This window comes from Mytilus trossulus, chromosome 12 (genome assembly GCF_036588685.1).
Source record: "Mytilus trossulus isolate FHL-02 chromosome 12, PNRI_Mtr1.1.1.hap1, whole genome shotgun sequence".
In the NCBI taxonomy this organism is placed as follows: domain Eukaryota; kingdom Metazoa; phylum Mollusca; class Bivalvia; order Mytilida; family Mytilidae; genus Mytilus; species Mytilus trossulus.
In genome coordinates, this window is record NC_086384.1 from 19735343 (window position 1) to 19807431 (window position 72089).

General features: G+C 31.3%; 1 protein-coding gene across 1 annotated transcript; it reads right to left on the minus strand.

Moving 5' to 3' along the window:
* Positions 1-3793: 3793 nt before the first annotated feature.
* On the minus strand, positions 3794-38303 carry LOC134693231 (G-protein coupled receptor dmsr-1-like). The gene is made up of 2 exons (XM_063553972.1): positions 38226-38303; positions 3794-5316 (listed from the first exon to the last, which is right to left on the minus strand). Exon 2 carries the CDS (start codon positions 5299-5301, stop codon positions 4009-4011), a length of 1293 nt encoding a protein of 430 aa, XP_063410042.1. The 5' UTR covers positions 5302-5316; positions 38226-38303; the 3' UTR covers positions 3794-4008.
* Positions 38304-72089: the final 33786 nt, after the last annotated feature.

Consider the following 72089-nt stretch of genomic DNA (forward strand, 5'->3'; position numbering starts at 1 on the left):
TTTGTAACGGTTTGATATCTATTCCAGCGAACAAACTTACGGGTGCTACATGTGAAGCAGGATCTGCACATCCTTTCGGAGCACATGATATCACTCTAGGATTTTGGTTTACTTTTATAAATTGTGACTTGGATTGAGAATTGTTTCCTAGGCACTAATACCAAATCTTTCTATATCTATTTCGTTATCATTTTATCAAACAAATACTGTCGATACCAGCTCACACAACACATACGGTTGATATCAGTTCACACAACACACACGGTTGATATCAGCTCACACGATACATTCTTTTCTTTTGATATCATAGACAAGAGTTAATCATGGGAAAGAAAAGGGAGATAATATTTAGAGGGTCAATAAAAACTAAACAATAAGTCAAAAGTGACCGACAATATTGTGACCGAAGAAATAACCCATAAAAACTACTTGTTAAATTTCTGTGCTCCAGATATCTTCAAATGTTTAATAAAACACCCTTTCTAAACCAGACATTAAAAAATTGTTATACATGTAACAACATCATTCTTTGTTTTCGGCAATTAGATTTAAACAATACCAATATTTAATACCAGAAAACAAATTTACAACACAACTTCAACAACAACCATAATATCCCAAAAACGAGCACATGAAAAGCAACACGATGCCCGGGTGGACCATAGTGCTCCATAGTGGTTAGCAGATCCTGGTTGACATTCATGGTACCCATCATGTTGCTGATGTACGTACACTGTACAGGTACGGTGATGTCAACTTCACCATTTGGAGCATAAGTTCCAATGACTTCCTCGAAATGAGCAACCCTCTATCCAAGGAATCAGGATTAGAAACACAAGCTTTAGATTATCGTATCAATTGGAAGATCCATACTTAATTTACATGTTCTGTTGTGAGTAGGGACCAAATCTGCTGACGTATATATATTGAATTTTATTCGGATTCTCTTAAGAAATGGGGACTCTATTTCCTAATACTTATTTTGTTCACATTTAGATTTAACCTTTATTTACATGGTTCTCTCAGTATAAAATATTGACGGTGGTTGATTGATGGAATGATAAAAACAAGGTAATATTTTTTCAAAAATACGGCAGCTGCATTTGCCTTTGGAAAGATGAAGAAATTTGTTAAAATGTATCAGATTAATGACCTTCAGAAATCTTTGTAACGAAGAAATGTTTTATTACTATTGCAATTATTAATATATTATATAATTGATAATATACAATAATAATATATTATATTAATAATAGCTCTATGATATAGTTTATTTCTATTTCATAATTAAAATGTGCAAAATCGGAATGTGGCCACTTATACTTATCATTTTGAATGTTTTATGTGTTTTGTAAAGATGAAATGTATATCAGTAGCTTCTTCTCCTGATGATAAATGTATCACCAAATAAAGCTGACTGCATTATTTCTAACTACGCCGAACAAAATGGATGTCACAAGCAACACATTGGATGTCAAGTCATGACCAACATATCGGATGTCACGAGCAAAATGTTTGCTAGTATATGTCTCGAGCAACAGGTTTGATGTCAAGATATGAAAATCACGACGGGTGTCAAGTACAAAGCCGGACGTCAAATCACAAGCCGATTGTTGAAAATCAAGTCAATAGCAGCAAGTCTGATGTCACGGTGAGTACTTTGGATGTTATATGTGGACAGGGGCTGTGGATTTTTTGGTGAACTGTGTATATATATTCTTTCATGGTATTATCATGCCGACATTGATAAATGTTGTCTAAGAATGTGTCCTTTTTATTTTTTTGAAAAAAAACCAACATTATCATAGATACTAAGGTAAATATTTAGTGTTTCGATCGATTGTTTATTTCATGAACAGCCAATGACGGTGTGCTGTCAAATAGGCGCGTGAAGCAATATTTGTAAACCAATTCTACAAGCATTAAAGCCATTCAAAAAAACAATAGTAGGACAAAGGGTCTATTTAGGCAAACGAAAATAATTATGTGTCTATACCTATAGCTTATATAAACTTTGGTAATAAAGATATATATATTATAGTATTTATTTATCTTAACCAAAACGTTGGGCAGAATCAAATCATGTTTGATGTTTGTTGTGTTTTGTTTTGCTGATTTTTTACGAACGGAAATGTAGGTTGCTGGTTATTGGTCAGACGACGCTTATCTATTGTATTGTCATAGTATTATGGTCATCATTGTTTTAATAACAAGCAAAGGGTATTCAAAGCATCCATTACCCGTTCTGAATAGAAAATGTTTGAATTGATGGATCTCATCGAAATATTTACATTTTTGTATGCCTTCTTGTGTATTATAACTGATATGATTGTGATAATAATTATAGATTATCGTTGATCATCTCAAAGACATCTCGCATGAGCCGGTACTGCGAAAAGCAAGCGAGTTGAGATGACCAATGATAAACTGTCTATTACTTATGACGACGTTGTTCAATTCGTTGACAACAGGCACGTGCGACCTCATTTTCGAACGATGATCTTTCAGTGTGTCATGACAATGACAATTGAATAGGAACAGTATTGTACACTATTTCCTGTTTTAACAAGGTTGTTTTTTTTATCTTGATTTATATATTGAAAATGAATCAATTGTAACCTCTATAAATTGTAAAGTTGCTATAACAGTAAAGTAACTGTTGTAACTCCCTGAGACAAAGTGACTTCATTTTTTTCGACTGTTATTCTTAAACCTTTTGATGATAATGATTAATTTTTTTTAATGCACACACGTTTTGTCTTCAGTGTTCCCTTCAGAGCACTTTTGGAAAGTTATTCTACAATGTGACACGACTTTCTACACATAAGTCATACCATACATGTAGGTTTCCAGAATGCCGTAAAAGTGTGTTTTTTTTAAGAACTGTGGATTCTCGTATTAACGTAGATACCAATTTTTAGTGAAATAATACAAAAACTGAATTCGTTTTTATTTAAATTTGTTATTTCCTAAAAGTGTGCATACAAACCTTTCAATTGTTTAACTCCGTTAAATATTAACATTTTTTTAACTTATTCCCAGGAAATCCACAAAATTGGTATTCCACGAATAATAATGATGTAATAATATATCTTATTGTGTTAAATTCTATCATAATCTATTTTGCCTAAAATCGAATCCGCGTCCACTCTGTGTTTTTATTAAATGTTTTTTTCTATTTGTATCCAACTGGTGATGTAAGCCTGTTTGAATGGAAGTGTATTAATCGTTTTTATGTTGTACGATTACAACATCAGGTTATTGGAGAGTTTGGAATCCGCTAACATGCTTCATTATGTTTGTAGGTGGTAGACCCAAGTAAGAAGCCTGTAGTTCAGTCGTTTGGTGATGTGTTGCATATATTTTTTACGTTTTATTTTTTGTACATGAATTTGGCAAATAGTTTTCACGTTTGAATAATCTCACATTTGTCATTTTGGGGCCTTTTATAGCTGACTGAAGGGTATTGGCTTCGCTTATTGTTGAAGGCCGTACGGTGACATTTTTTGTTAATTTGTGTCATTCGTTCTCTGGTGGAATGTTGTTTCATTTGTTATCATATCACATCTTCTTTTTATATTAAACATTCATGAGCAAATAAATTTTAAATTCTGTTGCGTCTTTTGTTTTTAGATTAATACTGTCAGACGATCTGTCTCGCTATCGTAATCACGAGGGCTGTTATAAGTACAGTAAAGGAAATGTGGTTACTATTGACAAAGACAACACATCACAATTGTTAACGAAATTGATGAGAACAATAAAGAATAACAACATTCACCAACAAATTCGTTCTGACTTTTCGTCAGTATCTGTTCGCCACTTCAATTTACATAATGCTATTATGGTTCATTCTGTCGTCCTATAGGCATTAAACAAAAATATCTAAGAACAGATTGAATTACAATGGCTTTATCCTTAGACCGCTAACTGTAAACCTAGACATTTCAAATAGATTAAATCAAAGAAATAGAGATAATCTAGTCGTCCCTGCTACCGAATAGACTTTTACTTTACTTCTTCATTCTCATCGAATATCTTCTCATTGATATCTTGTATGTTTTTCTCGGTATGTTCAGGTTCAATCAGGGTAGATAATTCAGTTGCTGAAACCATTGTCATTACATTTGCAGTCTCCAGAGGATCTTTTGAGATGGTTTCGTCGCACGCTTGATTGTCAACCATGACGGACAGTTTCTGTGCCGCTTCTGTCACAAATTCAGTACCCGTGCCATTTGTGTGAGCATGCGTTCGATAATGCTTTAGTCCTCGTGTGCGCAAGATTCGAACAAGCGTTCTTCTAAACTCTCTGTTCATGGAACAATAAAGAACAAAATTGATGGCATTGTTCACTAATGCAAGAATATCCATAACATCTCCAAGGGGGATGTAAACATCCAAGAAAAAACCACTTTTAAATAAACTAAGTACGATAAGAATTCCTTGAGGAAGTTCCGTAATAAGAAACAGGATCATTACAATTAATAGTAACACTGTCGTCCTTGACGTATGTAATGGTCGGGTCATAATGACTCCTAATTTAGTCATTCTTTTACGTCTAACCCTCACCTGCATGTCAAGAGTCCGCAGCAAAAGTCCTCCGAATACAATCATTAACAAACATGGCACAAACTTGGCAAACGCACTGTAGATGCACATGTTCACAAAATTAATCAGCGTAATATTTGGGGTTCCTATGTTCGTATCCTCGATTATATAAACGATTTCAGATGTGTTTGCTTTCAATTCGAGGCTCGTTGACATGAAGTTTGGTATCATCAACAACACTGAACAAGCAATTATAACAAATATGGCTATACGAGCCCGAATGATCCGACGAACATGAACAAGATTTCCCGTCTCTGATGATTGCAAATGCATGTATCGAAATATTGCAAGTGATACACCTAACCATATAGAAATAGTGTGAGTCAATGCCGAGAAGTTTATATGAAATAAAAGATATTCCATCCATATTTTCGTATTTTTCTCGGCTGACAACTCATACGTTCCGTACTGAATATAGAAATGGACGACAAAAGGTACGTATGTCACCATAGTTAGCATATCCGAAACAGCCATCCATGTTAGAATGAGGTTAATTGAAGTCTGCATGTGCTTCCGGGTCAGCACTGTTATATTTATTATGTTAGTTGGAATTCCAAAGAAACAAACGAGAAGACTAACATACCCATGAATTTTTCCATATGCGAGACTGAACGTGGTGAGAGCATCGTGATCAGGCAATTGGGATCCAGTCCAGATCTCATAAGAAAACGTAGTGTTGTTTAAAAACTCCATTATTGATGAATTAATCTGAAATTATATTAAATATATTTAGTGTATAAAATACAACGACAAACTAATAAGAAAACGGTTTAAATTATTCACCTTGTTTTACATTACTACCAGTACAACTTCATTAGTTACATAAAATCCTGATTTTTTTGATATTATTGTTGAATTTAACTAATATATTATGAAAAAAAAATCATCATCACATTCCCCATTTCAATTCTCAATTTTATAAGAAAACTATCATTCAAATCTAAATATAGTAGTAGTTTATCTGGTTGCATGTTACAGATGATTCTGTGTCAATGAATGTGTTCTAACACTCAAAATATCTAACATTTTTCGGCTTTGTCATACGGGTTTATGTTCATTGAAGGACACTTGTGTTGCAATGAAAGGTAAAGATTTAATTCTAGAGACGATTAGAGTGTGTAAAAGGTGAACATTAAACACCTGACGAGAGACGAACGATGAAGATTGTTCAGAGAAATATGTCGTGCGGGGATAGTCGGAATTACCCTTTAAACACAGGTTGTGCGAGGATAGGTGGAGATATTTTCCGGAGACACTTGATGTGTGAGGCTATGTAGTGCGAGGACGCTTACTATGTCCAAAGAAACCTATTGATGTATCACAGAAGGAGATTGTTCTAGGGACACATGTCGTGCACACGGATATCCGGATCACTCATTTGTTTTAATTAATGAACTGAAAGACAACTGTCAAAATGTTTGAGTCAAGGATTCTAATAATCCTTTATAGCTTGTTGTTCGGTGTGAGCCAAGACTCCGTGTTGAAGGCCGTACTTTAACCTATAATGGTTTAATTTTTAAATTGTCATTTGGATGGAGAGTTGTCTCATTGGCACTCACACCACATCTTCCTATATCTAATAACATGAATAACTCATGTCCATATTTATTTCTTAGTTTATCGTTACAATATCTATTTCTTTAAAAGAACACTGTTGAGACGATAGATATCTCATAACTGTCACAATCTAAATGGAGTTGATCATTAAAAGAAAACAATAAAAAGGTGACCAGTCGAATCACTATCTATTATCTATCTGGTTTCCTCAGTGAACAGTAAGTAATTTGCTCTTTATTGCCGTTTTATGGGTTTGTTATTCAGTTATCTTCTACGTGGAACAGATTTAATTATTATATTATTGGAGCGCCAATCGTATTTGCTATTGTTTACGGCAACATACTTTATCAACTTAATAAGAATGTATTTTAAAGAATAAATGGAAAGACAGTATCTGAAGTCTGTAAAATGTACAAAGTAGCGAAATCGTAGGTAGAAAGTGCAGTATTCTACATAAAATATACTTGTTCCAAAATTGATCAGTTTATTATAAGAAGATACAAAAATATGTAAACGAATTACATATTGAAATACGAAATATATTACTTCCGCTTCATATGATATGAAAAAAGTCACCGTGTTATAAGAATATTTGAAATCAAAGAGTTAAGCCTTTTGGAAAATTTTGTAAATCTAATCAAGCCATTTTGAGTCGTACATAAGTGTTTTGATTGCATTCATTTAGAATAGGCACTAATAAGATAAAGTGAATACTGTCAAGAGAGGTCAAGATCGATTGTCAATTTAAAGTATAATATTCAAGATTACGATTGTCAATTTCTTGTATAATATTTCAAGATTACATTTCTGACGAACATATTGTAAAGATGATGATAGACTGTACTTCTGGTATGACCGAATAAGGTCAAAAACCATAAATTGTGATTGGAAATAAACTTTTCAATTAGATATCGGAACAAACCCAATACTTGTAAATATCCTTAGAGACAATTTCCAAACTTCTATCTTTGTTTTCATTTAAGCCGCTATTTCTTTTTCCAATTTCCCGATTAGTAATATTTACTGTAAGAGTTGAATAGTGTCCTTCAATGCCATAACAGAATTCAAAACACGTATGAAGGTTGATATAAAAGAGGGACGAAAGATACCGCAGGAACAATCAAACTCATAAATCTAAACCAAACTGACAACGCCATGACTAAAAATGTTAAAGACAAACAGACAAACAATAGTACATATCACACAACATAGAAAGTGTCTTCAATGAGACATATTTGAAAAAAATAGGTAGTGTTAGTTATGTCTTCTAAATAGAGGGACCCCTTCACAATATTTTATTTTTCAAATGAAAACAACGTTCTAGTATCAAACAATAAACATGAAAACATCTAGTGTTAGTTATGTCTTCTAAATAGAGGGACCACTTCACAATATGGGCTTTGCCGTACGGTGACCTATGGTTGTTAATGTTTGTGTCATTTTGATCTTTTATGGATAGTTGTCGCAGTGGAAATCATACCACATCTTCTTTTTTATAGTTACAAATCTTACCGATATAGTGATCATTTAAAACTGCGTACTATGTACACGTTACATTTGGGTTCATTGAAAATATGCCAGCACTAAAGACCTGTTTTCATAATACGAAGTCAAATACATAAAACAAAGTGTTATTTTTATGTAAAAATAATCTTATTACGGAAAGTTACATGACTTTATTTCACAGTGCCAAGAAATGATCATTAGACATGATCAACAGTGATTAACTTTTGTTTTTTCTTAGGTTAAATCTCAATTTCCATATTCAATCTAGTTTCTATGAACAGTTATAATTACGATAGAGAACGAACACGCTGATATTCTGTACTCTAATTGAAACAGATAATAAACTCCTCAAAGTAGAAAACTAAATGTTATGTCACCATTTAAAGAGATAGGTCAAATTGAATAAAGTTTATTACGAAAACATTTTGAATTTCAATTTGAAACAATAAAATATAGGAACACATGCAAGCAGGATAACAGAAAATCAATAGTCAGGGCAATAAAACTTGCAGCTACATTATCTGTAATATACGACTCACAAATCGTCATCGATATAATATGTTTAACACCTTTATACCTTTTTTCAATTCCTTCCTGAATGGAGCTCGTCCACCACTTTAACTCCATGACTCTCTAGCCAGACGTTTCACTATATATTTATCATTACTATTTAATTTGTTTAGGGAGTCTATTATATATTTAATAGAACTTCTGTAGCAAACATGTATCTTCATACATTTAGATTAAGAAAAATGCTATACTGTTTAAGAAATAATGTTTGGTTAAGGCTTGTATAAAATGTAGACGAACAATCTTACATTATAAGAGATCATTTCACCAAAATATGTGAAGCATGTTCGTCTACTTAACACCACCAATTTGTAGAACGGTATACTAGTATACCACTTTGCATGTTTGTGACAATACGAACCTGGTGGCATATATATCATATATTTATCAAAATATTGTTTATTGTAAACAAAAACTGCATATATTTTTGTTCATAGCTCAGTATAACAATTAAGATGAGACAGAAATCAGTCATGTTTAATTATCATATCCTTTACAGTTTCCCTTTCGTTTATACTTTTTCTTAGCATGCAGTATTTATGCATTCGTTTGCACAAACCGTAAATAAGGGATGAACACTTTTTGCAGGATATTAATGAATGCACAACTGCATCTTGACATACAAGTGATTAATTTCAATTTCAGTTTAAATCATGAGTTTCCAAAAACAAATTGCATTGTAATTAAAATTGGAAATTGTACTAAATTAAGACTTCAGTTAACGTACTCACTTTTATTGCTTTTTAAAACAATACTTGATGTTTTAAATAGCGTAACGAATGACATATATAAAAGGGGCTGCACTAAAAATTCTTGAAGGAAAGTGTTTGGGGAGAATGCACAGGAAACCTTAGTTTATGGAGACAGCCGACGATAACGAATTAGATGGTAACAAAGGAAATATAGAGAAAGTAAGATATTATGGTACTTTAACCTATTATATTTTCTAGACAAGAGATATTTATTTTCGAGTTCATTTAACGATTCAAATGAAATTGTTGATTAACATTAAAATCTTTTAGGGATCAGGGTTGAGAAATATAAATATCGATAGAAAATATCTTAAAAAACAAGAAACATGTTTGTATGTGAAAATCGCCAATTATAAAAATCTGCAAAAATAAAATGGAAAAATAAACCTAAAACACAAGTTGTGATTCACACTTAATATAACAATAGCAAAGTTACGAGTCATACTTATGTAAGGACACCTTAATACAAAAAATGTACATAACGAAGGGCATTATTTGGTAAAGATTCCGTAAAGATACTTTACATCGTGATTGACTATAACAATGGATTCAGAAGAAGCGGAGATACTTTTATGTACCACATATTGAGAAGATGTAACGAGGTCAATGTCATACCAAGTTTACTCATAAGATAATTCAGCTGAATAACATAAAAATATAAGCAAAAGTAAATCATTTTAGTTAAAAGTAAAATAACAAAATTGCCAATCGCGAACTCCGAAGAAAAGCCAAAACAGAAAGTCCCGAGGGAAATGACAAAATATTAAGAAAAAAAAACCCAAATCAAACGAGTAACGAGGAATATTTTGTTAAAATCATAGGCACCAAAAGTACAACAAAAAACATCAGTTGAACATTTTGTTTAATTACTGTTGTAATTAGCAAATCGATAATACACTAGTACTGCACTATGGTTTCAACTAAGATTTAACGGTAATTAAACAGCATATAAGGTTCATCTGTATTCTGCCTGAAACATCTAAAAGTGCATTTTCCCTCTCAAAAATGACAATGACAAAGTTTGCATGAATTTGATATCATTTCTTTAACTGAAAACGATTAAAATGCTGACAACGTGCACGGTGTTGATTGATGGTATGACAATGAGTTCCAGCTTACGTCTTTATTAGGAAATCTGACAGAAAAAGGATTAGTAGATAATTATGATTAACTGAAACGTACTTCATTGACAGGAATATCGATTTGCTCATTGTTATAATTTGGTTTCACATGCACATGCCACATTTTCTTGTTTAATCGTACAAATACAACACTAATTTTGATACAAAAAGTTAATAAAACAATACCGATGAAATATTTTCATCGTTTTAACTTTTTTAATAATATCTGATACTCTTTAGTGTTTAAAATGTGTCTGTGATAAAATTGAGAATGAAAACCATTCATTTATTTAAACTGATGAAAATCTACTAGAAAAATACGTTGTGTGTGCCTTGGGATAAGCATAATATGTTAACAATTTGAAGTTATTCTGTATTTGCTCTGGATGCCCAAATTTGTGTTCCTTTTTCTATCTTTTCTTGTTTTAGTTGATAATGATTGAATGTTGGTGGCTCTACGAGACGGTCATATATAAAGATAAAGCCGAAGTGCCCGAGGAGAACCACCGGTTTTCGTCTTCAAAAAAACAATGTTAGTAATTGGCGTTGGGAGTCGCATGCACATGCCAAGTGCACGGTTCGAACTCGACAGGATAGTGATGTGTTTACTGTAGATTTGATATTAAGATTACTACCCCAATAATGATCTGTTCTGGGGTGATCTTATAACACAAAAAGTGGTGTACCGATATTTTTAGACTACAGTTTACTTTATTTGAACGTTTTTGTTATTTGGTTCTTTTACAGAAAACAAGGTATGCTAAATTATAATCTAATGGGTATATTTGTCCTTTTTAATAATTTTTTTATTACAAAAAAAACTGACCGTAACTTTCTACTCGGATGATGTTAATGATTATTTTCCAATTAACCACCGAACAAGATTCATACGTTTTAACCGTTGATATTCAAAGCCTTTGCCATGTAAAGTGGAGTTATCACCTTACATAACAATGTTCATATTACTGGATCTACATTCAAATCAAACATGGATTACCACCAAACAAATACCCACAAGTCAGATTCAAAAGTAATATAGTCATTGTATCTGTATGAAGACAATTTATTTCCTTTATTATTTACATAGTCGTATTCAGGGTCGCATCGTCATTAAAATCCTATATAAACCAATAAATCGAAATGTCGGTGGGTCAAGTAGTTACGATATTAGAAGTGAGTGCATCCATCCTGTAGTAAATCGTGTATATGACGTTAACATGCGTGAAACATAATTTGATTTGTACTATTGATACGGTAGCAATCTTCAAATCCCGATGAAATGTTTGGAAATTAATATGAAGAACGTCAAATAACAAACATACCGAACTCTGAATAAACTAAAAAATCATTAGGGTGTCAATATCATCCCTAAATATACCATCAAATTTAGATTTAGTAATAACGTTTTTATATTGATTAACATTATAACACACTGTAGACTGCCGTACATAACTCAAATCGTGACATATTTACCTTTCTAATTGTAGAAATCAGTGTATGCATGTTTTAAGTTTGCTCACACATTGTTGTTAATATATTGGAATACAAGTGAGAGGTTAAGTTAGCTATCACGTCAGATTTAAAGATTCAAGAAAATGAATGTATTAAATCAGAAATATAAAAGAGGGGCAACAGATACCAGAGGGACAGTAAATTCATAAATCGAAAATAAACTGACAACGCCACGGCTAAAATTGTAAAAAAATAACAGACAGACAATGGTGCACAAGACAGACACAACATGGAAAACTAAAGATTAAACAACACTAACCCCACCAAAAACTAGGGATGATCTCAGGTGAATATAACAGTTGTTTTTCGTTCGTTTTGATGTGTTTAACCTTTTGATGTTGACATTTAATAAAGGACTTTCTGTTTCGAATTTTTACTTATAGCATTTTTGTCATTTAATTGTTTGCAAGGATGTGTTCAAAGACTTCTTTGGTTTTCTTTACATTAACAAAGAGCCATAGATAATTAGTTTTGTTAGCAATTCTACAAGTTATTTAGCTCAAGTGTTCCCGAATAAAGATTAAATCCTCGATGGATAGTTAATATTTTAGCTTCCCTTCTTTTACAGACCCTCCTTGAAATACTTGTACTTTTGAACATTGGTCTGAAGAAAGGGATTTATATAATTTTCATTAAAAACTTTATTTTATTTTTCGAATACTAAAATGCCAATTATTTTTCCAGTAACGGCATTCTAACACGTCAATCGAGTCGTCTGCTGGCGGTTGTTAAGTAACCAATCAGAAGTCCAGTAACAGTAATGCTATTAGTAAAAATATAAAATATAAAATTATAATCCTGGTACTTTTGATAACTATTATGACACGATTGACGTCTGCTTGTGGTAGTTTAGTAACAATTGTCACGATTTTCTATAGATAAAGTTAAAACGAATTTCCTCAAAATATATAATTTTGTCACAAAATTTGGCAATCCTCAATAAATTTTCTATAAAAATTCAATTTTAACCGAACAAAAGACTTTAATCATAGCCGACATAACAGAAGCAACCTTGATTAAAAGTACGCCGATGTATAATAATAGACTTTTATATTAATGAAGTCATTGTAATGTGTTTCTTTGATCATTTTTCTTTATTCTGCAATGAAGAAGATACTGAAGGAATAACTCACAAAAAAAGAATTTTTTACAGTTTACAGAGCACAATCGAGAAAACCAAAAAAAAAAAAGGAGCCAAAACAAATACTAGTAACCACCGAACCCTGGGTTAAAAAATTGTGTCTTTTACGCTATTGAATTTCTCAAAACTTTAAGATGTTAGACTTTAGAAGCGTTGGACATCCAACACAATTTTTTCAGACCAGTTCTGTCCCTGTCTTCAAATAGTCCAAGTGAACAATATCGTTTGCTGTTATATGCACATAACATACTCAGGATATAAAACCAAACAAACGAACAGATCTAAGGCGAAAATATCATGACAAAACAAATAAAGATTCAGTTTGAGTAAACGTTCAATAAAACTAAGTAATTGATACAATATTCTAACCAATTTTGATTGAATGTAGATTGCCATTCATTCGCATAGGAACATTTACTGAATGTAAATACAGTTGTCAAATGCTTATGAATCAATCATTTGTGTCAATCTTAATATGACAACAAAATAAATGTTATTACGTTTGTAAGTCAGGAAAAGTTCGAAGTTGTTTGCGTCTTGAGAAGATTACTTTGGTTCTGTTATATTATTATTCAAATAATATCTATATCTTTGAAGACGAACAACATTTATTCCTAAATTAGCATTGTTATTAAACATATAGAATAAACAAATTGACTAAATTAATATTATCCCCACACAAAACAATCCTTTGTTTAGATTAAAGAGTTATTGAGACTCATTTTTTTGAATACTTTAATATTAATTTATAGTTATTTGTTCAATTAGCTTTATACGCGTTTAAGTAATTTCATTTTATTTTATCCTCTTTGTTTGAATTTGTATTCCCAAGCATAATGACAATTTAGTTTTTGATTGATTTTAGTTGATAAAATGGATTTGAACTTACGAAACTAATAAGCATTCAAAGCATAATTACTGTTTTAGTTATAGTTATAATTACTTATATTTGATAACAAAATTAGTTTCATAGTAAATAAAAAAAAATGCGCTTTAGGACGAATAAAACGTGGAACAATTATATTGATGTTTAAAACTTAACCAATAATCTTTATACTAAGCCAGGACAGACAAATGTCGGGGAATATATGCGTGTATATCCTTGCGAAAGTTTTGCTTACACATTGAGAATATGCAAGGTTATGAACAGTCTATTTTTTCAAAATTTTAATTCGAACCAGAAGCGATATACTATGAATGTCAGGCCATTACGTTAAACACGTCAGTTTTACTGATATAAAATTAAATCGAAGGAAATAGCAGGTTCTGAGAGCACTTAAACCCTGATCTGCATTTTAAGCCTGTTTTATATTTGTTAAATACAGTATTAAAAGGCCGTACTTTAACCTATAATGGTTTAATTTTTAAATTGTTATTTGGATGGAGAGTTGTCTCATTGGCACTCACACCACATCTTCCTATATCTATAAATAGTCAATAACACGCGATGTCAGTGAATAAAAAAACCTGCCAAATTCAAACTAATGTAGCATTGGGAATAATGATAATTTAAATGACTTGAATACGTTTTCTGGCTCTCAATTTATCTATTTTATAATCAGATATTTTTTTTGTTGGTTTGAATGCTTAATTTTTTCTGAAATATAGCGGGTGGGAAAACATGCCTCATTAGCATCGGTAAATAGTATCTATGCTGATAAACAACCAAACGGAATACATTGTTTTTATTTGTTCACCATTCAGTATTATAAACTGTATTATGTGAATCTTAAAATATTAAAAACATATAAACTACACTGCTCCACGTTATGTTAAACAAACGTGTGTTCGAACTTCAACAATGTCATGATTTTCGTCCAAACAAATCGCCGACACCGCCAAAACTGTCACCGTTACTATAAGGCCAAATTCAACAAAGTCGAAACTATAAAGACTGCATTGAAAAACCCTGCATTTTCTTTTGTTCTATTTTTAAGTTTAGACAAGTTAATTAATACACTCAGGCGCACATTGTGTGCAACATGAGCAACATGAAATAGCTTACAAAATGATAAATTGACCAATAGATATGACAAAGAACAACATATTGTAATGGTCCGTCAACTCGTCATGGTGACAATAAAATATTGTTATCGATTATATCTACATTTATTGGTGTCCCCACGACTGTCATTGCACGTGTTTTAGTTAAACTGTATATTAGCACTTTACTTCTATTGTTACAACATATAACGTTGAAGATTAGAATTGTACAGACAAATTTTCTAACACTTTATCTCTGTCATGTTATATATTTAGACGGAATAAACATTTCCTACCATTATCTACATATCTATCATTGATAAAGTCATGTATAAAGAGTAACGACAGAGAAATTAGAAATTAATAAACGCGTTTGCGGGAATTATATCATTGTCTGTTTATAGATATTCAATGTTTGTTAATATACCATGAAATAAGCACACCTTACGGCTTAATTAGTTTTATTATGTTGAAATTTAATAATACATTGAATGAAATCTTGAAATCCTGAAATGGTCTTAATTTTCGTTCTATATTTGGCTGAGTAACTTTTTGTTTTCAAGCGTCTCTGATGAGTCTCTTTGACGCAAATACTAAATTTTAATCCTGGTATCTTTGATGAGTTTACTTGCTGAAAATTATAAAAGAAAATGATATTCTTTTTGAATTGTTATTCTTTTTCTTGTAAGGCATGCAGGGTAGTACGATATTGATACTGTTTTTGAAGAATATTAAGAAAATATGAACACAATAATGTAAAAAATCATATTCTTGCACTAACAAAAATATGAATGATTGTTATCTAAACCGATTCTAGCTTGACACACGACATTGACAAATATGAGTGTTCATGCTTATATATGTGTCGATAACCTCTAGATGTGTGTTTTTGTGTTGTTGAGATGTGCATTTAATTTTGTACCCCACACACCTGTTTTCCAATTCGAAGTTGAGATACGACATCATGATTTGTTTGACTTTTATAGGATGTGTGTGTGTCTGAGCGTCACTGATGAGTCTTATGTAGACGAAACGCGCGTCCTGGCGTATAAAATTATAATCCTGGTACTTTTGATAACTATTTACAGATGACTACTGACATATTCCAAGTATCGTAACCACAATACCGTTCCATTTGCCTCGTTCTAAATATTTCTAGATATAATTCACCACCGATTTATACTCAATTATCAATGTCTATCACGACGGATGCCTTTACCAGAGTGGTATAGTATGCTGATGTTTCTGTTGTTTATTCGATAGTATAGTATGTAGTGATGTGAGTCCTGGTTTGCCTTAGCTTTTCGATGTCATTTGCTGTTTTGCAATGATATCGTATTTTGTTTCTCCACGTAAGAGTTTTTTTGTGAACCATGAAAATCCCTCTCCTTTGTTTAACTATATAGTAAAGTATCAGTAAACAAGTAAACAGGAAGTATTAACACAGATTGTATCTTTAGATTAACAGTCGGAGAAAAGCCAGAGAAGTCAAATATGTCAATGACATTGCATTGGTAAGATATTTGATTCCATGAACTTTAGACATTCTTGTCAAGGATTTCACTATTTCGCGTTATTTCTCACAATTGCTCAGAGATGAACTATTTCTTTACAAATTATTTTGACTTTGGAAGGCCTTTTCCTTATGGATGTTTATCACAGTTTTTTTTACAAAACCTCTAACAGAAATAAGAAAAAGAATGATGCTAATAAGATACATATTAATGAACAAAATAGATTACCCGTCGCAGTGATCAATCTTCTGCATATTGATATAATGTCACAGGAAAATGTTGCTCAGAATTTTTAGTGTCTGACATTAACCTTGTATTGACAAAATGATATATCAGATGAAAACTAATAAAGAAACAACAAGTGTTAGATACTGGATATAATGTCTCGGTGAGTTTAATATAATTTACAACTGATGATAGGTGATTACACTTTTAGCACGGCCATTTCTGTTTGTGTAAATCCATTATATATACTGTGTCATTTGGAAATATACAATGTGTTTATTTGCTATTGCAGACTAACAAAAAGCATCACAACCTCAACAGATTTTTTTTAGAATGGAATAAGATAAATGATAACAAAAATATTGATAGTAGCCATTTTAAGCACTGTTAACTGAAAGCAAATCATTAAGGTATGGTTACTATTTGGAAAATAATCATCATGAAACATGAGTTGCTGGATTTATTTTTCTGGGTTGGATATTCGAGACTTGTCTCCTCAAGGGGTAGTAATATAGTTATCTGCTGAATACGATTGCATTACACATTTACAAATTATATATCACCTTCATGTATGCATTTACTAAAGTAACCTTGAATTGTATTCTGTCTAATGAAACGTTTATTAATGCTATGTATTACGTTTTGTTCTGTACTAATGAACGGCCTTTTTAAGTTCACAAAATTAAACAGCCAACACATATCTTAAGTACTATAATGAGAGTAAACTAAACAGAGATACACCTTACTGCACTAAAATATTAGTTAACTAATCGAAACAAATAGTATTTTATAATGTGTCTGAGTGAACAAATCAAAAGAAAATCTTACTACACAATGATGTTAGTTTCAGATAACGGTTTGTTTTTCTTCTTTTCCGTACAAATAATTAGACCGGTTAACTTAATTCAGTGTTTCATTTAACACGTGCATTTATAGGATTTCTAAATCTTTCTTTAAGTTAACGAAGAGGACAAATAGATAAGAAACGAGCTCTCCAGATTCCTAACGTAATTACGTAAGATGTTATAAAATAGCTCTTCGTATCATTGTTGAAAAGTCAATGTCCTCTCTCGCTGTGTAGATCTCAAATACAAAACAATAAACTGTCAATTTACTTTCAAAACTCAATGAACAGAACTTATTAAATACAGAACGTCACCAACTGGTTCTCCAGTAAAACAGAAAATGTTCATTTACATTAAAAACTCAGTGAATAGCACTAATAAAATACAGAGCGAACCCTAAACAATACTTTCAATGAAAAGGCTTTGTTATAAAAATGAACAACCATAGCATGTTTAAAAACAACCCATATCATATAAATTCCGGAGCATCCCTATATTTTGGTGTCTCGTTATCGTATTCTTTAGTTTTTTATGTTTTGTCATGTGTACTATTGTTTGTCTTTTTCGTTTTAAGCCATGGCGTTGTCGGACTCGAAATGTTTACGAAAAAAGCCAGCCAAGTACTAATCCTAAATAGTTATCAAAGGCACCATACTTATAATTTAAAAACGCTAGACGCCAGTAACACCTGACACCGGTCACACATTGATGCACTTGCTTTCTGTAGACAGAGAAACAAGAAGTCGTTTCCCTTTATAAAACAATTCATATTGTATTCATTATTCCACTATATATATTCCAACTATGTAAACTTTTTCTGTTGTATTGTATTGAAAAACGTACTCCTATTCGTAATAGTTTTCTTTTATTCTGATAACATTCTGTATCATGATTTATCTTAGCAATTAATTTCATTCATTTAAAAAAAGGTTTAAAAATGGGTTATTTTTCTTTTGCACCAAAACAAAAATGTATCTTTTTATGGTTGTTAATTCTTACTTGCCTAAAAAGTAATTGAATCTATCATTTGAAAAGACGTTAACCTACATTTGTGTATTTTTTTACTCTGTTTCAATTTATCTTTTTATATCATAGATACCGACCAACTTACCATTTTTTGCAGCTGATCCTTTATGTATTAATTTCATATCATATAAACACTGACACATCATCAATCGAATCAAATTATTGTGCAACGATTTTCAATAATATTAATATTGTGCTTTCTTAACGAAATTATCTAGATTAAAAAATGAAGTTCAATAAAAATTGTCATGTTTTATTATGAAAAATAAATGTGACTGTATAATTGTATACATTGTATACATTGTATCTTAATCGGTGTCAATTTTGTTTGATATCACATCATACAGGAAAATGAAATTCGAATGTGCACGTACGATACTATATAAATAGTTCAATTCATCACATTAACTAGCGCTTCACAGACTTTTAGGTCCATTGTGACACGTATAGATACAATATCGTTTAAGATTGTTTCACTCTCTTTTAACTGTTGATTATTTTGTATTTTATAAGCATTTGTTTTATCATTTTGAGTAAATTAATTTACTTTCCAGCATGAAACCTAATATGAATTATTACTTTGTCGTCTAACTTATGTGATGACTCTTCCATTAGTCGGGATCGCCGTGGTTTTGTATTAGTGCATGTTGTATTATTTAATCGATCATATCGTTTTGTATATTGCTTCTTTCGTATTTTTAAAAAGTACATTATTAATTTTTCCAATCCTTTGTTGCGTAATTTTTCTATGCTCATAATGTCGATTAACCTTAATGCTAAGTTAAAACGAATATTTAATTTCACGTTTTTTGGATGGTTTGGGTAAACATTAAAACAAATGTCGAGGTCATGTCGATAGTGAGTTATCCGAAATCTTTGATACTTTAATCGATTTTGAAGGTTTTCAACGGTACTCTTGTAATTATTGATTTAACATGATATGAAACAAGATTTAGTTAATTCGTTGTATACATATTTGGAAGCTAACACAACCTTTAAATTATGACGTGAGTGTTGTACGTTAATAAAAACGATGGAGTCGTCATGACTGTTTGATTTACTTCAAGTGACCATTAAAGGCATGTAATTTTGTTTAGTTTCTTTTGTTACCTGTTCTGACATCCGATTTGGGCTTCTTTTACCCTGAGTTTAACTGTGCGTATTGTTGTGTTTTTGTTTGATCGACATTACTAGAGATATAGGGGAGGGTTAAGATCTAAAAAAATATATGTTAAACCCGTTGCATGTTTGCGCCTCTCCCAATTCAGGAGCATCTATCATTTGTAAGTCTTGTATAATTTTTAATTTCAGTTTCTTAAGTATAATTCGGAGTTTATTATGACGTCAATTATCACTGAACTTTTATAAATATTTGGCTAGGGCCAGCTGAAGATCTCCTCCTGGTGCAGGAGTTTCTCGGTGGAATTGAAGACCCAATTGTGGCCTTCAGCTGTTGTCTACACTATGGTTGTGTTGTGGTTTCTTTGACAAATTCTTCATGTCCATTCTCATTTTTTATCAAAACATTTATGTATTACAATTATATATACCAAGTCAGGGAAATGGCAGTTGTTATTTTATAGTTCGTTTCTGTGAATGTAACATTGTCGTTTTGATTTTTTGTTGCACTTTAGTATTTCGTTGTTTTCATCTTATAGTTGATGTGTTTCCTTTGGTTTAAGTATGTAACCCGTATTTTTGTCTCTCAATCGATTTATGATTTTCAAACAGCGGTATCGTACTGCTGCCTTTATAAATAATCAATCATAGATATTATTATCTGCATAACACGTTACGTACAAAAGTCGTATAGAAGAATTGTTATATCACCATTTAAATATATCTTTAGTTGGAACAAAAGTGGTGGTGAGTTTAATATAAGTCAACTTGTCATGATTAACAAATTTGACATCATTCAGCTATCTTTTACTTACTTTAAACTTTGATGAATCATTTTGTTTTAGTGAGGACAACATTATGATACATTCATTCCGAAAATTGACAACTTTTTCATTGATTACTGAATTTTGTGGTTTCGTCGTAGAACTGATATTTTAAGAATTCAATTCGTTATTCATGCAAGCGAAATCTAAGAAAACTTGGACCTCATGCAAAAAACGAACCCAGCAAAAACACTGATACCAAAGGGACATTCAAACTCATTAGTCGAAGATAAACGGACAACGCCATGTCTAAAAACAAAAGAAATCAACCGATAAACAGCAGATAAACAACAGTGCACAGAACACCACATAGAAAACTTAAGACTGACCAACACTAATCCCACAAAAAGGGGCTATGGAAGGATAAACTGATCTTGTACCATATGTGGCATTCGTCGTGTTGCTCATGTTGGTACAGACCATTTAAAAAGTCTATTTCGGTAAGTCACATTTTGGAAAATGAAACAAGATTGTAGGCATGATATATCTAGGCATGTTATCTATGTATATATACCACTATAAAAAAAAATACTAAACGAGACTAGGAAAGTCTCTTCTCAATGGACTGAACTATTCCAAAAAATCAAATATACAGAAATAGAAAAAACATTAAAAAATTAAACTGTCAATTGTTCTTGAACAATTGAGAGGTCTTTCCTTTTGTAATGTAAAATACATGTTCCAACAGACGTAGATTGTATTGAAAAGGTCAAGGTCAACCTTAAAAAGCTTGAAAACACACTTAAAATCCTTTAAATAAGGTCAAAAACACATAATTCGCAATATGGGACATGACCTTGACCTTTGACCTTTTGACCTTTGTCAAGGTCATTAGTCGCCAATGTCATTGCTGAAGACCCCATGGGTCTAGGACCTTTGGTTATATAGTAAAAGCTAATTTTGTCTTTTCAGAAACCTAAAACAGGCTTTATGCCCCTTAAAAAATGGTCAAATCTCTTCGGTCAAAATGTAACAAAGTTGCGCCGTAATGATTCAAACATTTCCCACTATTTGAATTCTCTGTAAGTATTAAGCTTGCTGAGATTATACCATAACAAGGTGTTAGGTCAAAGGTCAAGGTCAACATACACATTTGACCTTGAGATATTTTTCGAAGATACATGAATTGATGATGAATGGTGAAGATCCTAGGTCTCTACGACTTACGGTTTCTGAGTTTTGGTGGTCCACCGACACCGGTTAATTTTCATAGGGGCATAACCTTACCAATGAGTCGATGAATCTTTTCGATCCAAATGTAACGAAGAACCGGGGTCTGGTCTTGAACAAATTTCACCCTTTGTTTTTTTTCTACCTATTATGGTTACGGTGTTGGAACGATAACAAGGTTTTTTGGTTTCGGAGGGATTACTCCGAACCGACAAAATATTTCGACTAACAGGGTGAGTTCCAGATAGGTATTCATGACACCGATACAAAGTGTGAACATGAAAGCGACACGTCTTACGGTTTAGGCTGCTAACTTCGTCAAAGTTTGGCGGAAGAATAATAATAATAATTAAACTGTCAATTGTTCTTGAACAATTGAGAGGTCTTTCCTTTTGTAATGTAAAATACATGTTCCAACAGACATAGATTGTATTGAAAAGGGCAAGGTCAACCTTAAAAAGCTTGAAAACACACTAAAAATCCTTTAAATAAGGTCAAAAACACATAATTCGCAATATGCGACATGACCTTGACCTTTGACCTTTTGACCTTTGTCAAGGTCATAAGTCCCCAATGCCATTACTGAAGACCCCAAGGGTCTAGGACCTTTGGTTATATAGTAAAAGCTGATTTTGTCTTTTCAGAAACCTAAAATAGGGGTTATGCCCCTTATAGAAAGGTCAAATCTCTTTGGTCAAAATGTAACAAAGTTGCGCCATAATGACCCAAACATTTTCAACTATCTAAAACTTCTGTAAGTATAATGGTTTCTGAGATTATCCCATAACAAGGTGTTAGGTCAAAGGTCAAGGTCAACATACAAATTTGACCTTGAGGTTTTTTTCAAAGATACATGAATTGATGATGATTAGTGAAGGTCCTAGGTCTCTACGACTTACGGTTTCTGAATTTTGGTGTTCCACCGACACCGGTTAATTTTCATAGGGGCATAACCCTACCAATGAGTCGTTGAATCTTTTCGATCCAAATGTAACGAAGAACCGGGGTCTGGTCCTGAACAAATTTCACCCTTTGTTTTTTTTCTACCTATTACGGTTACTGTGTTGGAACGATAACAAGGTTTTTGGGTTTCGGAGGGATAACTCCGAACCGACAAAATATTTCGACTCACAGGGTGAGTTCAGGATAGGTATTCATGACACCAATACAAAGTGTGAATATGAAAGCGACACGTCTAACGGTTAACGCGGATAAATTTGTCAAAGTTTGGCGGAAGAATAATAATAATAATTAAACTGTCAATTGTTCTTGAACAATTGAGAGGTCTTTCCTTTTGTAATGTAAAATACATGTTCAAAAAGACGTAGAATGTATTGAAAAGCTTTATTACACACTAAAAACCCTTTCAATAAGGTCAAAAACACATAATCCGCTATTTGGGACATGACCTTGACCTTTGACCTGTTGACCTTTATCAAGGTCAATAGTCCCCAATGTCCTGAACATTTTGCACTATTTACTATTTCTGTAAGTAAAATAGTTTTTGAGATATTCAATAAAAAGTGAAAGGTCAAAGGTCAAGGTCAACCTTAAAAAGCTTTAAAAAACACTAAAAATCCTTTATATAAGGTTTAAAACACTATATTCGCTATCTGGGACATGACCTTGACCTTTGACCTTTTGACCTTTGTCAAGGTCATTAGTCCCCAATGTCATTGCTGAAGACCCCATGGGTCTAGGACCTTTGGTTATATAGTAAAACCTGATTTTGTCTTACCAGACACCTAAAACAGGGGTTATGCCCCTTAAAAAAAGGTCAAATCTCTTCGGTCAAAATGTAACAAAGTTACGCCGTAATGATCCAAACATTTTCCACTATTTAAAACTTCTGTAAGTATAATAGTTGCTGAGATTATCCCATAACAAGGTGTTAGGTCAAAGGTCAAGGTCAATATACAAATTTGACCTTGAGATATTTTTCAAAGATACATAAATTGATGATGATTGGTGAAGATCCTAGATGTCTACGACTTACGGTTTCTGAGTTTTGGTGGCCAACCGACACCGGTTAATTTTCATAGGGGCATAACCCTACCAATGAGTCGTTGAATCTTTTCGATCCAAATGTAACGAAGAACCGGGGTCTGGTCTTGAACAAATTTCACCCTTTGTTTTTTTTCTACCTATTACGGTTACGGTGTTGGAACGATAACAAGGTTTTTGAGTTTCGGAGGAATTACTCCGAACCGACAAAATATTTCGACTCACAGGGTGAGTTCCAGATAGGTATTCATGACACCTATACAAAGTGTGAATATGAAAGCGACACGTCTTACGGTTAACGCGGCTAAATTTGTCAAAGTTTAACGGAAGAATAATAATAATAATAATAAACAAAAGAAATACAGTAAGGTCTTTCCCTTTTGTAAAAGGAAAGACCTTAATTAAAAACCAATTGTTCAGAGAACAATTGAAGGTCTTTCCATCAAAATATATATTTATATTTTGATATGAAAAGTTGTGAAACTAAGTTTGAAATGTCATTTCAATTGTCAAATGATAGCTCCTAATAAGCTGATTCCAAAAATGTAATGTTTCCATACATTTTTTTTAAATAAGGGAGATAATTTGTTACTTCCGGTTTGAAAAATGTTACTTCCGATTATATTTAAATATTTACTTGAAACCGATTCCAAAAATATCTGGTTCTATATACTTTTATATTAATAAAGTACAAAAAATAGCTACTTCCGGTTTACAAAAGTTCACTTCCGGTTGTGTTTTTTCAAGGTTAAATGGTCTGATACCTTTTTTCTAAAAGTTGTATATCTTTATCATGTATACATATAGAATAAAAGCAAAGGTCAAAATCTAGAACGTCAAATTAAGCTATGACCTTGAGATCAATTTCAAGGTCATAAACCAAGGACCTCAAATCAAAAGATCATAGGTCTTAATTATATTTAGTTAATGAGTTATATCACCAAACGCATATTTTTTAATACAAAAGGGGAGAAAACTCCCTTTTACATTCAACGTACGCTTGCAATCAAAATTCAAATCTTACGACATGTCGCAACTAACAATTTAGTAAAAATAATTTGTTGATATCTTATACAGTCTTTGGATATAAGTGAAAATAAGCCAAATTCAAATATTAAAATATGACCTTGACCTTTAACCTTGACCTAATTTTCATTTTTTGGGACCAAGGACCTCAAATCAAAAGATCCTAGGTCTCTATCACTTATGGTTTATAAGATAGAATTTCATATCACTTATATCAGATGCATAAGGGGAAATAACTCTCATATGGAGCGGTCATATCGCTTCGGTCAAAATAGGACAAATCATGCGAAGGATATAACGAGCAATTTTGTAAAATAAATTTGTCATAATCTTTTACGGTTGCGAAGGAGATGCGCTAACAAGGAAAACAGTGTTTGGGGAGATAACTCCTACAAAGAAAAGTATTTGTTTACGCAGGGTAAATTTCAAAAGCGCATAAACTGTTCGATATCATATACAAAATATCTAAGCGACATATTGCGAAACAAATGTTTATCGCCAGAACAAAATTAGGCGGAAGAAAAAAAAAAAAATAAAAATAATCAGAAGAAAAACAATAGGTCTTTCCACAGAAAAGTGGAAAGACCTAATAATAATAATAATAAACAGAAGAAATACAGTAAGGTCTTTCCCTTTTGTAAAAGGAAAGACCTTAATAAAACACAACACGAGTGGTTGGTTTATGAAAACTAAGGTGCTTAAAATAAAAGACATTTTACAAACTAGTATATAGTAAAAGTAATAACATATAATAAAATACATTTTGTAGAAGTGTATGATTCATTATCAATTTAAAAACAATGCACTTTTTGAACGAAGAACGAGGTTGCATGTTATCAACTATTTTATATTGTCAATTATCTTTAAAGTGCTTTTTGTCAAACAATGACACAAATAAACAGTCTAGTGAATAATATATCTTCATAAACATCTATAAAAAAAACGTCTACGTTTAATGCATATAATAATGACGTGAACATTTGGAAAAGTGCACGCAATTTTCATAAGGTCATTCGTCATATTTTGATGGCTTCTGTGGAATGAATTAACAGCAAGATTTCATATAACTTTAATATAAACTCGGATATAAAATTCCGAATATATATTTCTTTTTTATTTTAAGTAAACCCTGCACGAATATCGAATTGACTGGAACACGAAGAATATATCAATTTGTTATCATTAATTTGTCCAATTCTTTTAATTTACGGTTTTAAAATGTTGAATTATTAGACAAAGACGGATTGTTCTAACCAAAGGAATATATTGTTTAATCCATATTTGGTACAATGTACGTGAATCCTTGGTGTTCATTGTTCTTCAACTTCACATTTCAAGCCTTTCAAACTGTTCTACTTTTGAGACGGATATAGAAATAACCGCCATCTAGCGAACAACAGTATCATGATTTTAAGCCTGTCAAGCTTTTTTAAGACAGTTTGTTCATTTAATACATATTTGTACCCTTCGACTTCCTAGATGTTACTAAAACAATTTTCAATTAGTATTGCAAAAAAGACATTGACCTAGCCTCACTAAAACAAATCTTCAAAAATATACTTCATAACCAAACAACAGGATTGTAATATTAACATGATCCGTGAACAGCAAAATGTTAATACAAGGTTGGTTAACATAGAAATATTTATTTGTAAAATGAGACAACTATCCACCGCAAGCCTACACCAGTGAAAACATTCAATACCGTATAGTGAGCTTTGATTTAATAAAAGTATATGACAGAAAAACTGTTTTGCAATTCACAAGAGGAAAATAAAGACTTGTTTTTTGTTTTGATTTTTAAAGAGACAAAAACAAATTACTAACTGTCAATTAGTTTTATCACAGAGAAATAATATTGTCGAAAATGTTAAGGACAAAAATGTAAAACGGATAAAAGTGTAAAAATTATTCGGGAATTTGCTTAAATGTTATCTCCCCAGACTGTATAATGGGAACTTGAAATAAAACCAAAAAAGATTTTTAAGAAGTTTCGTCGACAGTTTTAAGCGAATTATTCATTGCAAATATCGGAACCGTCTGATTTATTTGATTATTTAAACAGAGTTACTTCGCAAATTGTTCTCTAAGTAAAGTCTGCTTTTAACGACTTGTGTATATGGTTCAAAAACCTTTTCACACACATCAGGGTGGTACATTATTCCTGTGACTAAGTCGATGAAACTTTAATTTACCCATCTTCATCACATAATAAAATGTATAATTCAGTTCCATAATACGATGTATTTAGGCCTGGTATTGTCGTTTGAATGTATAGTCCTGGCCTATTGAATTTTATGACTGTGTTTGTTCAATCAAAACTATTTATTGTACAAGGTTCTGGAACCACTAAAGCGAAAATATAGGTCACTTCATAAACATTTAAACTTTGCCTTTATTTTTCCACATATAAACAATAAAGTCCTTACCTATGGGAACACGATTTTATCAATGTTTACGAATCCATTTCGTATAATCGTCAAAAAAAATATTGTCTCGGTCTGTTTTGATGTGAAAATATGGCAGCTTATTAATTGTCTTGTTTTGAAGCCGTTTATTATTAAGTGTCACCTTCATAGTAAATAATCAACAAAACAGCATGACTATTGAGCACGTGTATAACATGTACATTACGATAAAAGTTCACTTGAATGACCGATTTATGCGCATCGTGATCACCGTTTTCATTTACGAGAAGGTCACGCTGTGTTCATTGCATACAGAAAAAATATCGGCGAATTGTTTACTGGCACCAAACAATTAAAAAATTAAATGTCTTCTCTATTTTGGACAAGGTATAGAGTTTCTTCAGTAAAAAATGAATGTACATAGGTTTGATAATACAATCTAGCAATGTAGTTTTTAAAAACATGTACATCTTTTTTTTTAATATGAAGTTTCAGATGACCTTGATGATCTCCAAATAATGTTGTTGGTTTTTTTTATCGATTTTCAGGTAGTGCATTCTTTCAGTAATTTTCATCCAATGCAGGCTTTCGATTTCATATACACAACATGTTTACATCTAAATCAGCTGGTTTTCTTGTTTGTTTTTATCTTAATGATGGTCTGTTTTAACTTTTTGTTCAAAATAGAATTATACTAAATCTCGTACATTACCCATTCCATATTCGTTACACGTACCACACACTACTTTAATTAAGTACGACAGGTCATATCGTGAACATTCCTATATTTCTTTTGTTTAACTATAGATTACGGATGATTTTGTAATGCTTTTTTAATGTTTTATGATGTCAGATTAGACAACAAAGATGTAAGTACGTTAACATAGGGAAATTCAAAACAGAATGTTCAGGTGAAAGAATTTTTCTCTGTTATAAAAGATATCATTTGAAAGATATATGCTAGAATATACGGTATCTTTTATTGGATTTATGTATTTTCTTTGACTTTATCCAATAGCTTTGATGGTCTTAAATCTTTAGTGTATAAACATCTGAAAAATTTAACAAATGGGAACTGACGGTAGGCCATTTGGCGGTAAAATAGTATGAAACATGTAGTATACCCTCGATGCTTACTTTCATCGGAATATATAATTAAAAATTCATTAGACTTTGGCCATGATAAGAATTCATAATATTAACTTGGGTTCAATCTTAAAGGTACTCAATACTGAATCCGAATCTGATATCAAAACGACTTAGTTGTCTTGCTCAGAGTTTTACTGATATAAATACAATTTCAGAGAAAAAAAAACGTCACGTCAACGTGCGTAAAAACGTTTGGTCGATTAATTCTGCATATATTTTTGTTTTTACAGTCACAAAAATGTTTATATTTTAGTGTGTTTTTTTCGTATTTTTTTTAATGTGCTGTACACTGTACATCCTATTTTGTACTAACATTGATTAAATATCAACATTGCCATAATTTTGAGTTATTACCAATTTAGTTATTATATGTGTGTATCTTTCATTATGATCAACGATTTGAGAATATATATTCAAGTGACATATATAGCTGGAATTTACAGACAGTTTGTTATGTTATCATATATACTCAAATCAGTCAAGGATATTCGCTGCTCAGATTCAAAATAAATAACTTTTCATAAAACTAGTAAGTATTGATAGGGAATGAATTGAGAAATTAAAATAGCAAAAAAAATATAGGGGTCCATGTGCTTATTTTCGAGATATTAGCCATAATAATTTTGGCGGGAAAATGTTCTCTTTTGACTTTCCGCAGCTTTATCATTGACCAGTTAAAGTTCTCAAATACTGTTAAAAAATAAATAAATTTTTATAAAACTTTTACAAATGACTTATAATTATACATGTAAAAGATTTATAAAAAGAAAAATGGGGGTTCATGGGGATTTTGTTTTAAGGCATTTAAATGGATAAAACTAGAGGATTCCGAATATATTGAGCTATTATTTATACAAGATAATAATTGGTTATGCAGTCTCTACTGAAGGAAATACACCACTAATTCATGGTCCCATTGCTTTCTATGTTAAATTCCTCCGTTTCAAGCAGGCACACCTCTTTTATTTTAAGTTCAAATAAAGTGGCAATCCTTGCATTTCAAAGCAACACTTTATGGTGTCTTCTACTGAAAAAATCAACATACCTTACGTGGCATATAAGAAAGAACTGGTTCCCGGAACTTCAGATGTACCAAAACAGGTACTTCAGATCTGACAAACAACCAATATGTACCCTCTTTTTTAAAATTTGGTGCAGTTTTTTTAATATTTATAATTAAAAGTCCATAAGTGTTATACAATGATCACCAGTCCTTCGGCTTTCATTTGATACCAAAAATACCTAAATATTCTACATATTTTGAAAGTTACACTCATGCGTAGGAACTATTTTGTGTTAAATATGTACTACTTTCTGGTATGTGCTTTCTGGCCGGGCCTGAATTAGTGGTGTTACACCTATAACACCACCAAACTTGCTATATTGACTTGAGCATTACTTTATTTCATTCTATGATCTATTTCAAGCAATAAAAAACATATAAAGCATAAGTCCAAATACTATTTTAATAATTTAAAGCTCAAATTCCACTGGTAGTAACATATGGGTTATTCAAAGAAAACTGCATATGTATATTACCATTGGCCAATATATTTTTTTTATTCTCAATATCATTGTTTTATTTATTGATTTATATTAGGAAAGCTATGTGCGTACTAATAGTCATATTGTTATCAGAGGTTCTTCATTAAATAAAAATATATTAGTCCAAACTTAAGACATAAATGAGAAATTATCCCCCCTTTTTTCTGGAAATTGAAAAAAAGTTTTTTTTGGTATGAATTATAATTCTGTGGTAAAACATGGATTAATAAGAGCAGTTTATATATCCCTCAGCTAGATAACTTGTTTAACTTGTCCAAAATTGCATGTACTGTGAGATTTTAGAACTCTTATATGAGTATATACCATTTGCCTAGATTGTAAAAGGCTACCATTAGAAAAACAAAAAAACTTGAAAACTCATGAGTTTATTTTGACCAAGAGCTATTTTGTTCCATAAACCAGTCATAAAATACATGTTTTATTGGTTTCAATCAGAAAAAATGCAAAAAAAAAGAACTTGGAGACAGGTCTCAACTGCATGCATGTTGTATAACCATAAAAGGCTAACATACTTGAGTATGCCAATTTAAGAGCTTGAATGTCCCATAAGCAGGATGGTTGACCCAAAAAAGATGATTAGACATGATTACTAACATCATATTTGACTTATTTTCATTGGAATAGGTACAACTTCTAAACATTGGATTTCTGGTGATTCTCTGTAATAGGAAGTACACCACTAATTCATGCTCCCATTGCTTTCTATTTTAAATTCCTCCGTTTCAAGCAGGCACACCTCTTTTATTTTAAGTTCAAATAAAGTGGCAATCATTGCATTTCAAAGCAACACTTTATGGTGTCTTCTACTGAAAAAATTAACATACTTTACATGGCATATAAGAAATAACTGGTTCCCGGAACTTCAGATGTACCAAAACAGGTACTTCAGATCTGACAAACAGACAATATGTACCCTCTTTTTAAAATTTGGTGCAGTTTTTTTAATATTTATAATTAAAAGTCCATAAGTGTTATACAATGATCACCAGTCCTTCAGCTTTCATTTGATACCAAAAATACCTAAATATTTCACATATTTTGAAAGTTACACTCATGCGTAGGAACTATTTTGTGTTAAATATGTACTACTTTCTGGTATGTGCTTTCTGGCCGGGCCTGAATTAGTGGTGTTACACCTGAACAGGAGACCTAAAAATCGTTGTTAAAATAAAGAAAAAGAAAATTCAAAATAGAGGCAATTTTTATTTATCAAATCAATAACAATTTTCGTTTATCAAATCAGAAAAGATTTTTGTTTTTCAAATAAGAAAGAATTTTCGTTCATAAAATTACCAATTTCTGCTGCCAAAAAGAGTCATATCATATTTATGAAAAATCTTGTTATGGGTATGATTGTCGTGTTTTCATAAAAAAAATGGACGAAAGATACCAAAGGAACAGTCAAACTCATAAATGCAAAACAAACTGACAACGCCATGGCTAAAAATGAAAAATACAAACAGAAAAACAATAGTACATAAGACACAACATAGAAAACATAAAGTAGTTGTATATTTTTTGTATATTTAACATATTCTTTTTATTAAGTTTGAGATGCAATATGCGATGATTATTCTTTTATTTACATAAAGGTTCTATATAACAGGGACGTACATTGACAATCTCACGGATTTAATAAATTTTGCAACTTGAGAATGTTTATGTGTTTTCGTATATTTTAAACAAAAATAAGTAACTTTTATACTTTCAAAGATACAACAAATTCATAAGTAAGAATTACAAGATACACGTTAATGCCCCCCCCCCCAACAACAAAAAATGATTGGATTTTAAATTGCCTGCCGTTCTAAAAAAAAACGTATCCTACGATCCTCTTTTTAACAATTGATATAACATAGCAACTAATTATTCCGTTTTGATAATGAAAAAGTATAAGGAGTCACCAAATTAATGTTTGCTGTATAGATCATACATCTGTCAACGTAATAACTAATTATAACAAAGTAGAAGTTTAAGTGCACTATTATCACTTCGTATTTGCGTATATTGATTTAAAAATTGAATGATGTCTGTGTCTTAGTGGGTATATATAATTATATACGTTATGCATAATACACGAAGAAAATCATACTTTAAATGGATTAAAAGTGCTTAGATCAACTTCTATGATTGTAATTAACAAGCTAGAGTTTTAAAGTGCTTAACAAATCATTTTAGTAGGAAAATTGTCCCGTAACTTCATTGCGTTTTTTGTTGTTGTGTTAAGCCTAGACATATGCAGAAATAAAGTGGCCTTTGTAAACTGCTTTGTAATATGCGACTTGCAAATGGAAAACATAAACAATTTTGATTTGCTTAAATTGAGATTTAAATAGTTTTTATGACGCAAGAAGTGATGGTAATTGAAAATGTGAAATGAGATATTAAAAGAAAATCAGGGTAATACAGAAACAAACCTCTCAATGTGCAAATTCTCACTTGATCAATGCATACACATGATTGTTGGAAAACAAACTGCAATCCGTAATGCTGCAAATGACGCACACTGTGTAAGAAGCACTGACAAATTAAGAGACAGACTAACGATACAAAAGGAAGAAAAAAAATGACGAAAAAAACAGAAAACATGCCTATAGACTTACAAACACACACCTTTTTTTACTAAAATATTTCAAATAACACATTTAGTTCAAAAGGTTATTGATGGGTAAACAAACCATTATTAACTAAATGTAAAGTTTGCGAGTTCATTACTCGGTTATCACAAAACAGTACTTGATTTTCAACCCATCATTTACCTTTTTTTTTTAATTTCAACTTGTTTGCAACTTCAGGAACACATTTGTGCATGTGTATCGCACATAATTAAATATATCATATCACGGTGAAATCGATATAGTGCTATAAGAAAAAAAAATCAAAATCCTGGTATGTTTGATGGGCTTTAACTATTACTGGAAAACTGCCGTCATCCAGGGTATCCGCAACACAGTAGTCAGCTGCAGTCCTTTTCTGTTGACATGGAATATCATTAACTGGAACGGGGGGAGGGGTCTGTAAATTGACTGTTTATCAAAAGTTGAATTGAATAGAAAGATAGGATTTTTTCAATAACAATATATAAAATTGAGAATGGAAATGGGGAATGTGTTAAAGAGACAACAACCCGACCATATAAAAAACAACAGCAGAAGGTCACTAACAGGTCTTCAATGAAGCGAGAAATTCCCGCACCCGGAGGCGTTCTTCAGCTGGCCCATACACAAATATATACTAGTTCAGTGATAATGAACGCCATACTAATACAAGAAAAATACAAGACTAGCAAAGGCCAGAGGCTCCTGGCTGATCTCAACCCTCCCCCTATACCTCTAGCCAATGTAGAAAAGTAAATGCATAACAATACGCACATTTAAAATTCAATTCAAGAGAAGTCCGAGTCTGATGTCAGAAGATGTAACCAAAGAAATTAAACAAAATGACAATAATACATAAATAACAACAGACTACTAGCAGTTAACTGACATGCCAGCTCCAGACTTCAGTTAAACTGATTGAAAGATTATGATTTCATCATATGAATATCAGACACAATTCTTCCCGTTAGGGGTTTAGTATCATACCATCATAATACATATGAGAAGAACATAACCCGTGTCATGCCAACAACTGTTTTTTGAATAAATGTGTTTAGTTCCGATGCAAAGTCCCTATAAATGAATCAATATTAACGCCAAAATAAGCAATCTTCAAAGACCTGACAACAGTATCGTAACTATATCCCTTTTTGATAAGTCTATTTAAAGGTTTTGTTAGTTTCTGAGGTGAATACTGACATGTTTGTGCTTTATAAAGAATATCTCCATAAAAAATTGGATGTGAAATACTTGAACGTATAAGAAGTCTGCATGTTGAGCTATATTTACGAATGATGTCCTTATACCGATGATAAAATTTAGTAAATGTTTTGATAATTTTTCAGTAATACATAAATTTCTCTCGTTAAAATCTAAAACATTGTTACATACAGGAGCTAATCGTACAAGTTGAGATATATGAACACCGTAAGATGGTGACAAGAGAACGTCACCATCTAAAATGGATAATTAACAATAGGAAATGAAAAATCATCTCTTTTATCATGAATTTTAGTAGTAAGCTTTCCGTTAGGGATATATATATCAAGATCGAGGAAAGGGCAGTGGTCATTGTTAGTTTTAGCTTTATTTAAAGTACGTTCTACAGAATAAATTTCTTTAGTATATATACTGAAGTCGTCATTATTTAGAGCCAAAATATAATCCAAATATCTAAAAGTATTAATAAATTTGTTTACGAGATGGTGTTTCGATGGGTCTTTGCTGATTTTTGTGATCAATTGTAACTCATAGCAATATAAAAACAGGTCCGCAATAAGTGGTGCACAGTTAGTCTCCATTGGAATTCCGATAACCTGACGATATACGGAATCACAAACCGAACAAAAATGTTGACTAGTGAAAATTCAAGGGCATATACAGTATCAAAGCATGTCCAATTGACATAGTTTTTTGGTTTATTGCTACTAAAAAATTACCTTAAAGAGTTTGAACATATATATTCACATTCTGACTTTTTAAATGTCCATTTAATTAGATGGGTGATTTTTTTCTTAATGAGAATGTGAGGTAATGTGGTATACAGGGTAGAAAAATCAAAACTTTGAACAGATTCAAAATCACCAATATATGCATGCAATTTATCAAGTACTTCCAACGAGTTCTTGATACTCCAAAAGTAGTTAATTTCACTATTTTCGAAGGCCTTATTTGAACAATTTATTATCAGGTTTTTGACAATATTGTGTACTGGTAAAAAGAATAGAGAATTGAGTAGTGGAACAATGGCTTGAAGACGAAATAAATCTATATTTGTAAGGTGTTTTGTGTAGCTTCAGAAGCCAATACATATAGGGACTTTCATTGTATTTGGTTCTGCTTGTAAAGCTGTAGCTAAAAGTTTATGTTTGTTACAGATGTCGTTTGCTGAAAATAGACTCAGTTGGAATGTTGGTGAATTGGTAATTTCTTTTTTCAGAACCTCAATGTAAAATTTACGTCAAACAATAATAATATTATTAGCAGCTTTATCGGCCGGAACAAAAACAAATTCCTTGGCTAGTTCTATTAGTTTATTTTTGATACGAGAAATAGGTTTATTGTGGTAATTGTTAATAAAATGTTCTTGAAAATGTTGAATACGAATATCAACTCTGTTCATTACTGAATAAACAAAAAGAGTCCAAAGATTTTCTGTTCGGTTTATCTCGGTTTATCTATTTTAAACAGTAAGTACGGAGTGATTCGTGGATGATATTACGACACTCATTCCAATGAATAACTGACGGGGGACGATATTTAGGTCCTTTACTGAGGAATGATTTTAACTATCGGTCTTGAACGATGGTAAGATCTCCTGTAATAACATGGGAAATGGGTCCATAAAGGTATGCGGAATTACTACAATTACATGAAGTGTGTGTATTTTCACTGATATTAACATCTTTACACAATTGATTATAATTAAACACAAATTTCCGGGTAGGTTTCTTGTAAATATAACAAATAAGAGGGAGCTCAGTATTGTCAAAATATCCAGGAATTTGTTCTTTAACAGAATGGTCGTTAAATATACCGGCAATATTTACAATATCAAAACCTTTATTGACATACTTTATTTTAATAAAATGTTTTTTATGATCTTCAGGGCGATTAATTTTTGGAAATAGTGTAGAATAACAATATGCCATAATAATTTGAACTATTTCATATCTTTGACTGTTATATCAAATTGTGTTGCAATCATCTAAAATTTCATTTAACCTATTAACCGGTAATGAACAGAGCTTTGTTAACAGATAATGTCTGCCGTTGTTTTTTTAAATAGAAATTAAGTCCGAAATATTGGTATGATTGGTCCGAAATTTTCTTTGATTGTAATTTTTTTATGTCTCGATCGTTTTTGACACATCATTTTTGAAAATTTGTTTGAATATAGTTGACTTTGAAACTGTTTTAATTAACCTTCATTCACGATTCTTATGTAGACGCACGTCCGGCTTTATTAACAGTTTGTAGTTTTGACACATTTCGAAAAAGGTTACGAAAGTTGTTTTAGTACCATGAACATGGTCTAGCAAAGAGCATAAAGCCATTCATATAAAAAATATTCAAAAATATTATAATCGGAGGAAATTTTAATAATGTTGTTCTTATGGAACTTAACTCTGACAATATTTTAAAACACAACTACTATAAAGTTATTATGATTAGGCAAATCTTATGAAAAGGTTGTTATGATGAGGAAATGTCATGACAGCATACGAACAAAAGTATGGTAGCCATATCGTTAAGGATGATCAATAAAAACTATATTGACAAAGTATAGCAAAATCCGGACAGTTAATATGGTTTACAAGACATTAATATGATTAAGACAGTGTTGTGAATAGCGAGCTAAGTATCAGAACAAATGTCTTCTAAAGCAAACACATATTATCATTTTAATAAAAGCCTTTCATAAATCATTTTAAGATTGGTGCACACATTGCAAATATATTGAGTGTTTTATATGTAATCTGTGAATCATCATTTTTTTATGAGGTGACTGTTGCGACTCTTATGAAACATCGAATGTAAATCTATCATCTATGACGATGTTGTTAATATTGAACAATTTCTTTAAATCCAAATCAAATTGATGAGAGCCGTGGTATAGTGGTTAGTGCATCGGACTACTAACACAAAGGTTTCTGGTTCGATTCCCGTTCCGGGATGAAAATTTCAGAGACTGAATTTTCGGCTCTCCTTTGATACTGTTTGCGAGTATGAACTTGAGAAAACGATGATAGTCCATCGGAAGGGGACGCTAAATGGCTGACCCGTGTAAATATAGAGCCATATCTCTTGCATAAAAAAGATACCCTTGTAGATTACGAAAACAATAGTAAACTATTGCCACTAAAAGGCAGCAATCGAACCCGCCAAGTGGAAAGGGATTGATATAAGTTGCAAAACTTGTTTTCTAATTCACTTTAGATAAATATGTTTAAACTAAATCCGAATGCGAGATGCTTAAATATTTACCAATCGGAATCTCAGTCTAAAATGTTCATTAACAACATTGCAAATAATTTAAACAAGTGCTTGATTTGATTGTGAGTTTAGCTTAAATGTATAACATTTACCGTATAAATTGTAAGATTTTTATTGTGTTGGCCGTCACAAAATTGTGTACGTCTTTTAGTTTTATAATTTATTTCTGGTATAACGGAGTTTTAAAAACTTACCACTCAAGTAAATTATTAAGTCCGGAATAATGCATTTAAAGAGACTTGAAGCAAAGCTAGTTTTATTATTTTTTGCGGAAAAGAAATGCATTAATATCAATTTTAGGAAATGGAATACATAGATTTCAAACACGCAAACTACATAACTAACTGTTTTTCCATTTACTGCTGATCAATACCATGTAAATGATCGTCAGTAAATGAAATGTCTTTAAGGAAGTCCATAAACTACGTTCAATTGTAAGTAGTTTAAGGTTAAACAATAAGTATAACCTATTCTTTGTTATCGATGATATTTAACAAAATCTGTTCTTTTCATCTTTTTCCATGTCTAAATCAACTTGCTACTTGCACTGCTTTTCGTTGAAATTCGATTAAAAGGTTGAAGGGGAAATGTTTTCTTTGAAATTACTGAAGTGGAAAAACGCTACCGAGAAGAAAACTTTCATTCGACATTGAAAAACCCCAGTCAATAGAGTGAACACTTTAAATGCTTATCATAATATATATTGTTTCGTTGATTTAAACGTTAGAATATCGCATAACACCTTGCTAATTAAATTTTAAATTTTGCATTGAAATAAAAATTCTGCATCATGATTGCAAGTTTTAATGCTAGTATCAATAAATGGTTCAAACTCACCAAAGATAAGATAAAAAGAACAACTATTACCTTTCAGGAAAATATCTATTTAACAGTGAGTAAATTTAATAACTATACATAAAAGGATGAACAAACGAAAATGAGAATGATTGCAGAACTGTTTTTGTCGAGTAATTTAAACAATGATTTCAATATGAAATGGAGATAACTCTTAGATTAAGGAAGAATTTATATACAATTGAAAAAACAATGTCTTGCTAGAAAAAATCCTAATTCTTTCAAGTAGATAAAAACTAAATATTCCATTACATCTTTTTTGTTTATTCTTAGACGGTTATTTTATGTATACGTCTAAAATTTCGGTTAACAGGTCCATTTGACTTATGCCTAATGAAGAGATGTTTTTTTTATCTAAACTTATTTTATCTTTCTTTCTTATCTTTGTTTATTTGTACCATGTATCATTATTTTATTTTAATCCGTCTGGTTTTAGAAATAGCTGTCATTAATATAATTGGGCTAGCTTGCAATGTTAGAACTGAATAATAGCCGATAATGGGATAATTGAATGAAAAATTATCTTTGATTTTTTTCTCAAAGGGATTTAAAAGTTATATTGTTCAAATTAAAAAAAAAAATGCAATTATAGTTATTTGAAAATACATTATTTTTTTTTTATTTTTTTAAGAGATATGAAAATAACTTACCAATTACTGTTGCCATTTCAGAATCTTTCGTCTTTCTGAAATATTTATCATTTGAAGACTCTGAAAATATGATCTACTTTACACAATCCAAAAACAAGTTGTGAAGTCGTCAAATTGCTTCTAACGACACAAAATCCGATTTCCGGCAGATAGTCAATTTCACTGCCTATAATCAGCTGATTTCAATGAAGCCTGTCGCGTCCTTTCAAATATATTGGCTTCACATAAAGTTGTAGTGTCAGAGTCAATGTACATCTAAATATTGATATAATTTTGTAGAAATTGGTAAATTAAATATAACTTATATTTATCCCGTTTTCTTCGACATTGTTAATTCCATCATGTCGTTGAGTAATTTACACGATACCAAAATAACTTAAATATAAATTAGAATGTCACGCTAAATTACTGCTAAATATTTATATCTAATTTTCCTTTTCTGTTCAATTAATTATTATATTATGTTTCAGACAACAAATCGTTACAACTAAGAGCAGGATTCCGGTTAATTACAGATGGTCACAGAACTTTCTTGAACAGGAAAGAAAAATTTAAGAATAAAAATTTTACAATTAAAAATTAATGATTGACGACTGAGTATATCTTGAATCATAACATTGTAATGTGATCATCGTTATATTATGTTTACATCTATTATATAATCAATAACTTTGCAGTTGTTACAATATAACTTTAAACAGTCGGTAGGTATCTTTGATTACGCTTTAAAATCTAAACAAGATACTAGGCTGATAACTTTGTACGTCAGAAGCGAGATTTGACTCTAAAATGGTCATTGATAAAGATCGAATCACAATAAAACCCATTCTAAATTTCACAAAACCTAAAAAAAATCTAATTTTATGAATTCTAACGGATAAGATTGATTGATTGTAAGTTGTACAAAATGATGTGAATCAACACTTGTGATTTAAATACTTTTCAACTCAATTCTTTCCATGAAAACCAGTAGTGATATGTAAGCGTGATTGGATTTCATATAGTTATAGAGAGGTTAATTGGTCTGCAAGGAAATTGTTTTAATTTTCAATATTAGTCCTGTGGATTTATCATCATCTCTCACTGTTTAAATTGAGATGTTCTTCAAATAAATCTATATAATATCAGTGAAAATCTAATACAAGTAATCATCGTGCAAAAATAGTGACACAAGTAACAAACGACAATTACTGAATTAGAGAACGTGGCGAGGTTAAACATATTTGAAGGCAACTTATGTTTATGTCAGTGACTTGAATACCTTCAAATGATTTTATTCCGATGGTAACGTACTCAGTCTATTTTTGGGAATAGATTTCGTTCCTTATAAAACAGAAGAAACAGGAAGTTACTGATGTTGAAATCTCACCAGCCTATTCTTTTTCTTTCTGATGCTGAAGTACTTTATTTTTGATTTTATATTTCTCCGCTATTTCGATATAGTGTTCTGCATGATACTCATCCACTTTTGTTATATTTAACGTGGTTGGATTTGATAAAGTTAAAGAGCAGATGGTTGGGCTCAAGGACATGGGTATGTTTTTTAAAATTGCAGTCCTGTGGATCTATCAATTACTCCAACTATTTGAAATACTATGTTCTTTACATGTAAATATCAATTAAAAACCAAAACAAGTAGCTATCCTGTAAAAATGTCTGTATAAAAACAAATATGATATATAGCAACAGACGACAATCAATAAACTACAGGCTCCGGACAGGGCACATTCAAAATGTGGCTTGTTTAAACGTATTTATGTGAAAAAAATAGGATACTTTCAAAGGTAAAATAAAAAAGTAATGAACTGTATAAAAACAAATATGATATATAGCAACAGACGACAATCAATAAACTACAGGCTCCGGACAGGGCACATTCAAAATGTGGCTTGTTTAAACGTATTTATGTGAAAAAATAGGATACTTTCAAAGGTAAAATAAAAAAGTAATGAACTCCGAGGAAAATTCAAAACGAAAAGTTTCTTAACAGATGGCAAAATGAAAAGCTTAAACACTTCAAACGAATAACTGTCATATTCCTCACTCAGTACAGTCAAATAAATCTATTCCGAAAGGTACTTAATTTGTCATTATTATTGCAGATTTCTCTCATTACTGATAGGAATAAAACAGAAGTAGCAGGATTTTATTGCTGTTGAAATCTTATATTTTTTCTAATGCTGAAGTTCCTTTTTCTACATAAGACTCATCAGTAACGCTCATATTAAACAGTTAAAAACAGTCATAAATATTCACATCAAATCTGTGTTTTTGTTAGATGTATTTGTATTTGTATCGGACTTTTTCAACTGATTATTGCAGTTTGTTCTTATGTTGTACTGTTACACCACTGTTCAAGGTGAGGAGAAATAATTGGATTCAAAAACTAGAATCAGAAATGTTCATAAAGTATGTGCCTATTCAAAGTAAGAGCCTGTAATTCAGTAGCTGTGTGTTGCTGTGTTACCGTTTTGTTTTTAATTCATTGCTTTGTACATACATAAGGTCGTTAGTTTTCTTGCTTTAAGTGTTTTACACTTTACATTTTGGCTCCTTTTTTAACCGACTTCGCAGTATTATATTTACTCATGGTTTTTATGGAGAGTTGTTTCATCTGCATGTCTTTTGATATTAATATTAAAACGACTCAGGGTATGACTTACTATACACAAGGCTTTCGTTGATAACCTGTAGTTTTATCGTCGCGGAGGAGTCCCTGTCGTATTACATATCTCCCTTAATTCTTTTTATTAAGAAATCAATTTATGTTTGTTTCAAAGAGCCATTTACGTTTGTTTTTATATAGTTATGATTTCATTTTCTGTCATATAAATGATTATAATCACATGAAAAGATTCAAGTAAAATGATCGTAAATTATTTATAAATTGTTTGTCGGTGAATGTTTTTAAAGTCTGAACGATATATCAGATGGATTACATTTCAGTGGGGATGTAATATTGTTTACTGTGTTATAACTACGGAACAATCTAATTATCTTCTTACGAGGTAATACTATGCCAAGGGCTCGAATACGTTTTCAGTGTCTAATATTTGAAATAATATCATGATGTGAAGATTTTAATTTAAAAAAAAAAGTCATTAAATGTCTGGTTGAATCTCGTTTACCTTATTTCTCAATAGTAAGATACAACTATTCGAGTTTGTCTTTGTATAATTTGATTTTTGACCTTGTTCATGTACTTAACAGTAAATGTTTTTAAATTTGTTGCGCTTAAACTAGTTAAACTTCTTGACCGACATTGGCTATCAGGACCATGTGTACGAGAAAAACAATAAGTTGTTTATACCACATGGCAGACATAGCGAATGTTTGGTAAAGAAAAGAATTAAATCTATTATAAATGAAGGCAGAAGTTAACAGTTACTGAAAGCAAAATAAAACAAAAGATTATTCTATGGATTCATTCATTTTCGTGGGTACCAATTTTTGGTGAAAACTCGCATATTCGTTGACATTAATTTCGTAATTTTAACAAAGTATGCATACAAGCCTTTACGAATTTGTCATTCTTTGAACTTTTTTTGTTTTGTATGCTTACGTTGATGTTTCGGGAAATGCTTGATTTGCTATCAAGTATAACAAAACAAATGTAATGATAAAAAAAACGGAATCCATGGTTAAAATCCACAAAATATAAATATAGTACAAACTGAAAACATGTGTTGAGTTCCTAAATTTCTGCTAGTATGGTCGGTTTAATAGAGAAAAGGAGACCACAAAAATGAAACAAAATATGAGTACAAACTAAATCAACATTAAATGAAATTGAAGAAAAGTATAAAATTAAATGTCTTGAGCAATAAACAGGAAAACAAAATACTTGGTTTTTTTATATGCAAAAGTATATGCTAAACTTTTCTTATCAAATTCCATGCACTAACTATAGTACGATAAAGCACATATCCCCCCGGTAACATCTGTAATAGACATTGTTTAAATGTTCTGATTATGTGTGTGACAACCAATCTCATTTGAGCAATGACATTGACATATGTTGACAACGAATTCTAGTTAATAAAGGTAAAGTAAAATTCTAACACAATATTTTCTGTCGGCAAATCACAGGACGAAGAAGAAACACAACAAATGATTTGCGTATGATTTTTTTTTACGTTTTAAAAAAGCAGTTGACACATAAAAAATAAAAACACACATACTATTGCCAATAACCAAAATTTGACACAAAATATGTAATGAGCAATATAAATCCGATCATAAACTGTTGTGTTTGATTTAACTCTAGAAAGGTAAGCAGATCATCATCTACTATTGATACGTTTCTGTTCATGCTACAGTGGCTATTTGATGAGATGTTAATCAAAAGAGTGAGAAGCTGAACACGGAAAATGTTTTAGGCATTTTCATATAAAATATATATATAGGAAAATGTGGTTTGAGTGTCAATTGAGACGACTAGTCTCAAACCAAGTCATAATTTGTATAAGTAAATAATTATAAATCAAAAGACGGTCATCAACACGGAGCCTTTCCTCACACAAAATAACAAGGTATAAAGGACCCAAAAATTTCTAGTGTTAAACTATTCAAACAGGAAAAACAACGGCCTAATCTATATAAAAACGAAAAGAGAAACCTATGAATCACATCAAAACAAACTTAAATAGAAAATCAAATTCGACTTTGCTAACTTTAATCAAGGACGTGAATATATAGACTGTATAATGATTTACACAGACGTAATATGCAAAACAAACCAAACAATATCTTGATGTTTCCCTACTTTGTTGTGCTAAACTATATACCACATTTCATATCCGAATACTATCAAATATATCAAATAGTAGGATTCAAATCAAGTAAACAAACTGCAAATGGGAGGGATACAAAACTTATTCCTATTGGTTGACATGCTTAAAAACAAATGCACAAATTTAAACGACAAATCATGTCCAGATTGATTTAATTTGCCAATAAAAAGTATCCATAAACTAACTTGCTGAAAGTTCATTCAATATCATAAGCGACCACATCTCATTTGTTTATATCCATTCATTTGTATATTAATGTATCACGTAACCTTAATCCCAAACTGTTTCACTATTGCTACTCGTACCTTCATTGGTGGGAATAATACGACTCGAGGTTTTGAGGCGTGTATTTTTCGTAATCGGTTCAATATGTTCCTGTATATTTTAAAATTTTATCACAACACTGTTAAGGAAAATGTCATACTAATTATTATAACTAACTATTGATTCATTATTGAAGAAGGAATATTCGAAATACTGCTCTTGAGAGTTAGATTTTTTATCTAATTTTCTAATTTAACCTATCTGCCTAAAAAGATTAGAACCGATCTGTAACTAAAACTGCATCTTTGTTTGTCTATGGTGTTTTTTTCATATATTTTAAGATTGGTGGCATTCATAAATTGTCTAGATTAGTAAGTGGACATTTTTACCACGCGGAAGACATAGAGGGAATTTCAAATGTCATTATAGTTGTATTATATTCATGTAAGTTTGTTTATGTCGGTTAAGATTTGGCCAAGAACACATGTCCGTCAAATAAAAATAAAAAAACGGAATATTATAAACGAAAACATCTAAAATTAAACAAACTGACGGTATTCTTGAATATAAGATACAAAAGGTATCTTCACATTCATAAGTCAAACTGATAATGTCACTGGCTGTCGACCATTTCTAGAAACAAAAAATAGACCAGGAAGATAAACACATTTGTCCTTGGGAAGAAATTAGAAAAGTGAAAAACAAAAGACTCCAATTAGAATGAATCAGTAACTTTGATTGTTGTGTCATTCACAGTCAGATAATAACATGCCTGAAGTTAACAATTTAATTTAAGTACAAAAAAGTTATCGTAACATTAAAAGTAGAAAAATTCCATGCAGAAGGTGTTGAGATCTAGATGACAACGTAGAATTTTATGAGTTATCAAACTCTTCTATTCGATCTAGTTAGATTTGAAAACATATAAAAATTGGATATTTATATCACTTGATTCGAATTATATGAGTTCCAATTTGTTTTTCTTTGTTCAATTAATACAGTAATTGATTACTAGTACTTGGATGATCTGAAAGGCCAGCACATTGTACTCAGATCTGTAAGCTGAAGCATGACCAGCCCAGTGTATTGCTTTATTGTGCTTTTATACTACAATCCTTGTAAATAATAGTTCGGTAGCATGCCTGTCATTATCAAATGGGGTACTAGCTGTCATAATCATGTTCACCGATTTGATTACAATTCTCATATTTGATTTATAACATATTACAACCTTAATTCAAATCATAAAAAATTAAAATAAACAATTTACAAGCATCTTCTCGATAATATGCCTCGTCATTGGGTTACGATTTTAGTCTAGACGCCATCTAAATGACTATCGAATTATGCCGAATGTCGTTTAAGGGATATACACATAAATATAATAACAAATAGATGTCGAACGCACACAATTACATTTTTCTAGGTCTGTTTCATTTCATATTATAGGTTAAAAATGTATATTCCATTCTAAGGTTTTTTGATAATCTTTTTTATCTGCAGTATAACAATGAGTTTTTTTTTAAAGATTACCTTTGATTCACTTTCAAAATTGATAATATTTACCTATTTATAATTGAACACGCACAATTCATGCAGTATCTATTTCTACATTTTGGTTAAACTGAAATTCACATGCATATGGATTTAACGAGGTTGAAATAATCACTTGCAGGTGATTAATTTATCATCGACGTTTCTTATTTAATTTTGACAAAATTGATTCATACCGGCTGCTAAAAGCGAATCCTTATTTCATTATTTTCCTTTCACAATTGATTGAAAAATAAAAAAAATCATATTTCATTTTATTCTATTTATCTCGTAGTTAGTGCTCTTTTAAGCGGGTCATGCCATAACACTTTATAATTACCGATAATCGTCGCTTTTGTGCACATCAAGGTTAATCAATGAAAAATACCGTTTTTTAATTCATGCGTCCTTGTCACTTTTATTGATAAAAAAAATTGTTAGTAACCCTCAAACTCAAACACAAAATTTCAATAGACGTAAACGAAATAATTCAACTGGGGTCGTAAATATTGTTTATTTTATGATTCGATGAAAACAAAATTTTCGAGCACACATTTTCAAATATATAGGATTTCTCAATTGGTTGTATCTGAAATAAATAATTGCAGGCATCACCAGAGCACTTTCTAAGATTCCAACAATTGTCGTCTTCTATTAAACTTAGATATCGGTTAGTACGATATTAACCCAAAGGCGTTTCTTATGATATAAATCTATTTGATTGAAATCCTAAGCATTTCTGTACTTTAGCTGTACAAAAAACAAATAACAATTTACGAAGAAAACAGATTCATTTGAATGACATTATATATTCTCAAAGTAACCGACTTAAACATATATTCAGACTAGTATTTGGAAGAACAAAAGAAACAGAGAATATTTTCAAGTTGATGAAGAGAGATGGAAAAAAAATCAACTAGTAGGAATAACATGTAGGTTTTCGGTTTTTGGGCGACAATTGGAACAACCTGTAGAACAATAAATGTTTTCATTTGAGAACGGGGAGGCCAATAAAAAGATTCATGATACGAACATAACCCAGAAAGTTTCAATGAGCAAAAGTAATTGTTGTCGGTTCTATGGTCTGGTTGTTGTCGCTTTGACACATTCCCAATTTCCATTCTCAATTTTATAATTATGAAATTTTGTAGGAATAGTCTCCGTAAAAATATAGTAGATTGATAATTTTCACGGTGCTATAATATTTTAATGTCGGTGATAAGATGACGAAACCTTAACAATTTTGTCAGATAAATGAGTCATCAGTTCCATATCAAGGCATTGTGGGTTCAATACAAGAGGTTTCGAATATATGATTAATCCATTTGAAAGTGCATTATATTTACTCTGTAATGTTGACACTAAATTTCCGGTTTTTAGAAATGAATACATTAATTTCATGATTAACATTTATAATCTGATGATGTTATAATAGAAGACATTCTTTCTATCTGGTGGAGTAAATAGTATATGATTATATGAGGCAGGTGAACATATATTAACATCGTCTTCAATTCTCTATGAATATATACAAATTGAAAGGTGATGGAATCGCACTACTTCAAACGGACAGAGAATGCGTCCATCAAAAGTGGAAGTTTATCTTGGTCACTCTCATCATACATATATCAATCACTTGTTGTAGATTCATTATCTTGTATAATTGATCAGGTACTTCAACATGCGTTAACAAAGCAGGTTGTGCATTTTGTTAACATGTCATTCTTTTTGACCGACAGAAATGTACAAAAAAAAGATATAATTAAAAAACAACATCCTCTGTTTGGAATATCATTTTAGGTAAATCACTATTGTAAAAACAAACCATGGAAGTATTATACACATAGTCAAATTATATTACCAATATATTTCATTCACAACACTATCAGATAACATATATACAAAGCCTTAGAACAACATATGCTCATAACCCGCCAGTTTAAAGTTCATGTCATTTATGAAAGACTTTAGTTGTGTGTGTTGTGTTCTATATAAAGGCAACGGCATTATACCGCTATTTAAAATTTAAAAATCGACTGAATAAGAAAAAGAATCCGGTTTACTAACTAAAACTGAGGGAAACTCATCAAATATAAGAGGAGAACTACTACACAACAATATTAGGTCCGAGTACACAGTTATCGTCCTTTGATTTTCGTTGTCCACGAATATAGTCCTTATTGTGGACAGTGTGTTACTTGTCAATTTTTGTTATACCCCTTCCAAATTTATTTCTCCATGTTTTATGCCTCATATAGCAAGTTGGGGGATGAAATGACACTGTAAAAAAAATTGGGTCTTAAATATTCATGTTAAGTAGTGATAAGGTCCAGCTGAAAAAAGGTAAAAAATTAGCATTTCGGAAGCTGTCAAAAGATTTCAAGACCCCTTTAACATAAAATTGTCCATATTTTGAGTTAGAGCTGATGAAGTTTTCTATAATTTTGATATAATTTGTCCCAAAAGTAGTACAACACACTGTAAAAATATTATTGAGAAAGCGCAGGTTGGATTTTTTTAATTTTCATTTATTGTCTAAAAGAAATGCACTACGAAATAACTGTGTACTCGGACCAGAAACACAACACTAAAATGTATCACACACATAAACGAACTATAATATAACAATAGCCATTTTCCTGACTTGATAAAGGACATTTTAAGAAATAAAATAGTTGGTTGAATCTGGTTTTGTGGATATCCAAACCTCGCACTTTTATGGCAATGTAAAATAAAACAATACAATGACACCATTATGACAGGAATACAGTACTAAAATATGAACATTCAGGACAGACAATTACACATATAAAGAATACAATACAGTGTTTTTTTTCCCTGTTTAATGCTATGGTGTTAGCTTCCCATCATCATATAAGTTTTGAAACTCTATTCATTACTTTTTTCTAAGTAGAATTTTTTTTAAGTCACCAATCACGACCAAGTGCACACCAGAGTAACCTGCTGGTGTTTCCAAATCAACGTTCTGTGTTTTCGTATTGCAAAAGCGTTTTCACTATAGATCCCTATTAATGTATTGCTATTTTTTTTCATACTTCAAATTCATATTTTTGTTGTAAGACATTTGTTTGCAATAATAAAAATATGCGTTTATATTCAGCTCATGAACATTAATCACTTTCTTAAAGCTGTAACATCGTTGTAAATTTATTAAGAGTAGGAGTTCATTAGAAAAATGAAGTACATTTAATTTCATTACTTCATTTGTGTTTCTGGCACGAATCATCATTCATCAAGCCACTGACCGTAATATTAGTCTTAATACAAGTAGTAATTACAATAAGAAGCACGGAACCGTGCTTTTATAAGCTGATTTCCTGTTGCTCATATTATTTAACGATTTCAATAACACAGCATTGTGATAATATGATGAATTTAATGGGTGACATTTGGGACCTCATCACAAATATTGTTAATAATGACAGATCTCTGACATGGAAAACATTGAATTAGAAGAAATAAAGTCATTGTATTACAAGATTAAAAAGCTTGCAATGTGTTGCGAGGACAAATGACAAAACATTCCTCAATCATTTCTATCATATTCTGATAATGACACCAGATTTTAATTTTCTGGGTTGGATATAATAAAATCTAGCAAAACATCATTCAGATAGATTATGTAAGGTTTTGTTATTTGAAATTGATACAGATATGGGATACATTAAAAAAAGAACCAGACAAACAAATCTAAAGCTAGAGAAGATAAGAAAACTTTAAAGTTGAATGCGTGTTTTTTTTTCAATTTTGCTACAGTGTGCGACCGAAGTTCGAAATAAAGCTGGAATATCTACATTGAATATCGCTTATAAAGTAAGATAAAGAGTATGCTAAACTTTTAAAAAATTCACATGTAAAAGTCCCTTATCAAAAAGAAAATCAAATGCGCAAACTCATCAAACGAATGGATAACAACTGTCATAAAATTGACTAGGAAGATTTACATACAATATTTGTGTAGAAACAGTTGGATTGAAAAGGAGGTCCATGATGACCGATCAATATTTTTATCTTATTTTGATCCTTGACTAATACTCCTCCAGCTAAACTATTCAATTTTCAATTCTTGATTTATTGAATTTTAACTTCATTCACCTAAGTACATTCGTAAGATCAAAATGTGACTTATTACCAGATTTTATCTGATATCTGCCTTGGTGGAACACTAACTGCTGTTTTGTTGATTATATATAAAAGAGGGACGAAAGAAATTATATATGATTTCGTTGCTTGATCAATTGTCTAAGTTTGATTTCGACTTCAGAGTTTTAAATCACACCTTGGTAACTTTCACTTCTTTTAAAAATGAAAAACTATTTATATTTCGGAACTAGTTAGTTCATTCTAAATATCACACAGAAGCAGAAGAAACTGTTAAGGTTGTGTTATTTGTAAAAGAGTAATACTAATAAGTTATTTATGTCGATTAGTATTCAGTTGTCAATCACTTACTGTTAACCATTATATCATATTAGTTTAAACATCTCCGTAGAATAATTATAATAGTTATTAAATCATGACTATATTAACAAGTTTCATGTTGCTCATTATCGTCGCGTATCAGGACAAGTTGTAAACAATTCTTTGACACAAACAACTTTACAACAAAGACTTGTAATTAATGACAGTAAACAATATATAGATAACAAGAGCGTAATCTCGCAAATTGAAAATATTGCATCAGATCTGTAATAAAATGAGGATAATAACACTACGAGATTGTCACTACGCTGTCCATTGACGATGAAAATAATTATAGAATTGTCTTGTCATTGTCATTAATTATGGAATAAATAGAAGCTTTCAATAAATATACTTTTGTAAACAATAGTTGATAATGTTGTGGTGTAACATACACTTAATAAACAGAACAAACCTACTCATCAATTGCTCGAGAATATATATATGAACTGTCCTTATTCATAACAACCTGTAAACGTGAGTAAACAAATGTCCTACTTGTATTAGGACGCAAACAAATGCAGTGTATATCATATACGTCTATGAGACAACAACCAACAGGATAAAAATATATAAACAATATCAAGTTTTTTTTTCACCATGTTTGTAATACATATTAGTAATTTCTTTTCTAGTTGGACATAATAACGGCGAGTATTGAAGACATTGTAGTGCAATTATTATTGCATTTCTTGTAGTAAAGACTAAAATGCGAGAGATTAACAATTGCGATTGCGAAAAAAATATGTAAAAGTTAATAAAAATCATTTAAATGTGTTATCATAATAAATATCAAATTGACAAAATCTCCTCACCCTCAAACACTTGTATTTCCTTTTCACAAGCATTTTTTGGTTGCCTCTTATGAACTACCTTCCGGTTATACTTCAATATGAAGTTAATAATCTTTAAAAGATGTAGAGCTGTTATATTCTAATATTTTATCTTTAGCTCAATAAGTACTCTAAGAAACTACTAATCGGTTAAATGCTTGACATTAAATGATCTAGAACATGTAGTTTCTAGATAATATTGTCATTAACAATTAAAATGAAAAATCGGTATGTAATCTTTGATTTTCTCAGTTTGTCAATTTTATGCTATGTTCTTAATGTGAGTACTTTAACAATCAATCCTTTCATCTCTCAACAACCGTTGATGGTAACACACTTTGTTTTACAATTTACTTGTCATATCACACTTTTGGCACAACTTTTTTTTTTTTTTTTTAAATCCTCAATGCTCTTCAACTTTGTACTTGTTTGGCTTTATAAATATTTAAATATGAGCGTCGCGTCTGGCGTACTAAATTATAACATGTATATTCTTGGTATCTTTGATAACTTTTTCCATCAGATGCAGTTTACAAATATAACATTGCAAAACGCTGGATTTAACTTTCAATTCTTATCATTCTAGAAATGATTCTTTACGTACGGAACATGTCGTTATCAAAATTAAAACATCAATTTAAATAATGAGTGCCAATGAGACAACTCTCCATCCAAGTCACAATATATAAAAGTAAAACCATCATAGGTAGAGTAATGTATTTTGAACAGGTAAGCTGACAATAGCTAATGTGCACAATTGATCAATTTAACTGAATCCACGATTGAGAAATCTATGAATTACCATGTTCAAAAGAAATAAGATTATGGTTATACTTTCGTAAAAAGTAACATTATAGTTGCATTTTTCGCAGACCATTTCAATAAACTTCGTTGAATTTTATAAAAAGGAAACTAAACAAATATCAGCTCTAATTGAAAAACTACTCAGTCCCACATAAAACTGTTTAAGACAGACGGAGTTGATAGACGTTAATGGCTTTGGCAAAGGAAAAGTGTTATATATTTCAAAGGTTAAACAATAACAAGTTTTCAGTTGCTTTTTTGTCTATTGAAATTTTAACAGTACTCCGGGATAACTATTTTATAAATGCCCTTAATGCAGCTATAAAGTTGCTTGTTCCACTCATTGATGAAAATATGAAGACAACATAAGCATCGGCCTCATATCTTGTTTTCGAAATCAGTATGTTTTACAAATCCGAATACGTTCTCTATCATAATGAAATCCAAACAATTTCAACAATCGGCCACATATAGCATACACATTTTTTTTGAGTTAGTGTAATAGATTGACAGTATATTGTAAATTTGAAGGTAAGTCAGAACCAGACAAAAATGTAAACATTATGCTGGGTTTTTTTTTATCAATTATCACTAACAGTTGACCGTAATATTCAATGCATTTACAAAGCAGAGTATCGTAGCTCTAAGTGACATTAACTGATGACGTTATAAGCACATTTCCTATTGACCATTATCGTCATGTATCATAAGAAGATGTATCTAATGCTTTGTCAATCAAGACATGTAATTAATGACACTAAACAATATGTTGGTGACAAGAACGGATTTCTCAAAAGAAATATATAGAACCAGATCTATAATAAGATAAAAAAGTATTACGTCACGAGATAAAGCTGTCGCCATGATACTCATTTATGATACAATGCTTTGTATAACTGCACTAATTAATGGAATACATATCAGTTGTCTTTGAACCTATGAATGATAAATAACGACGTATTTTGTAAAATGCACTTATACTTCTATAAATGACCATTATAACCAACCTACTAATTAATTGACCGTTGATATTTATTGACTTTGTTCATAACAACAATTACAGGGTAAACAAAAGTCCTCTTTGTACAATAGCATAAATAAAAGAATATATGTTGTATGCAATATATATACCTAATGAGACCAAAACAAACACAACCCAAATATGTGTAGTTCCATTAATAAGCGTGATAAACAAGGTATAATGTGTAAGTATCATACACATTCGATTAGGACGTTAACTAGTCACTAGTTTACTCAACGTTAAACTTTTACTGTTTGTCCAAACGATTTAGAATCTTCGTTTTAGATACTCTATAATCTCATAAAAGACACTTTGCTTAATATTTCGTTCGCCTGGCGATTATTTCGTCTTCTTTATGAGCGACACACAATATTTGAAAACAAATATTATGCTAGTTCTAGTCGTTTTATTCATAAAATAAGAAGCTATACCTAACAAAGGATCAGATACATACATATAGTAGATTTGTTTATTTTGGTGGGTGCTTTATTTTTTACTTTTAAGACCATCTGAGAATAGAATGGTTGTATGAGAAACAACCAACAGATTGCAGTAGACGATATCTTTTTACTCCACAGTAGTTCTGAATCAGAACTTTTGTAAGTTCGTCTCTTTGTACTTGATTATACAAAAATGAAGTGTTCACATTTGTTATCATAATTAGTTATTTTCTTGTCAAGCTTAACTTGCTAGATCTAAACAAGATACTATTACCGTTTCACAAGCTGTATGTTGATGCCTCTTATAAACTGCCTTCCGGTTATCCATTAAATAGACAGCTTATGTTCTTGTAAACGTTTTCAATTATTGTTATCTAATTTGAAATTTGAACATCAGCAGCATTGTTAGAAATAACTGAACCGCTATAATGTTTGCTATTAAATAATCCAGAACGAGGTAACATTGGCGTTAGACAAGACACATGACAAATCGTTATTTAATTTTAATGATTAACTCAGTGTGTAAGATACATGATGAATTCTATTTCTTTAGATAATTATCAATACGGTTTTTCATATCTCAACAACATCCGACAGTAACAGCTACAGTCAGCTTGCTTAAGATACCACGTCTTTGCTCTCTCTTTAGTGTTTTTTTTTCGAAAAAAGGCTTGACATATCAAACTGCCCATCAGATGCAGCTAAATGGGTTTCAAAAGTGTACACATGTCATTTAACATTAGAAGCAGCATTAGAACATCCTGAAAATTTTTGAGAAAAAGCATTTCCAGTTTGAATTATTTCATATTTTTCATGTTTGGTACAATCATAGCTGACTATACGGTATGCTAAATTCTTCACACATAATCTCAATTGGGAATTATTATTGTGATCAAAACCCGAACAAAACATCGTGCAGTTAAATTAATCCTAAAAAGGATGCAATTAATTGAAAATTAACAATATGTTAGGGAGGAGCATCTGATACCAAAACTCATATGTCAAAAACGAACTGACAAGGCAATTCAAAAACGATAATCGATCAAAACACAAACATTAGTCTACAATACACAACATAGAAAACTAAAGACAGATCAACATAAACCCCAACAAACAACGGTAGTGATATCAAGTTTTCTGAACTGTTACAAAGACAGTTGCATATTTGGCTGAAGAACATAAGGATACAATATCCGGTTTAAAGGGAAAATAGAACATTTATAAACCAAGTGGAAATTCAAACTCATATATGTGGAAGAAATATCATTGGAAAACATGGAATACAACGAAGAGAGAAGCAAGACCATAAGTTACTACGTTTTAAACCTAAGATTCAGCAACACGAACTCAATTCTACCTTGGATTGTCTCAGGGGCTCTGATAGAGTCATCAAAATCTGCTTTAATTGTAAATCAGCTTTTTCATTTACGGATTTTTTCTCACAAAAATTAATGCTTTAAAAGTTCTATACAGGTCATATTTTGTATGAAAGTTTACAAGTATTTATAGTATCTCTCTGGATTGATTATTATCTATGCATAACATAGATATAGGAAGATGTGGTGTGAGTGCCAATGAGACAACTCTCCATCCAAATAACAATTTAAAAATTAAACCATTATAGGTTAAAGTACGGCCTTCAACACGGAGCCTTGGCTCACACCGAACAACAAGCTATAAAGGGTCCCAAAATTACTAGTGTAAAACCATTCAAACGGGAAAACCAACGGTCTAATCTATATAAACAAAACGAGAAACGAGAAACACGTATATATTACATAAACAAACGACAACTACTGTACATCAGATTCCTGACTTAGGACAGGTGCAAACATTTGCAGCGGGATTAAACGTTTTAATGGATCCAAACCTTCTCCATTTTTCTGAAACAATAGCATAACATCACTACATAGAAAAACATACAATAAAATATCAATTGGTAGACTTAACTCAATCAAAAAACGTATGATTACACAATGAACGAATAAATTTGATCTGCGATATCTGAATACAAATGGACAGTTAATTAAATATTAGAGACAAACATTCATGACCAAAAGGCTAACAAACAAATTCAAACACACTGAGAAATATTTAACCAATCAATGTTCACTTTAGAAAAAAACCGGTTTTTTATAATCTTGATGTTTATACAAATGTTGTAAGAATAAGTGAAAAATTGAAGATATTACAAATAATCAAAGCTGGTGTACAGACAAGATCCATATAAATAAAAAATGACAAAAAAGCATTATAAACAGTATCAACAGGTCGAATTAACAAGAAAATACGATTTGAGAGTACTCGCAGTTACTGACAGCTAGTTAAAATCCAAAACCAATTAATAGTAAAAAATCATGCATCAGAGACTAAAATCAACTAAAACACATCACAGGGATTTCGTATTTTAACGTCATTAATAGTCAAATAAGACATGACTTGTGCAATGCCAAAAATAAATGTATCGACAGGTAGTAGTATAGTTAAGAGCGACTTCTATAAAAATAAAAGTTAACGTGGCTGTGTCCCCTATACATCTCGCCTCAAAAGATAATGAAATTTAGTTATGTTTTAATTTGCTAATGACAAAATCAATATTAGTGCCAATGTGAACTATATTCAGAGATTTAATTACAATATTGGTACCATAACCCTTACTTATAAGTTTGTTTAAAGGTTCGATGAGTTTACAAGGATCACATAGTGATTTCCTCGCTTTAAATACAATATTACCATAAAATTTAGGATGTGAAATACCATTTTTAATAAGCTTTCTACAAGTATAGCCAAATTTACTAATCAAATCTTTGTATCTATGAAAGAATTTAGTAAAAGTTTTAAGTAATTCATGGTATCGAAATCCCTGACACAACAATTTACCAGTGATGCATTGATTACGTTCGTTAAAATCTTTGACATCAGAACACACACGGGCAAACCGAACGAGTTGCGATATATAAACACCGTATGATGGAGCCAAAGGCACATCGCCGTCTAAAAAAGGAAAATTAACAATAGGAAATGAAAAATCGTCTCTTTTGTCGTAAATTTTAGTGTGAAGTTTCCCGTTTGAAATTGAAATGTCAAAATCTAGAAAAGGACAACTGCTGCTGTTTATGTTAGATATAGTTAAAGTAAGTTCGTTTGGGTAAATTTCTGAAGTATATTTAGAGAACTCTGGATTATTCAACGAAAAAATATCATCCAGATAACGGTAGGTATTTTTGAATGTATCAACCAAATGTAACAATGATGGGTCTTTACTGAGTTTGGTCATAAACTGAGATTCATAGCAATATAGAAATAAATCTGCTATTAAAGGGGCACAGTTGGTGCCCATAGGAATACCTACTACCTGACGATACACTTTATCGTCGAAACGTACATAAATGTTATCAAGCAGAAAGTTTAAAGCTTCAATCATATCCTCACATTTCCAGTAAGTGTATCTAGCATACTTTCCTTTTTCGTTACAGAAAAAGGCCTTAAACGAGTTACAGCAAATAAAATTACAATGAGATTTTTCGAAAGACCATTTTATCAAATACAAAAACTTTTTCTTTATAAGATTGTTTGGAAGTATAGTGTACAGAGTAGAAAAATCATAACTGTCAACAGAATTGTAAGGACCATTGAAAGCATGTATTTTATCTGAAACCTCTAAAGAATTTTTAACACTCCAAAAATAATTAATACCATTATTTTCATAAGCTTTATTACAAAAGTTAATAACCAGTTCTTTGATAGTAGTAAGGGAGGTGGTTAGAAGCACTGATAGATTAGTAGTAGAACACTTACTCGAAGCGGAGTTGAAACGGAATTTAAATGGTTTTTTGTGTAATTTCGGTAACCAGTACATGGTAGGGACTTTCAAATGTTCGGAAGATGCTTTAAGCTGGGCAGTGGCAGTGGTATGCTTGTTAACGATTTGACTCTCTGTGGTGCGCACTGACCTGAATGTAGAGGAATTGATAATTTCGTTTTGAAGAACTTTCGTGTAGTATATGCGTCACACCACCACTACATTATTTGCTGCCTTGTCTGCCGGTACGAACACAAACCGCTCTGCGAGTACCTTGAGTTTGTTTTTTTTATTCTAGAAATGGGTATATCATGGTTCCTATTATTAATTTCAGAATTGTTTTCTAAATGAGATATTCGAATAGTTTAGAAAGCATGAGTATATGCTTGTGGTAAATAATTCATAGAAATTGTCTACCGATTAAAGACCTTAGAAAGTACGTTATTAAACGTACCCGATTGAATTGTAATTTTAATGAAATTTTAAATTGTGAAATACACAAATCTATTGTTCATAGAAACTGTGGTGGCAATGTTTAGATGCAATGGCTGACATTAATTTTGTTTTAGATATGAGTTAATTCTTGATTTTCAAAAACGTTCTATATATTGCCGTTATGCCATTTTAATGCAACAAATAGACGTAACTACCCCCGTATTTGCTAAACATTTGGCAAAGTTATCCTTTATAAATGTGCCTTCCAACATAGTAACATATACCCATCTAATCAAAATACCACTCAGTTCCTGTTAAAGATAGATGCTATTGATAGACGTTAATGACTTTTGCAAAAGAAAAAATCCATTTATTTCAAAATATAAACCATAACACGATTTGAAATACATTGTGACCTATTATTGTTTATGTTTGTGTCATTTTGGTCTTTTGTGGATAGTTGTCTCATTGGCAATCATACCACATCTTCTTTTTGATATGTTGTCTATTACCGTTTGTAACAGAACATCATGATAATGATTTGTAAAATGCTACATCAAAGTTGCGTGATGCACTCAAAGATGAAAATTATGGTTTCGCATTAACTAAATTCTGTTTTCCATCTCTTAAACTTTCTTACGCAAGAGCTGTATTACATTATATCCCATGCATGTGAAAGTATTGGTTTGCCTGCAATGATTAACTAAAATTGCATTAAATAAAATTTCAGTAAAGAAATACAAACATTTGTTTCTCGATTTCGTATGCAGATTAATATTTTTAGTTTCATGATTTATTAAGCGAAAACTCATCCGAATTACAATGTTAAACTTTAAATACAAAGTAAAATAAAGGTACAATAATTCCTTAACTTGATTTACCAGTGTCTAGGATTTTTGGAGTGTATATTACTGAGTGATATAAGAGAGGGACGAAAGATACCAAAGGGACAGTCAAACTCATAAATCTAAAACAAAATGACAACGCCATGGCTAAAAATGAAAAAGACAAACAGACAAACAATAGTACACATAACACAACATAGAAAACCAAAGAATACACAACACGAACCAAACCAAAAACTAGGGGTGATCTCAGGAGCTCCGGAAGGGTAAGCAGATCCTGCTTCACATGTGTCACCGTCGTGTTGCTTATGTTATATCAAATCCGGTAAAAAGTCTAATTCGGTAGGTCACCTTCAAGAAAAGGAAGGGGGTTGTAGTTACGACGTATAGAACATATCCGATATCATTTGTGAAACGGTTATTCCATAACGGTCAACCAACTTGTGATGGCGACGGTAAAATTTACTAAGGGATGATTTCAACTTCACCATTTGAAACTCTTGGTTTAATAGCTCCCTTGTGATCAGCTACACTCTATCAAAAAAATCATGATAGGAAATGCAAGCACGGGAATATCGTATCAATCGGGAGAAATATACCCCGTGTTTGTGTTTAACCGACCCTCATTGTCAATTTCTAGATGTAAGTCCAGATATTAAGCCGACTTAACTGTATCTGTAGTATCCTTTATCTCTAGTTCAATGGTATAGATGCATCCCACATAGTCATTAAATTTTCAATTTTTTAGGAAAAAAACATCATCTTTATAGCGAAAAGAAGCGTTACAGATAAATGTTATGTACGTTGTTGTTTCTTTCCTTTTTTGGACGTGAGTTTTGTTGTATTTTCGACTGAGAATTATTTTTGTATGCATTTTTGTACTTTTCTGTACATTTCAACGAAGCTATAGATGATATGATATCCCATCGAACACATAAATATTTTAAGACGGTGGTTTGGTTAGCCACAAAACCAGGTTCAACCAAACATTTTTTTCTCAAAATGTCTCACACCAAGTACACCAGAAAATTACCATTATTATAATATAGTTTGTTTCTGTGTGTGTTGTGTTTCCGTTGTGTCTTGGTTCTCTTATATTTGATCACATGATGTGTTTCCTTCAGTTTTAGTTTACTATATGGTATGAGTTTTCACATTGTCAAAGGAGGAACACTTATCAGTATATACATGCTGATACAATCGTTCCTCATGACAATCATACATCTCCTGTTTTATGTAATGATTCTTTTAAGATTATGCTTTAAAACGAGCTGAATCACTGACAAAGCTATCAGTGTACTGTAGACAGTTATAAAACACTTCGGTGTTCACATGATTATCCATGATGTGGCCATGTTTATATATTTTTGATACATAGAATAAATATCAACTAGATAACAAATATTTGAAACTTTTACATTTAGAAAACACCTGGAAAAGCAAATAAACAACTGTTTCCAACTTATCTACGATATACGGCATATCATTCAAGTCTGAATGAAGGATTTTGACATCAATTATTATCATACTTTATGTCAATTTTACGAACTGCATGTTTCATATACATTGAGTGAGCCGGCAACATTACGTTTTCAAACACAGAAGGTTAAGACTAGTTTTGTTTTGTTATTATATAGATTTATCGCTATTTTGTGCATTTTTACTTTGATCTTTTTTGTGATAATTTTCATATCATGCTTCTCGCTTGAGATGGACAAATTATCGCTAGAAACTAAGGAAAACACGTGGCGTTGCTAACGAAATTGACATTGAAATTGACAACGTCGTCATAGGTAAAATAGCGATAAACAGATTATCATTGGTATCTCAACGATAATCTATAAATATCTAGGGATATATGCTTAAACAAGGATTAAATGCATTGCGGATTGGTTTACCTTTTTAATTTTAAAGCTAAAGACGTAAAATGGTTTAGTAATTATAGTATAACTAATCGCCGTATTTGAATATAAAAAATAAGACAACGCGTGACCGAACGACGCATGGATTAAACGAGTGCGTAGCATTGATTATATTCCTTTGAAATCCCTTAATGATGTATTAATGATTAAGTGATCAATGTTAGAAACAAAATTATATGATATATTTTTTTTTTGCCACCACCTAAGAAACCTAAACGTGACTTTGTTTAGTTTCATGCCTCCTTCTATTCCACCAAATAGTATAGAAACAGGTATGGTTGACATCTACTTGTCTGAGCCATGTGAAGAAATTTCAATCAATACATTAGAATAATGGTAGTCAAATTAAGTGTGCCTTTCTTCTTTGGCAACTACAGCTATCAAGTATTTAGCCATTCCCAAAAAAAAGAAAGGCTGTTTAGTATTCTAGGAAAGGTGTACAGAACTGATTGCAGTTCTCTAAATTGCATCACGTTTGAATCACTTATGATGATAAAGTGCAATAGACATATTAATCAATAAGAATTTGAAGTCTATGTCACTTACACTGTATATATATATGTACATATACCCCTGTAATGTGTATGTATCAGTTTCTTATAAAAGTCTGTTTTTGAAATGTGTTTAGTAGTTATATTGAAAAAGTAATGTGTAATGTAATGCATTACACAGGCAAAGTAATTGTAATGTAATGCATTACATGTGAGAAAAAATGTAATTGTAATTGTAATTGTAATGGAAAAATCACAAAGTTATTGTAATGTAATGCATTAGATCGCAATGTAATGGCCCCAGGCCTGTTGGTGGTACATTTCCACAGTAAATTATGGTGATCAATTCTGAAATATTTCTCTGTATATTTCATATATAATGTTTACACACCAGGATATATCAGATTAATCGTTTGATATCATTTTTGTTTCGAATCTGAATTTTGAATTGAATTTAGGTGCAAGTGAAATGATGTCCATGTTCTTTAGATTAAATTCGATATCATATTATTCCGCATATAAAAACAGTCATCATTCTTTTCAATGACTAAAACTATAAAAGGAAAGAACAAATTGGACTAGCCAACTTCGTTTACAACACAAATCGTAAATAAAGTGTTTTTAAAAAAAAAAACATGAACCATTACTTGGCGTACCATTGCAGAATTTTGTCCGTGAAATTCAATTTAATAATATTCGTGTTAAAAAAAAACCCGTTTTTTATAAATACGAACGATCGACGAATTTGATATTTTGAAATGTACAAGATAATATACGTAGACAACTAAGACAGAAACGTGCCAGCTCAGACAACCTTTCTTTATGGACTGCACTCTGACGTTCACTACCTCAGCAATTTGAAAAATGCTACACAAGACAGATAGACGCAAGCAGCAGGATTGCTTTTAAAACCAATCTGTAAGATTTTAGTCAATTTTAGAAATCGAATGCACACAGGAGATGTTAAAAATTTGAATTTAGGATAATATTAGTTAATCTCACTCTGGGAACAACCATGTCGTGTAAATAGAAACATAACTAGCAAATTCGGCTTTTGGTTTAAACAGTGATTTAGATATACTTATTTTTAGTGATAACTGTTTCAATCTGTTGTAGCAATACTAAACATAATTTGTAATAATGCTTTTAGCTATATGCACCATTTAGTTCTAGCAGGTTTTGAAGTTTTTATGAAGATTCGAACAAATATTGAAATACGTTAACAAAATTATATTTTTCATGCTAAAACGTTTCAAAATGTTTATTGACATCACTAGTAATAGATGCTTAATTATCTCAGTATATATTCCAATTTTAGACTTTATATAGACTGTTCATAACAAAATGAGATTAATGGCATTTAAAAATAAGAAAATTGCAAAAAAAGAAACTTATTTATCATAAGAAATTTCAAGATAACAAAGGAATAATAAATTAGTATGTAAGATACTTAATTGATCGCAACCAAATTGGCCAAATGATAAGTTTAATATGTACTTCATCAGAATTAACTAAACACGTGTTACAGATTGTACGTGCTATATTTCTAGATCTTGATACACATCTACATTTATTGTTCTTTTTAGGTATGACAATGATGTCAGTCGTACTCTGTATCCCATAAACCTCAAACTCTCTATCGTTTATCATGTTTATCCAAAAACCAAACTATATTAAGACTGATTATTTGAAGTTCTACAAAACATGTACCTCGTTGTCTTTTGAACGGATTAAAATAAAAAAAACACGAAATACAACCTTAGACATGTTAAATAAGGCCATTTCGAAAATCCAAGATTGCCGTTATGATCGGATGATTTTGTTTCGTGGCTACCCCCCTAATATGATTACATACACCTTAAGGCATGTTCTTACAAAGTTTCATGCTTGTATCACCATTTCCATGATTTTTTTGGTAAGCTGCTTAACTATAATAGTTGATCAGTTATTAAAAATTATCTTTTGCAAAAACATCAATTTGAAATATTTTAAAACTTTATGAATAATTTAAAGACTCTCTACAAACGGTTTCCATTTTAGGTGATCCAAAATGTGGAGACACTAATAACAAAGTCAAGGATTATCGCATGCTTCTCAAATGCAGTAATTTTGATAAGTGTTAGTAAGCATGAAAAACTACGGTTTATAAAAGGAAAGTTTTAACAAACAACATGGTTTGCCTGTACCCAGACGAGATTCTGTAAATATGCTTTGTTCTCTCAAAAGGGTATTGGTTATTGGGATCCTCTTGTGTGCTGTCCAGTATGGGTAGTCGCTCTTTTTAATAGTCTATTAGATAAAAAGAGATTTTTTTCAATGCTCATGTATTAATATGTAATAGAAGAAAAAGAAAAGTATATGATCATATTCACATCTGATTTCATTAAATAAATTCTATATTTAATATGAATATATATCTATGCCTGAAAAAAAGTCGAGAATTAGACCATTGTTTTAAACTCGTTCTACTGGTTGCTTTTATTTGATATTTTCAATACCTTACATGTAGCTGAGAATTCAATTTGAATTCAGGTTAAGTAGTGTCAGTATTTTTGTTATACTTTTTTGTCTTAAGAGGTTAACGACAAGCAGACAGTATGTTAATTGTAATTAATGTACAAAGTCTGACTTTTGGAATGACAACGTTAAAAAGAGTTGACAGCGTTACTGATATAAATGAGATGTTCTGTCAGTTCCATGTTGTTGTTTCCGTCAGACACACCCACGACCTTCCTTTTCTGTTAGTTTCCATAGAATCAAATTAAAATATGTTGGAATAAGTCAATCTAAAAATGAGAGACTACAACCGAATTCCTTCTAGCAATAAATAACTGAAGATTAGTACATTTGCTATTTCCTACAAAGCTCTAAATTAAAAGATCCAATTTGAAAATGACTTATACGGTTTTCAATGTCATATGTCGTGTTGTTTTTATAAATCCATGGTTATAAGTCATCCACAATGTAAGATGAAATTGTGTGACATCTACTGTAAAAATATCTAGTATCGTCCGACTGAAGTATTATAACGAGAAAACTTTAAATAATCCTTAAAAAACAATAGTTTCATGGTTTATCGTTGTACAAAAATGTTGCTATGGTTTCATTTTTTTATATTTTCTTTTTAAGTAGACATGGGATTTCTAAAATACATAACAGCCGGTAAATGTAAAGTTGAATCTTTGATAACAAGGACAAAACAACCTCTAAATATTGAAACAAAGAAAAACACTTCAACTTCTCTCTTTTTCGCTAACAATCTTAAATATAAAACTGATGATACAACTTAGAATGTGTCTGTTTTGAAACCCTTACTGCAGTAAATTATGATACTAAAATTTTATGATCAAAATCCTTGATATCAAATATAAATAAGGAGATTTGGTATGACTGCCAGATACCAAATTATGTGATTATATCTATTGGTGGCTGATCAGTTTGTGATGATTAGCAACACACATACCGTATCTAGTTAAGAATAACTGGCATCGACCTTACAAAGTATGAAACTATCCAATTGGAAAAAAAACAAACCGCCTGATTTAAGAAAAAAAAACCCGCGAAAACCAGGTAAGAAAAAAAAAACAACCAAATGCCACTTATTTACATGATCCTGTCATGCGACAAATACATAAAGAATGTTTAATGGAAGCGTTTGACCCTTCCTCAATCAGGAACTGTAATTTAACAGTAAATCATAAGAATGAACTGCAAAAATAAAAAATAAAAGCCTTGGCTCATCACACCATCACGAAGCACAATGCACTAAGAAAAGAATAAATGACCAAACAGTTACGACCTTTGATAGTCCGGCCAATTGGTGCAGATATAGAGAAGAATTGTTCTCTTGATGAGGAAAGCATTAAACTTTGCGTAGTAGTTCTTGGTTATATACCCTTTGATTTCAGCTATGGACCCACTCTAAAAAATCCAATATGGCTGCCATTTTCAAGATGGCGGAAAAACAGTATAAATATCAAGATTGTCCTAAAGGTATTCTATATAATTTCGGAAATTAAAGTAATGAGTCTTTAGAAATGGACTTCATTTTCATGAATTTGTTATCAATTAATTTAAAAATATAAAATCAATTATTTGGTTATTTCTATAACACATTTATTTGCAAATATGGCTGCATATACAAAAATAAATAGTGAAATTCAAAATGTTAATCAATATGTTACATGTAAGTGAAATTGTTCTTTAAACGCTTTCAGTTTTAATTGTTTGAATTAATTAGGTTGAAACGAGTCGATTGAACGTTAATATAGGTCGGTTAAATGTGGTGGAATAGTATGTAACTCATCTGTACTTTGAGGCAGTGCCGAGTAAACCTTGTCTCTTGTCTCTTCAATGCCACGTCTTAAGTCACTTATCGCGTTTTCATCTGCCGTACCCACTACATTGTCAAATTATTCTATTGAATCTATAGGTGTACCTTTCTTCAGGCGGTTAAACGATTGCCATCACTCAAAATGCTTAAGGGGAAACTATTTCCTTTTCCAACTACATGCGAAACCTATTCGCAACTATTCAGCGAGAATGGTCATTAAATGCACTCTTGGTCAGCACCACTATTATTAGTTTTAATTGTAACAGTATTTTTTTTTAGCTTTGCGGAACTGTTAAGGTTCGTGTTATGCAACCTTGCTGAGTTGAAATCTCATTTCCACTATTAACGAATGCAACATTTTCCACTTTATTGTTGATAGTAATTGTGGGCGTACTCAGGTTTATCACTGCAATCAAAAGTGTGTCCAAAATATCTAGCATATTTTTAAAAGAGGAACGAAAGATACCAGAGGGACAGTCGAACTCATAAATCAAAAATAAACTTTGCTTAACCTCGGTGGTTAATGGCTCTTTGCAGACATCCCATTGTATGTTTACTCTATTAATGTCGAGAGTCGTTCTTTATAATCTTCCCAATAACAAGCTGCACTACTGGACGAAAAAACGTCTGTCCATACCAGTAACAGTCGTTCTAAGACTGATAAGGCCTGTTAAAGTTGTAACAGTTGTTAAATTTCACTGCTTCAGTTATTTTGTAACTGTCCCAACTTTAAAAGTGTTTGTCTACAACATAAATCGACTGCAACAACGCAAAAAATAACTGCCACAGACATTAAAGGACTGATACAACTATCTCAAAGTTGTAACAGTTGATTTACAACTGTCCCAACTCGAAAAACGTTGCAACAGTCATAAATAAACTGATTAAACGCCTAAAGAGTTGTCACAGTCGTAATAAAACTGATGCAACTATTTGAAAGTTGTAACAGTTATTTTATTACTGTCCCAACACGGAAAACGTTGAAACAGTCATAAATAAACTGTTTAAACGCAGAAAAAGTTGTAACAGTTAAAATATAATAGGTTCAACCATTGTATAGGCCTAGCTAATTTATAAGCGAAGCAACTTCCAAACATTGATATTCGTGTACACTTAAAAGTCACGGATACAAATTGTCTGACAGTCAGGCCCGGGATAAAGGTTAAATTATTTGTAAAACAATTTTACCGTGTGAAATATAAGGTTGTGACAAAGAGAAACAACTTTCATTCCCATTTAATACATTAATTTTAGATGTATATTGTTTTAAAAAAATAGTTTTTTGAAATATTTGCCGCTGAGCACATGTTTGTATTTCTCGGTTATTTAGTGAATGTGCTGAATTTATATATTTTTTTAACACTTCCTCGTCATTATCTCTTCGAACATATAAAATCGGAACCAGCCATAGATACCTGCAATTTCACTAGATAAAATATAACTGCTAACAGAAAAAGCGAAAAACGTTACCCAATGTATTTGTAAACCAAACGTATCTTTATAACTGAATTAACAGTTGACAATTTTTTTATTATTAAATTAGTTAGGTGTGAAATCATTCATGCATACACAATTGTTTTCAATACCCGTAGTTTTACGAATCACATTACTTCATAATAACGCTAATATACATGATATACTCTAAACCTAGCCGGGAACTCCTTATACACACACTTGTCAAACTTATCCCCATATAAAACTGCTTTATAATTTTTTTAGGGCTTATTTCAGACACTTATTCTGAGCTTTTATTCGGGGCTACATTTTTTTCTTTTAAAATTATAAATATTGCCGTATTAACCATATTGATTTCTATACATGTAAAACATATAATCAAAGCTATTACGGACATTTAACACATCTTTAGCGGCTATGGAAAACAAATTTTAAATCTATCTAAATTTAATTTATTTTATTTTATCGTTTTTTATTTTAGAATAGTTCAATATTAACTCGACTTTTTACTGTATATTCTTCATATTGTACGGAATGGTCTATGAGTTCAATTGTAATTGATACACATGATACATATAAATAGCACGTCAGCATTCACGATTGAGGTGAACAAATATTATCACTCGCGAGAAAAAATCATATTTTCACCGGATTTTTCGCAAACAATTTACCATACATATTTTGTACATTTGTATTAAAATACTAGTAGATGGACGTACTGTACATACAAGACCCGACAAAATAACTAGCGCAAGTGAAAGTTCAAATGTTCAAAACAAGAAAACTCGCATTGTTTCAGACAGGAAAATCAAATCTTCTTTTATGTTTTTTCACATCATGGTTTAGAACTTGATGTATTTGGTCAATTCTAAAGACTGACATCGGATTCTCTTACGTGGTTTCAGTTGATCAGATGTCGTACTAATTACGTTTATTCAAAATATTTCCCCATTTCAATTGTTCAAATTCAAATTATTTAATCTTGTAAATGCTTGTACAATAATGACATACTATTTAATTAGTAAAGAAAACTAACAATGTTACTAGATGTAGACAATATTCTGGGTCCCTTAATATTTTTTTGGTTCGGTGTGAGCCGAGGCTCCGTGTTGAAGGCCTTACATTGACCTATAATGGTTTACTATTATAAATTGTTATTTGAATGGAGAGTTGTCTCATTGGCACACACACCCAATCTTCCTTTATCTATGACAGTACAGTAATGGAAATTTTAAAAATGGTCACATGTATAAATTACGACAATGGGTCCCATATTCTGAATTCATATATACACCTTAGAAAAAACAAGTGAAACTGCGAGCTACTGCTCACTGATGATAGATCATGATACCCCGCCGCAAGTGGATAATATAAATAGTGTAAAAATATGCAAGTGTTCGGTAAACAGGAAATTGTCAAGTGATGAATCTGAAAATGCATCGCACAGTATCGCTGACTTATATAAATCCTGAAACCAAATTTCAGAAATCCTTATATTGTAGTTCCTGAGAAAAGTGTGACGAAAATTTTCAACTTGGCTTTCATGTCACAGGCACGTGTTTCATGTGTAAAATCATACAAGTGTTTAGTTAACAGGAAGTTATCAAGTGATGAATCTGAAAACACATCACACTGTATAGGTGACTTAGATAAACCCTGAAACCAAATTTCAGAAATCCTTGTATTGTATTTCCTGAGAAAATTGCAACGAAAAAATAAATAGTGTAAAATTATGCAAGTGTTCGGTAAACAGGAAGTTGTCGAGTGATGAATCTGAAAATGCATCACACGGTATAGCTGACTTCGTTAAACCCTGAAACCAAATTTCAGAAATCCTTGTATTGTAGTTCCTGAGAAATGTGACGAAAATTTTCAATTTGGCTATCATGTGTAAAATCATACAAATGTTCGGTAAACAGAAAGTTGTCAAGTGATCAATCTGAAAACGCATCACACGATATAGCTGACTTAGATAAACCCTGAAACCAAACTTCAGAAATCCTTGTATTGTAGTTCCTGAGAAAAATGCTACGAAAAATATTCATGGGAGGGACTGACTGACGGACAGACAGACAGAGGTAAAACAGTATACCCCCTTTTTTTTAAAGTGGGGGTATACAAATACACAGATTCAGTGACTTGTCACTCGTTTCATCCCGGATGGCAACTATTAAAGAACCTACCAAGTGTATTCATTGTAAATTGTTTTTGTCCTGAACATGCATGTAATATTTGCTACTGGACAATAGCAAATTAAAACCCCAAAAATATGCTTCCAAACATAAATATTATAATTAAATTACAACAAACTGCTCACTATTAGTGCATTATACATGTATGACTTTTTAATGCTTATTGTGTTTATGGAAAACAATGGGAAAATGTTGCTTAACATCTTGGGTCATATATTTAGAAGGCATTTATTCAAAAGCAGATAGAATGGATTTGTAGAAAAAAACATGAATAAGGGCAGAAAATCACCTATTTAAAGTACAAGTCTTTGGTTAAACACAATATATTTGTCATCATTGGTGTATCAATGTTGCTTTTGTGTACATGGTATAAAAATCAAACTTGGGTTTCTCATCTAAACTTGTTTACATTGTGTTACATCATCCAATATGGCTAGGCCTGTTATAGGTTTTTCATTATCACACTTATGCGGAACTGATTTTGCTCATTGTTGAAGGATGTACAGTTACTAACAATTACATCACTTGGATTACGATTGATGGTCGTCTTATTGAAATTCATACCACATCTCCTTATTCTGGTTATCATACAGTATTCATGTTATACAATACCTAGCATTATCAAATGAATTATAACAATTGTTAATAATGTAGTTGTCAGACTTTTGTTATCAAAAAGCAGCTACATGTGTATAATCTTGCTTTTCCTACATGTATGAAGGTTTTAGTACATTGTACATGTACAGGTATCACCAGAGACATATAATACAAGAGATTGGCAACTCGGCGAAATCCCGTGATTTCACTCGGCCAGATTTAAATCTCGCGAGATTTCTGTGGTTAATAGAGTCTTTATCAAAGTATTAAAGGTACTCGAAGAAATGGTGAAGTTGAAGCTTGAATTAACTGTTTCAGTGCTAAATTTAACATAATTAATTGAATAATTTTAGTTCATACGTAATTATGTATTTTAAAGTCATTTTAATTTTGAGTATTTGTATTATTGAAAAAGAGACATTATTTGATATTGTATTAAAAATACGACATTAAATAATTAATAAGTAATATATTATTATATGTCTCTGGTATCACACAAACTTTCCATTATAAATAACCTTTGAAAAAGAATTTAAGTCACAGTAAAATTAACCATGCCAGACAGATGATGTACACCCTACAAACTGACATTCCATACACAAAATTTAGTGATTTATACTGTCTGTGGAATAGACTTAACATTCTTAGCATCCAAACCATGAAAATTAAACATTGCCCAATGAAACATGAAATGAGGTCATGGTCAGATGTAAAGCCTGCCAATCAAACTTGTACACCTTATGAATATATATCCAATAATATGCCAAAAATAGTGATCCTATACATGTCATGCATGTACATGTAGTTTATACTGTAGCATCTGAGAAACATTTGGAAATAGATCAAACAACAAAAACTTAGCATTGTTCAATGAACCATGATATTTTCATTGAGGTCAAAGTCCGATGTAAGTCTTGCAATTAAGACATTTTTTCACCCCACTCATTTCATACACCAAATATATATAATTGACCTACTTTTCCTACTGCTTGTAGTATTTAACATGTGTGAGAAATGAAACTTGACAAATTACATGTAACTGAAGTAACCTTAATCACTGATCCATGAAATGAAGTCAGGATCAGGCCAACCTTGCCTGACAGACAATGAGACATACAATGTAAACCTTTTCAAACTGCTTTTCAAGATACCTACATGTATATATATAAATGGGTTTACCTAAAATTAATCCATGTTATACATGTAAGACTTAGAGTGTATTCCACTGTGACTGTTCAAACAGTAATATTTTTTTCCAAACAGTTACATGTTCATGTAGCTTGATGTAGTGTACCATGCAAACTAGGTTACGTGCAAGGGACAAGTCACTAACAGAAATGTCATAACATAAGGAAGTACCCAGGCCTTTCAGCTTCTAAAATTTATCTGGTGAAGCTCAAACACAAAACGGTACGTTGTAGTCAGATTGTAATACCAATTTCTTGCATGCATGTACTTCAACTTTTGTTGCAGGTGGAATAATAAAATTATACTTTAAAGTACATGCATGGTTTATTTGTTTCAAATACTTGGCCACTAATCATGCTAATTAAGATATTAATTTAATTCAAATTCAGACTTTAATAATTTAAGTACAGTAAGCAGTCATTTGACACTAAACAATTGACACAGACTGCACGAGACCCTCATAGTTGGTTAAGATCTTTTTACACACCCTGGACACGCTGGTGGTAGTTAACAATTGCAATGCCAACATAAACTTCAGATGTGATATACATGTACTGTTTTGTGCTAGAAATTCACATTATCCATATTCATGATATTGTTATTATAATAAATCCACTAATTAAAAGTATTCATGAATTCAGATATGATGCACTATTATTAGTAGTATTCACTGAAACTATGAATTTTCATTATTCCAAATTGCTATTTCAAATGAATAATTATCCTGGGTATTCATGGAACTCAGAAACAATGTACATGTATGATTGCAGTATTAATATGCATTACAACTATGGAATTTTGTTATTCCAAATTCACAATTGATCATGATTGATGATAATCCTAGGTATTTAGTCCTCCAGTAATGTGGTCCTCCTTTAATACAATATATTAAGTTTCCTATTTGTACAAAGCACAATTTTCTTATTGTTCAATTTAATCAGAACATCACATCATCATCATTGAATAATGCTGCAAGCCCTATTCTTTATTTCAAAAACAATAGATAACTAGTATAAAACTAGAGGCTCTCAAGAGCCTGTGTCGCTCACCTGTTACTGTATTTACTGATGTCGGTCATCTTGGTTGGTAGGTGTGGTCATTAGACACTTTTTTTAAATAGATACCATAGTGATGATTGTGGCAACGTTTAGTTTAATATGGCCCATAGTTTTAGAAAAGAAGATTTTTGTACAAGTTACAAAAATGACGAAAATTTGTTCAAAATTGACTATAAAGGGCAATAACTCCTTAAGGGGTACTCTTACTATTTTTATCATGTTGACTTATTTGTAGATCCTACTTTGCTGAACAAAATTGCTGTTTACAGTTTATCTCTATCTATAATAGTATTCAAGATAATCACCAAAAACTGCAAAATTTCCTTAAAATTACCAATTTTAGGGCAGCAACCCAATAACGAGTTGTCAGATTCATCTGAAAATTTGTGAGGGGATAGATCTTACTCTGATGGACATTTAAATCTTGAAAGATTTGCCCTCAATGTCTTAGTTTTAAAGATATAAATGAAAAACTGCATTTTACCACTATGTTCTAATTTTAGCCATGTCGGCCATTTTGTTTGGTAGGCGGTGTCATCAGACACATTTTTCAAACTATATACCACAATGATAATTATCGCCAAGATTGGTTTAATTTGGCCATGTAGTTTCAGAGAAGAAGATTTTTGTACAAGTTACAAAAACAGACGAAAATTTGTTAAAAATTGACTATAAAGGGCAATAACTCCTTAAGGGGTTGACTGACAATTTTGGTCATGTTGACTTATTTGTAGGTTTTACTTTGCTGAACATTATTGCTGTTTACAGTTTATCTCTATCTATAATAGTATTCAAGATAATAACCAAAAACTGCAAAATTTCCTTAAAATAACCAATTCAGGGGCAGCAACCTAACAACGGGTTGTCCGATTCATCTAAAAATTCTAGGGCAGATAGATCTTGACCTGATTAACAATTTTACCCCATGTCAGATTTGCTCTAAATGTTTTGGTTTCAAAGATATAAGCCAAAATATACATTTTACCCCTGTGTTCTATTTTTAGCCATGGCGGCTATCTTGGTTGGATGGCCAGTTCACCGGACACATTTTTTAAACTAGATACCCCAAGGATGATTGTGGCCAAGTTTGGTAAAATTTGGCCCAGTAGTTTCAGAGGAGAAGATTTTTGTAATAGTTTACGGACGACGGACGACGGATGACGGACGCAGGACGACGGACGACGGACGCCAAGTGATGAGAAAAGCTCACTTGACCTTTCAGGTCAGGTGAGCTAATAATGAATTAATCCATTGTTTCACAATTTGCAGCTATGAGAGCGACTCAGTGACGTCTATATTTCCTATGCATCAAAGTGCACATGTACTAGCAGGCATCATATTCTAAGTGGGAATCATGGTCAAACCAATACATTTTC

Coding starts and splice junctions, on each gene's coding strand:
- LOC134693231 (XM_063553972.1), bottom strand. CDS start 5,301: ATGGAGTTTTTAAACAACACTACGTTTTCTTATGAGATCTGGACTGGA.